The sequence below is a fragment of the Geotrypetes seraphini genome, chromosome 4, assembly GCF_902459505.1.
Source record: "Geotrypetes seraphini chromosome 4, aGeoSer1.1, whole genome shotgun sequence".
NCBI classification, from domain to species: Eukaryota; Metazoa; Chordata; class Amphibia; order Gymnophiona; family Dermophiidae; genus Geotrypetes; species Geotrypetes seraphini.
In genome coordinates, this window is record NC_047087.1 from 76,338,685 (window position 1) to 76,410,773 (window position 72,089).

Here is a 72,089-nt window from a genome sequence, read left to right on the forward strand (position 1 = left end):
CGATCCTGGCAGGTCTGGCAAATTCTGCACAACTTAATATGCAGATGGGGCGATCGGAGGAATGCCCCCCATCTGCAGGCACAGATCGCTGTTGTGCGATCCCTGTGATGGTCTGCGCATCGCCGTAGATCAGGGGTCTCAAAGTCTCTCCTTGAGGGCTGCAATCCAGTCGGGTTTTCAGGATTTCCCCAATGAATATGCATGAGATCTATATGCATGCACTGCTTTCAATGCATATTCATTGGGGAAATCCTGAAAACCCGACTGGATTGCGGCCCTCAAGGAGGGACTTTAAGATCCCTGCCGTAGATGGTCTGTGTATGCGCTAGAACTCCGGGGCCGGCTCTGAGCTGAAAATTTGCACAGCGGGGAGCTTACCAGTACCTGGAAGTAAAAATGAAACAGCAGAGAACTTCCAACCTAGACGAGACCTGAAGATCCCAAACTGACCCATTTGACGGTCTTAGAAACTGGAAACGCTGCCCGAGTGTGCAATGGGGTTGGGTATCTGTGAGCAAAGGAGGGAAGATTTTTTTTTTTTCAAGAGCAGTGAAACTTTTTGCGAGCCTGTTTACTCTACTGTGTCCCAGGCTAGCCTGCCCTTTCCCAGAGTGCGAGCCCATGGTTTTAACGCGCGGGTTTAAAGCAGGGCTGCACTGCAGGGAAGGGCAGGCTAGCCTGGGACACGGGAGAGTAAAACGGGCTCGTGAGAAAGTTTCAGCTCGGGAGGCTGGGGAGGAGAACATGCCCTGAGAAGCGTGTGTGAGAGCCGAGGCTTTTTAAGAGCCAGCAACAATCAGGGCGGCAAGAGCAGGGCTGCAAAAGGCAGGAGAATTGGGGCGGGCTGAGAGCAGGAAATTCATGTGGGGCAGGCAGGAGATCGGGGCTTATAGCAGAGAAACAGGGCGGCAGAAGACAGGGCAGTCGGAAAGGGCTTGAGCGACTGGTCTCCAGCAGTCGCTTGTTTGTGATCAGCCAGCCCAGTCAGTGTTGCAGGGTTTTCGTTAGTGAATCGCGTCCCTGCCTACTTTGCATGCCGTTCCCCTCATTTGCATGTGCGGATCGGAATCGGATCGGCAGAGAGGTAAGTGAATCGGGCCTGAGTAAAATCTGGTCGCAAAGGGGTCGCAAACCAATTGGTACACGATCGGTTTGCTTTGTGAATCTAGCCCTATGCTTAGAAAGTTGTTTGTGTAAATTCTAATTAGTGCCAATTAGTACTAATAATTGCTTGTTAGTGGCCAATTGTCAACACTGATTAGCTCATTAAACAATTAAAGTTATGCATGCAATTTGGCCACGCAGCCCAATTTTCATTTGCAAATTTAGTCGCCATATATAGAATCCATGGGTGATTAGGTAAATCTCAGCGCCACTCCAACTCTGCCAATAACCAGGTGGCTACAACGATCCCTGGCTATCGCAGTGCTTTTCTTTTGAATCGCGATTGTATTTTCTACATTGCATTAGGCGGCAGGCACCTCCATGTGTTTTTCTGCAAGTAAAATCAGTTTGGCTTGATTTTATTATCATTTGGCGCCATCTACTGGGCTACTATTACACCCCTGAGGAAGGCCCTTGTGGTCGAAACATGGACTGTGTTGGGGTCCAGTATATGCTTTATTACAAAGGACTTTACATGCCTGTCATGACTTGTTCTATCTATATGTATACCTGTGTAAATTTTAACTGAAATTCTATATTTTAAATATACATTTTTGTCCTCACAATGGTCCCTTCCCCACTCTCTTTCTTTGTTGCTGCAGCGATAACACCAGATTTTCAGTGGCAGTACTGCTGAAAATCTATGCATGTCCTGCACTTTGTGTTTTAACAGGACAGAACATCTCTTGCCCAGTTAAATCATTCTGAATATCCACTCTTTGACTCTGTATGCGTGTCTTCAGCTCTAGCCTGACAGCTCGACGGACGTCCAACCTGGTTGGCAGGTTAGGTAATTAGAATCCCATATAGATTGGGTATTATCTCTAGTGCTTCCTCTCCCTCCCATTTTGCTTCTGTGATTCTTGTTTGCATCTCTGCATGAGAATGTTTGAGTGTATGCTCTTGGGACTGCATCTTGTGTTGTTTTATCTTACTCAAAATGCCTCTGTTAGAAATTATTCACCACCTCCATCTTCTCTAGTTCCCCAATTTCCCTATTGTAACTTTTATTTCTCAGTCTATTGTCTATAATCCTGTTTTGCATTTTGTAATCCTTTGTGCTGTTTTAAACAAAGGGCAATATATAAAATTGCCTTAAAAATCATTACACGTTATTTGCAATATTGTTTTACTATAGGATTATAAGGTGATCACATAGCTCCATTAATTTTAACCTCACTAGATTTATAGACTTTATAATTTCCTCTTTTATAACAAAGGATGCACATCTCCATAAATGCAATTGGGTAAATCCAGGACTGGCTCAACCCGGTCCTTATGATATGGAGCTAAATGCTGAAATTATCTGCTATCGGAATAAGCAGCACATTATTAAATGTCATCACCTGTTTGCTGGAAAATGTAGATGCCTCCACCAGCACCATGGGCTGTGCACCATTCAGATGAGCACATTCTAGAGCAGGGGTCTCAAAGTCCCTCCTTGAGGGCCGAATCCAGTCGGGTTTTCAGGATTTCCCCAATGAATATGCATGAGATCTATGTGCATGCACTGCTTTCAATGCATATTCATTGGGGAAATCCTGAAAACCCGACTGGATTGCGGCCCTCAAGGAGGGACTTTGAGATCCCTGTTCTAGAGCATGAGCTGTTGCCCAGTAGACGTAACCTTCCAGTGGATTTAGCTCCAGGTCAGTTACCCTTTCAGAAATCCTAATAACACCTTGGAGCAGATCTTCATCCAAAGGCATTCGTAGTATCTAGAGTCCATCAAAAAGATAACCTGAGGTATTACCGTATTTTCACATAGATAACGCGCACCCGTGTAAAACGCGCACACGGGTATAGCGCGCAAAAAACACATATTTATGTATATAAATTTTTATATACCGCGCACACCCGTATACCGCACATGCTGCCTGACTCTCCTTTCGCCCGCCCCGACTCTCCTCTGGAGACCCCGACTCTGTTTTCGCCCGCCCCGACTCTCCTTTCCTCCTTGATGTCTTGTCCCTACCCTGAAAGCCTGATGCCCCCCCCGACGTCCGATTCACCCCCCCCGCAGGACCGCTCGCACCCCCACCCCGAAGGACCGCTTGCACACACCCGCACCCCCACCCTGAAGGACCGCTCGCACCCCCACCCCGAAGGACCGCTCGCACCCCTACCCGAAGGACCGCTCGCACGCACCCGCACCCCCACCCTGAAGGACCGCTCGCACCCCCACCCCGAAGGAGCGCTCGCACTCCCACCCCGAAGGACCGCTCGCACCCCTACCCGAAGAACAGCTCGCACCCCCACAGCCTCACCCCCCTCCCCCATGGAGAAGCAGTCTACCTTGTTTCCAGATGCCAGCGAGCCCAGCTGTTTTCTCTGCCGGCGGTCCCGCCCCTTCTCTGAGCCCTGCTGTGCTGCTTTTTCTTCCGGCGGTCCCACCCTTTCTCTGACATCAGAGAAAGGGCGGGACCGCCTGAAGAGGAAGCAGCGCAGCACAGGGCTCTGAGAAGGGGCAGGACCACCGGCAGAGGAAGCAGCTGGGCTGGCATCCGGAAACAAGGTAGACAGCTTCTCCATGGGGGAGGGGGGGAGGCTGTGGGGGTGCGAGCAGTCCTTCGGGTGGGGGTGCGAGCGGTCCTTCGGGGTGGGAGTGCGAGCGCTTCTTCCGGGTGATGAATCGGGCGTCGGGGAGGGGGGAAACTATGTAAAAAATTTTTGTACAACGCGCTCACGCGTATAACGCGCAAGGGTATGCGCGGTTTGTAAAAACCACGTATAACGCGCACGTTATATGCGAGAAAATACGGTACTAGAGGTCAGATTCCCTGTTTATAGGGTATTCTTCAAGACTAAAAACAAGTATCTGTGTCAGCCATGGCTAACCACACTCTTGAAGACAAAAATCTATTTGATCCTCCAAAATCTCACCTTAGGTTAATATCCATGTTGGTTCATGCAAATAATTCAGTTTTCTCCAATGGAATTGAATGGGCTTTGGTGCATTTACTGCAGCAGCAGCTCTACCATGTCTTTTTAAAAGGGGCCTTTAGTTTCACTAAATGAGAGGTATTGAGTTTCTGAATGCTCTAGAATTCTTCTGGCTACAAAGGGACACTTCAGCTGCAGCTCATTCACCACACACTCATTCTACTACTGTACTTTCTGAGGAAAATTTACTTACTTAAGAGTCTGTGGCAGAAAAGCCACTGGAATGAACTACTGAGAGATTATTTTATTCTCCTACACACACACACTCTCTCTCTCTGTCTCTCTGAGCTCTTAAACTCACCAAAAGCTCTCAGACAGATTTCCTCTTAAAGAAATTTTTTTCCTGGACTGAAATTATACAACAGTTCAGATTCTTATTCACTCTCCCCCCCCCCCCACACACACACAATTTTGTAAAGCTGTAATAGTGTCTGCCAAACGGCAAATGCTCCAATGCCCATTAAACCCCTATGTGCGCTGGAGCGATTAACGCAGCAGCAGCCACTTCCGTAGCTTTGTAAAAGGAGCCCTAAATGATTATTTTCCCTTTTCAAAAATAATGACAGAATTCTCTGAAATCAGATACTTTCCCTAGAGATTTGCCTATCTCATGCAAAATCTTTAAATTTCACCTCAAAAATATCTCATACAGGCTTCAAACAATTCTGAATTTATGATGTCACTTCAAACACTTTCAGAGGAAAATATTTTCTCAAACACTCCTTTAAAGGGCAGCACTTGAGTAGTGGCGCTCGCTGGCTGGTGGGGGGGCTATAATGCGTTAATGGAATGGATAGTGTGCAGGACATGTTGGTGGAGTATTTCGTAGATTTTTTTCTACATATAACACCTGCTTTTCGTGTGGTTTGGGGTAAATCTAGTTAGAAACATATGCGTTAGTTAAGGCCACGCCCAATAGAAACGTACAAAAAGTTAGTACACAAATATAAACAATCTGAATATGGATTGCAGCCAAGACCAGAAAAGCACTACAGATTAATATTAAGGAAAATCATAATAAGATTTTCTTTATGTATTTTGCTGGATTAGGCCACATCATAGAGGAAACCAGGTAGAGTATAGAGGTATTAAGAACTCCATCTTGTATTAATGACTCCATTTTGGTTTTCTGTCTTTCTGTGTGTCTCTTCGTGGTGTAAACCATACTGAAGGTTTCCCGCTTAAAAAAAGGCCTGTAGTGTTCTTTGTCTGGATTGTTATGAAACCTCATGGCCTGAGTGAAAACACCTGGCATTCCAATGCTGGGTATAGAAGAAAAAGAAGTATCCAATATGAATGAACATATATTGTGTGATTTATGAATGTTTGGGGTCTCGAATGCAAATACGTAGGAGAATGTGTTTGATGTGTGTGTGAATGTATATTAAACATGAGAATTGGTTTTGAAAACATATTTTATAATTTTAAATCTAAAGAAATTCTGAAAAGTACCACATCTGTAGTTTAACCTATCTGACCTTTCAGCTAGCCTACCATAGAAACTCTCTTCAATCTGTAGCTGTAAAAGGAGGGCACTTATGGCCCACTTAGGAATGTGGTTCAGTGAAATTTGAAGGTGCCAGCATTACTGAATTTTGGTCAGAAGGCTGGTTTGATTTAAACTTTTTGAGAATTACAAAGTGTTTATTGGATATGTTATAATGTGTTGTGCATTCAGAAATTGAAGTAAACAAAAATATGATCTGTAAAACTTTTCCTATGTTAAGAGGAATTTTCTTTGTTCAAACCTAAGGACAGCCTCTGTTGGCTGATTGGTTGACAGGAGTGATGTCATACTGGTCAGAGTGAAGGTATAAAGGAACATACCAGTACAGAACATACCATGCCTTGCTTCAGGAGAGGTGCAAATTTTATGCCTGAAGGGTCTCCACTGCACGAATGCCTTCCGAAAGATGCTTTTGATAAAGCTAATAAAAAATAACTGACTGGAAAATATTCATGTAGTTGTCATTATTCCTGAACACCTAAGAACGAGGTTGGCGCAGTGTGCTAATCGCACTTCAGCAACACTACTGCTACATCGTTTCTCTTCCCCAACTGTTTTTTTGTAAGTTTCCTTTACAGTGTATTGCAGCCAATCCCAGCTCCATTTAAACTGCATTCAAACTCTGTTACATTCCATTGCACACTTTTAATTAAAATAAATATACATGGTGCTCACAAAAAAAAACTCCTTGATTTTAAATGGTTACAAAACCAAGATTTATTGGAATAGTCTTTCACCTTTGAGGCTACAGTTTCATATACGGTGTTGATTACATACACTCGATGTGCGCCTCACCTGTTACTCGGCAAACATCAATGCGATAATCAAGCTCGGACCAGACTCTCCGAAGCATATCCGGTGTGATCGCATTTATAGCTTCAGTGATATGTTCCTGCAGATCATCTATAGTTGCAGGTAGTGGAGGTATGTACCCTCAAGGGAAAAACTCACAAACAGTAATGTCGGGTGATCTCAGGGGCCACTTGAGGAACACCTGGTCATTTTGTCGCATTGTTGTAACTTATGTCGCATTGTGACTTTTGTTGCGTTGTTGTAACTTTTGCACCAATTGCAGCTTATAAGGGTGAAAGTACAAGCGATTATATAAGATCTTGCTAACTGTGCTTTTCGGGACTTGTATTTGCTGTCATCTTATTTATAAACATATTCCAATAAGTTTTGATTTTGTAACCATTAAAAATCAAGGAGTGTTTTGTGGGCACCCTGTATTAAACTCTTGTTTTTGCTTCTAAATCCCTTATATCATGTCTCAGATTTATGCTAGGCTGACATAAAAATCTAGGTTTTTTTTAGACCTCAAAACGAGTGATCATTAGTTTCTAGCATTTTGCATATGAAATTAGCTCAAACAAGGTCATTGTACATTTATGCAACCTTACAGCACCTTCAAATATTAATTCTTATATTTTTAGAACTTCAGAGAAACTTTATAAAGCTGTAAGGGCTCATTTCTGAGTCCAATAGGGATTTAATGGGCATTGGAGTGCTTGCTGCACGACTTTGTAAAGGGGGGGGAGCTAATTAGTTACAGGTATCAGTACATGTCTCCTTGTTATCTACTAGGCATGCACAAAAAACGTGTGCAATAAATGGCTGTGTGTGTACTCACTAAGCCCCCCACCCAATCAACTTTTGGGCCATCACTTTAAAAAACAGCATGATCATGCTCAATCAGAAAATTTTCATTGCTGCTCAGTGCTGCTTATCGTTAACCTCTCCTGCCCACCTGGCACCAATTTATAAAATAATTAGTCTCCATGGGCCCCAAATCCTAATTTTCTTGCCCTTTCTAGCCCTGGACTGACTTTTGGGTCTCCCTCACTTGCACAGTCCATGAAGTCATTGCTGTGTATGCGTGGTGACACCCAACTCGGGTCCGACATCACCAACAAAGACATGAATTTTCTTGCAGCTGTCTCCACTGCCAATAAGCCTCCCCTTGGCTTGAAAATGGTCTAACCAACCCCCAGAGCACTAATCTTATGGCTGCCATGTTTCCTGCAGCCAGCTTCGGAGACCCCCCCCCCCCACCTCCTGGGAGGTAAAACTTTATATTTTAACCAGAGGTTACATTATAGAGATCAAGGTTCATGGAAACTGAAATAAGTATCTTCCTGAACTTGTTTCATTGCTCTGAAAATGATCTTATTTTGTGAAACAAGGCATTAGAAACTTATTAGAAAGAATCCAAATAAAGCATTATACACTCCAACAGAAGTTCATGCTACATACCCTGTTGGGTTTCATATCGGCACATTACAGCATACTGCTGATCCAGTCAAATGCCAAGATGTAGGCCCTCTGCACACCTATTATCTTCCTCTTCTCCTAACCCAAGTTTTTTTGAAAAGATAATGTAGACTTCACCAATTGAGTTTGCCCAGCAGAGGGCACCATTGTCAATGTAATCTAAAGAGAGATGAAATTAATAAGTATTTTCAGGTATCATTTCCTCAATTATGAGATAAAATAATATTCATTTTTAAAACATTATACAAAAAAAAAAAATCAGAAAGGTTTAAACTGTAATGTGGTTCAGGAACCAACCAGTTCATCATGTTTCTCTCCAATTTATTACATTAATAAAGCAGAGGGGTACGAACAAACTATGAATGATTATGTAATATTTCCCCTTCATGGTTTCAAAAAAACAGAAGAATTTTTGGTAGATTTCTGAATGGAAGTGCTTTATTTCAATTACTGCATGAATTTAATATAAATGGATAAGATACATAATTCATTTCATCTTTTAAAACTTACCATATAGGGGGTTTCAGAGCAATTCTAGAAACTAGCACCTAGAGGTATATGAACTGCTTAAAAAGGTACTACTGAATGAAAGGTGCACTATTCTTTAAGGTAGTGCCTAAGGGGAAAATTCATCAAAGAGCACTATTGCATTAACACGCGCTAACGATTAGCGCATGCTAAATGCTAAAGATGCCCATAAGAATATAACAGGTATCTTTAGTTTTTAGCATGTGCTAATTGTTAGCATATGCTAATATAATTAGCATATGCTAATGCGGTAGTGCCCTTTGATGAATTCCATCCTCAGTGCTATAGGGTTAGATTCACTAGGGCTAGATTTACTAAGCAAACCAATCGTGTACCGATTGGTTTGCGACCCCTTTGGGATTTTACTCCTGCCCGATTCACTTACCTCTCTGCCGATCTGATTCCGATCCGCGCATGCAAATGAGGGGAACAGCATGCAAAGTCGGCAGGGACGTGATTCACAAAACAAATTTTGCGAACTAACAGTGCTGGCCAATCAACCCAAGAAGCGACTGCTGGAGACCAGTTGCAAATGTCCTTTCCGACTCTCCAGCTCCATTGCCGCCCTGCTCTCTGCTGCCCTGACAATTATATCTCTCTGCCCCAAATCTCTCCTGCCTGCCGCCCCGAATCGCCACCCTACTCTGCCCTGAATCTCTCCTGCCTACCGGCCCAAATCGCCGCCCTGCTCTGCCCGAAATCTCTCCTGCCTGCTCTGCCCCAAATCTCTCCTGCCTGCTGCCCCGAATCGCTGCCCTGCTCTCCCCCGAATCACTGCTTTCCTCTCTCCCAAATCTCTCCTGCCTGACGCCCTGCTCTCCTCCGAATCGCCGCCCTGCTCTCCCCTAAATCTCTCCTGCCTGCCACCCCGACTCTCTCCTGCCCTTCCCCGCACAGTGAGCCTGTGGTTTTAACCCGCGGGTTTAAGCGGGTTAAAACCACGGCTTGCAAAGAAGTTGAGAAGAAAGTTTTTTTTAAAAAAAAGAGGCTGCTGCTGCCGCCGGGGATGAAGTCGGGGCCCATGCCCTTTGTGAATCTAGCTCTTAGAGCCTAACTGCAGAAGGGAAGTACACACATGGGTGGGCCATGAGTATATCTACTAGTTATGCACCTACCTCCAGATTCTATACACGATGACTAAATTTGCACGTGCAAATCTGTGCATATTGCCAATTTGCACACACAACTTAATTAGTTAACAAACCAATCTGCACCAAAAATTGCCAATTGACAAGCAATTATTGACTCTAATTAGAATTTACACACATAAACTTTCTAAGTGCATTCTGTAAAGTGGTGCATGTAAATTCTACTGTGTAGATCTCAAAGGGAGCCTGGCTAGAGGAGGGGCATGGGCGGGTTGTGAGTATTCCTAAAAGTTGGGCGCACTTTTATAGAATACACCCATCCATGCACACTTTAGGCACAGGAATTTCTGCCAGATTTTCATTAGTGTAAATATACTTGCCTAACTCTGGGTGTGATTTATAGAATGGCATTAAATGTAGATTTTTTTCAGCATCACTTTTTTAGGCAACATAAATAGAGTTACCCCTCCCCCCTCCCCACCAGTTAATAGAATACCATAAATTACATGCATCACTTGAAGCTCCTTTTACTAAGGCGCGCTAGCATTTTTAGCGCATGCAGCAGATTAGCACGTGCTAACCCCGCGCTATGCGGCCAGAACTAACGCCAGCTCAATGCTGGTGTTAGCGTCTAGTGTATGTGGCATTGTAGCGCGCGCTATTCCACGCGTTAAAGCCCTAACGCAGCTTAGTAAAAGGAGCCCTTAGTGTACTTAGGCACACCAGCTAATACGTGCTATTGACATGGCATAAGAGGAAGCACAAATAAAATCTTGGCACCAAGCAGTTGTTGCAGAATTGATGTTAAGGGCATAGCATTGGGGTGCTTAGACTGAGGCACCGATTTATAGAATTGCTTCAGTAGCGATTAGGGGAAAAGTTATCAACGTGACCTACCATTAAGACTAGGGCTGCATTTTAATTTTAAAAAATTCTACCATAATTAGCAGCACAATTTAAAAGGTATTTTGTTTACTTATTTATTTCTTAATGCAGCTCCTTGTGACTCTGGGCAAGTCACTTAACCCTCCACTACCTCAAATACAAAATAAGTACCTGTATGTAATATATAAAGTGCTTTGTTGTAACCACAGAAAAACAGTATAACAAATCCCATCCCTCATCCCTTCCCTAAAGGGCTGATAATCTCCCACCCCCAGATCCAACATTTCTACCTTTCTCTTCCTTCCCTTCCTCTTCTTTTTCCCCAAGTTCATTATTTTTTTTCTAGGGTCCATTATCTCTCTCTCTCTCTCCCCCCCCCCCCACACACACACTTCTCCCTCCCTCCTTCTCTCCCATTGTCCAGAACCTCTCCCTCCCTCCCCAAGAGCAGCAGAACAAACTTGGGGGTTAGCAGCACCAAGCTCTTCTCATGGCTACTAGAGCTCATTGCCTCAACCATAGCTTCAATCGGTGGTTCCTCCAGTTCTGCTTGTGGGTCTGCAGCTCACAACCTTCCCCCACCCAGGGTTCAGCATCCGCCCTTCCCTTCTCAACCTCTGCCAGTCTAGCTTAAAGGTGGTTTTCTACTGGTCTCTGGAAGTGGCAGTGTTACACATATGCTGCCTGTGGCCTGCTCTGAAGCTTTCCTTGTGGCCTGTGCCACCTACTTGAACATCACTTCCTGTTTCTGCATGGGTGGAATAGATCAGAGAGGAAGCTTTGGACCAGGCTGAAGACAGCGTATGTACTACATTGCCACTGGCAAATATCAACAAAAAACACCTTAAACTTAGTCTGGCACAGGAGAATGAGTGATGTACAATTGTGGTTGGGAGGAGATGTTGGATTTAAATTGTTGGATTTTAAATTGTTCATCGCTTTGAAATTTGACTAAGCGATCAATCAAGAGAACTATTAAACTTGAAACTTGAAGTCGCTACAATGTGATGAATTTTTTTAATCGCAATTAATGATTAATGCATTAATCATAGATTTTAACTATGATTAAAATGTAGCCCTAATGAAGACATTATTTTACCCAGTGGCATAGTAAGGGGGGAGCGATCCATCCCGGGCACGGTCTTCCTAAGGACATGACACCCCTCCTCCTCCTTTTTTACTTCCCTGGTGCAAGGTTGCTGCCCACGTCGGCATTGGTACTCTCTCTGACGTCACTTCTGGGACCCGCGCCTAGGGAGTGACGTCAAAGAGCGAGCCGACACCGACATTGGCATGCTGCTCACACCGGAGAAGTTAAAAAGGTACGGGGAAAGGGAAGGGGGCACGCATGTGGCAGGGGGAAGAGGGTGGGGGAGGGGTGATTTTACCATGATCTCAAGCTATTTTAGCACAGGTCCTATTTTATGCAATGAGACCTAGTTAGTAATAGATGAGATTAACATTAAAATAAACACATCTTAACAGTATCCCATGTTGATAACTTCCTCCTATTACTGGGCCCAATTGTTATAAACGAAAAGGCATCTTTATGATTATAGGCTTCAATATGATTACAAATCAAAATCACACATAGCTGGTGATATCTTGGACTGCAACCAATGGCATAGTAAGGGTGTTTAGTGCCGGGGCAGTGGCGCCCTGCATTGCTGTGCCATGAGGCCCCTCCCTCCACTCTTCCCTGCCACATGAGCATTCCCCCTCACTCTTTCTGCCGCTTGGCACCCCACCCTGCCCCCATGTACCTCTTAAAATATTTATTGGCGCGAGCATCATCTTCCACCTGCTGCTCGCGCCAGCCATGGCTCCCTTATGACATCACATCCTGGTTTCGCGACCAGGAAGTGATGCCAGAAGGGAGCTGAGACCAGGGCGAACAACAACTGGAAGATGCTGCTCGCACCAGCAAATGTTTAAGAAGGTACACAGAGGGGCGGAGAGGAGGAGAGGCACCGGCTCCTCCAAACCCCCCCCCCCCAAAGAAGATAGCACCCAGGATGCTCTGCCCTCCCCCTTACTATGCCACTGACTGCAATATTTACCAAAACAGCCTTTGAACTGCAGAACAGGTGCTGACTATGAAATTGCTCCAAAGACACATTCCAAATTCCTGGCGAACTTCCCATCGAAAAATACAGATGATCACCTGCAATACCAGAGTTAGTCCAAGGATCATCCTTTATACCAAGACTGGCCTTCCTATATCGAGCATACACCAGAGAGCTGCAGCAGCACCCCCCCCCCAAAAAAAAAAAAAAATACCAATACAAAAAAAAAAACAACAACTCATTGTTCTTTACTTTAATAGTCCCAATTTTGAATTTATGGTTCTTTTTTTTTTTTTTGCAAGCCAGAAACATTCAATGAAGAGTCCATTAAGCTCAGCTCCTGCAAAAAAGATGCATTTGATTTCCAGGCAGGCATGTTTGAATACTTTGTAAAAACTTCCATATCTAGCATGTTCTCTTTCAGTGCAAGTAAAAAAAAAGCCCACATGCTGCTCACATGCACTATTTTGAATGCATTTAAAGCATTCAGTGTTGCTATGGAAGAAGGGGGATGGAGTGTAAGCTCAAACCCCACTGACCCAGCAGATAGATCTGAAAGAAAGATTTGAGTTCAGCACTTTGAATCCCCTGTGAACTGACTAATAATTGCAGCTGTACAAGCACGCTCGCTCTGTGCCTCTGTCCTGCCTTGGTAATACGCCATTCTCTATTGATCTGATGGAAACAGAAAGTTGTTCAAATATCATTTCAGAAGCTAAAGTCAAAGCACCGGCTCTGTCAACACATAAATAAATCAGTTTGTTATCTGACCGTAGCCCTTCTAATAGTGCACTTGGTTTTCAATGAAAAATAGATTTGCTTTGCAGGTGGAGGTGGCCAGGCTGAAGAGCATTTGAGAAAATGAAAGTTTTATTGACATATTTTACACAGAAACCATAATGGCCAAAAGAAAGAGCCGGTCAGTAAATATGACTGAGGAAACGAAAGAAAAGAAAGACAGTTCATCCTTTATAAATAGAAACTGGAAGACTGCCAACTCTAGCAACAGAGAGCATAGCAGACAGTTATAGGATCACTAGGAAGCCATGGAATTAGGCATTAGTGGAAGAAGAAGACATGCAACCAACATGTTGAAGAGAGGAAGCAGAGCATTACACAAGTCATAAGAGAAAGAAAAAGTTGTACATGATGATTCTCTTCTATGTGGGGCTGAGGTTATGGAGCAAAAGTGCGCCGGACAAAGCCGTGCCGACATTTCAGCCCAGACAATTGCCACTGTTAATTAGCTTGTTAATTTTAAAGAGCTCTGACAAGGGGTGTGTGGGGGAAACCCCCCACACTTTACTTCATACTGTTTGCGCTGCCGTTGGCTGCTGTTGGGGGGGGAGTGGAGGGTGCAACCCCCCATTATACAGAAACTTAACTTTTTCCTTAAAAAAATCGGGAAAAAGTTGTTTCCTCTATAATGGGGGGTTCCAACCCCCAACCCCCCCCAACGGCAGCATGAACACTATTAAGTAAACTGGGGGGTTTCCCCCTCACACCCCCTGTCAGGGCTCATTAAAATTAACTTTTCCAGTGGCGCACTGGACTCTTGCGCGCAGTTGTCTGGGCTCAAATGTCAGCGTGGCTTTGTCCCACGTGCAAATGACTGTGAACCAAATTCAGGCCGCGTCTGGAAGGTACAGATGTCGATGCAATGATGTCACTCGTATGTGTGACATCATCACATCGATGTCCGCGCATGCGCGGAGGCCTGGCCCTGAACTTGCTATTACTACACCAGTGGGGGGTTTGGAGATGCAAGAGGAGGAGAGGCACCAGCGAGAAGGAGAGATGCTGGCACCGGATGACCTGCCTGCAGGACATGCCTCTCACTATGAGAGGCACGGCCTGTAGACAGTCAGCCGGCACAAGCACCTCTCCTCCTCGCAGACATCTCGCAGCGCACTCGGAATCTCGCCACAGCACATAGTTTGCAATATATACTGTTTTAGTCTTCTAGACATGTATATTGCAGCTGTAAATCAGGATTTACACATTTAGGCCCAGATTCTACAAAAGATGCCTAAAGTTAATTACCTAGATTGGCGCGCCTAGTCGATCTGGGTGCCTAACTTAATTATTTCAAAAGCTTAATCAGAGCTGATTATGAGCAATTAGTAGCTCATAATTGGCTTAAAATAAAATTAATTGGATGGTAGGTATCTAAATCGATTGGCACCTACCACTTGCAGGTAGGCGCCTACTGCAACGTAGGCATGGTTGGGCAGATCATGGGCATGTTTTCATGGTAGGCACCCAAACTGGACTTAGTTACTGGTATTTAGGCCAAGAAAACCCTGCCATACATATGGAGCACCTAAGGTTAGGTCGCCTACATGTGCCTAAGTCCAGTTTAGGCACCTCTAGGCACAATTCTATAAATGATACCTAATTTAAGACTGACATGCGTTATGTGCCGTGTTCCTCGGCACCTATGTTTTGGGTGTCATCTATATAATCAGGGCCTTAAGCAATCTAAACACTAATTTATGATTGTCCCTCCGTATTTGCGGTTTTAGCAATCGTAATTTTGATTATTTGTGATTTTTAGCATGCTGACTCCTCCCCCCAAATTAAATCATCCATGAGCACAATACGGTACCGATAAAAATTCAGAAGCTTGAGCGAGGCATTTCAAATGTTAATTTAAATAACTGGCCCCAGCTGCAAAGCGCTCCGTGGTCAGGTCAGATTTGGGAGCAGTTTCTGTTATAACCCAGTATTCAGTGATCTCGTGACTGATCTATTTCTTGCAGGGAGCCACATCAGCCAATCAGAATGGATTACACAAAGTCCCTTGGAAAGAGGGAGGGCTTGTCAGCGCGGTGCAACAGGAGCACTGCTTAGAGCCCGAGATGCGGGAGAGGTGGCTGAGCCAGGGGTTTCTGCTTCTAATGGGGGTTGAAAGCCAATTCTGATATCGCCGGTCAGTTGCTGGAGGGGGCAGGCAGCTTGCGGCTGGGGTTTCCTGCTGTTCCTGACCTTGTTGGGTGGGTTTACCGGAGCCGGTGCCTCTAGGAGTGAGCCTCAGCGTGCAGCAGGTAAGGCTTTCAAGTGCGAGTCTGCTGCTGCTTCCGATCTGTCCACTTCTCCCTTTCAGCTCAATCCCAGCACTCTGTGTGAGTTATTCTGCCCTCTGGAGCCTGCTAGTTGTTATTCACGGTTTTTCCATATTTACGGGTTAGTCAATCCCATAATCACCGCGAATATGAAGGGAGAAGTTTACTTCTAGCTAACTGCTGATGGTTGACTTGTTTTTGGATTGTCTTCAAAAGACTTAAGAGATGGGAGCACTAGGAGCTGCACTGGCATATAGTGATGCTCTCACTCCTTATTACTTATATCATCATTTCTTGTACCACTTTCCTCTCCCTTTATTTTCTGACTTTGGCAAAAAGCATTGTGATGATGTCAGGATCCAAAAGGTAGCAAACCAATTCCGGAATTCATCATAGTCTCTGGGATTAAAACAAAAAAATAAACATTCAAGCAAAAAAATAAAAATAAAAATCTGCCACAAAATCCAGCCTACCAAGTCTGGGTTGACTAATGGAAGAGATATACAGCCTCAAAGACCTAATAACGGTGCACTCGAAACATATAAGAACATAAGAACATAAGAAATGCCATCTCCGGATCAGACCTTCGGTCCATCAAGTCCGGCGATCCGCACACGCGGAGGCCCTGCCAGGTGTACACCTGTCGTAATTTATAGTCCACCATATCCTTACATGCCTCTCTTAAGGAGATATGCATCTAGTTTGCTCTTGAAGCCTAGGACGGTCGATTCCGCAATAATCTCATCTGGGAGGGCATTCCAGGTGTCAACCACTCTCTGAGTGAAGCAGAACTTCCTGACATTAGTCCTGAACCTGTCCCCCCTTAGCTTCATTACATGTCCTCTAGTCCGTGTCAAATTGGACAATGTAAATAATCTTCTCTGCTCTATTTTGTCGATTCCTTTCAGTATTTTGAAGGTCTCGATCATATCCCCACGCAGTCTCCTTTTCTCAAGGGAGAATAATCCTAGTGTTATAAGTCTGTCCTCGTATTCCAGTTTCTCCATACCCTTCACCAGTTTTGTTGCTCGTCTCTGCACCCTCTCCAGCAGTTTTATATCCTTCTTTAGGTAGGGAGACCAATGTTGGACGCAGTATTCCAAGTGTGGTCTGACCATTGCCCTATAAAGCGGCATTATAACTTTCTCCGATCTACTCGAGATTCCTTTCTTTATCATGCCCAACATTCTATTTGCCTTCTTTGCCGCTGCCGCGCATTGTGCCGACGGCTTCAGGGTCCTATCTATCAGTACACCCAGGTCCTTTTCTTGTTCACTCTTCCCCAGAGTTGCACCTGACATTGTATACTCGTATTCCTTATTCTTATTGCCTAAATGCATTACCTTGCATTTCTCCACATTGAACTTCATCTGCCATTTCTCCGCCCATGTTTCTAACCAACACAAGTCGCTCTGGAGTTTCTCTCTATCCTCCTGCGATCTGATCGCCCGGCATAGTTTTGTATCGTCTGCAAACTTGATGATCTCACTGGATGTTCCTTCCTCCAGATCATTGATATAAATATTAAAAAGGATCGGCCCAAGTACCGAGCCCTGGGGTACACCACTAGACACTTTCTCCCAGTCGGAGAACTTCCCATTTATGCCCACTCTCTGCTTTCGGTTTTCCTGCTTTCGGTTTGCCTATCCATCTTTGTATATCCCCCTCTATGCCATGGCTTTGTAGTTTCCTGAGAAGTCTTTCGTGTGGAACTTTGTCGAACGCTTTCTGGAAGTCCAAGTATATTATGTCCACCGGCTTCCCACTATCAATTTGCTCGTTCACAGTCTCAAAAAATTGGAGTAAATTCGTCAAACATGATTTCCCTTTCCTGAATCCGTGTTGAAATTGGGAGGGATGGAATTCACCACTGTGGTCTCCAGTTTCCAAGAAAGACTTGAAACAGCCAAACTGCAGATTTTACTAGTTTGAATTATTAGGATGTGATATTGAAGACCTCTCAAACTGGAATTGCCAGAGAAACCTTTGCATATTTGGTGTTTGAGAGGGCACTGGTGGTTTGGATTTCATTACCTTCTTAGAAAAAGAGATACCTGCTGTGTAAACATCACACTCAACAAAGACTTGGACATTGAGAGGGAACATAGAACTCCCCTTTGACCAGTTGCAACATCTAAGACCTATAGGGCTAAATTCAATAAATAGTGCTCAAAAATATTTTGCTGAAATAAATTGGCACTGAATGGTACTCTAGAACGGGTGTTCAAGGATCGGCACCCTTTATAGCATAGTGCGCAGCACTGGGATGCATGCTTAACTTTGGGTGGAAGGATTTATACCACCTGAAACTTGATGTAAATCTTGGCGCGTTAGTCAGGCACAGAGCCCCGATATTTAGTAGTACATAAGCACATAAGCATTGCCTCTGCTGAGTCAGACCACAGGTCCATCATGCCCAGCAGTCCGCTGCCGCCGCGGCCCCCCAGGTCAATGACCTGTAGTGATCTATTTCTCTACTACTCTATTACTTTACAGCCTTCTGAACTGTATAGCAACCCTCTAATTGTACCCATGGATCCCCTTTTCCTTCATGAACTCGTCCAATCCCCTTTTGAACCCCAAAGTCGTACTCTGCTCTACCACCTCCTCTGGAAGCGCATTCCAGGTGTTCACCACCCTCTGCGTGAAGAAGAACTTCCTAGCATTTGTTCTGAACCTATCTCCCTTCAATTTTTTTGAGTGCCCTCTAGTTTTTGCTGCCCCTGCTAGTCTGAAGAATCTGTCCCTCTCTACCTTCACTATACCCTTCATGATCTTATGAGTTTCTATCATATCCCCTCTAAGTCTCTGCTTTTCCAGGGAAAAGGGCCCCAGCTTCTACAGCCTCTCAGCATATGAGAGGTTGGTACTGTACTCATCTTCAGTGAACACCCCTGACTCATCTATGCCCCTCCCTCTTTTGGGTTGCATGGATCTTTTGAGAAGAGCGCTTTGCAAGAAGCACAAGAAAATCAAACATGTTACCAATTAATGCCAATAATTGATTGTCAGCGCCCAATTATTTGTGTTAATTAGCTTGTTAGCCAATTTAGTTGTGCGCACATCTCAAGATAGCTACCATTTGGCACGTGGAAATTTGAGTACCATTTATAGAATCTGGCCAAGAGTGCCTAACCTCTTTTCATACCAACAAACCCTGCAGATTCTATTGGTGGCCTTCTTTAAAGTTCTGTACAATATGAAGGAACAGACATTGCTAAGACAAGTACCTCACAAAGGAAAATTCTCAATATAGGGCACAACTGAAATAGCTCAGTATAGCTTACTTTAATATAGCATGAATGAAAAATGCTACACATAATGGCCCAGATTCTATAAACGAAACTATCATTGGCGGCTGCCTTAAAAACGGCTGCCAATTGCAGTTCAATCATGTCACATGCCATTTATAGAATCGTGACTTCGGGAAAGGTAGGTACTAGAAATGCAGGCCATGGTTTTCAAGGTCTACATTTCTGGTGCCTACCTTTCACATAAAACACGTCTAGGGAGGTGCTTTATGACACCTAACACCACTTTTGGCGTTGGCCATGCCTCCAGTGGTCTTAGGCATCGTAAAGTACCTCCATAGATGCGATGCAGGTGATGTTTTTAAAGGAGCCTGTGGACGCCTATAGTTTATTTTTTTTTTTTAAATTCTTTTGTTTTTAAATGGCATTTTCAACTTGTTAGGCACCTAACCTAAGGCACAGTTTATAGAATATGGGTGAATGTTACTAAGACTTTCATTCTTCTAAACAGCTGCCAGCAATAATAGAAGAATGCACTTGTAGGGTTACCATATGGCTCCAGAAAAAGGAGGATGAATTGAGACATCCGGGTTTTACTTCTATTGCTTTCAATGGGAATAAAGCCTGAATATCTCAATTCGTCCTCCTTTTTCTGGAACCATATGGTAACCGTACACTTGAGTGCAGATGAGCTTAACAGAAGATTCTCAAGATAGTAAAGGATAACCTTGTGTAGAACTATGATCTTATCTTGACAGATATCTCTCTTACTCTAAGTTTTCTCTCTTTTCCCTCTTTTCTTTTTAACTTTCTGAGTGATGATGCATTGTTAGTATAGAGGGTAGGGATTTCATAAGCCTGATGCTTCCTGTCCACTCTTCCCATCATATTGGACCCCATATAAATGATCTAAAATAGATAAAAAGCATACGAATGTCTGCTGGTCTTGTTCTCTAGACATTGGTACCTTTGAACACATGCTTTACTACTGTCCTAATGTTTCTGTTTACTGGAATTGTGTATGGGAAATTATTTGCGATATTCTGCCTATAAAATCGACTATTTCCTTTTCAGTAGTGATATTTGGATCCTTAGCTTTAACAGATGAATTGGACTTTTACCAATCTAAACTTCTGTCTTGTTTATTACAACTTGCTCTTAAGTCAATATTCTCACACTGGAAGGACTCAGCTTCTTTGCACTCTAATATATGGTGGAATACTGTATGTTTATATGTTAAATTTGAGAAAATTGCAGCAGAAAAAACTAATTCATTATCATCGTTTACTAAACTTTGGGCCCCCATTACTGACACGGTCTCTGATCTTTAGATATTTTTTGTTCTCTATCAGGTTATTTTGCCCTGTATGTTATTTATTATTTGTATTGCAATATTATTGGAATGTACTCTATTATACACTTTCTGTTGTGTGTGGAAGATTTTGACACTGATCTGTGACTTGCTGTTCATTGAATTATTTCTTTTGTAATTGCTTTTTTTATTCTTAAATAAAGAAACACATTGAACTTAAAAAAAAAATAAAAGTCAAAGATTTGTTTTTGTGGCTGCTATGACTTGTTAATGCTAAAATATTTAGAGATTGCCTGGTGTCTGAGTCAATATGTATTACTCTATGATAGGGGTCCCCAACCACCGGGCCACGTACCAGTATCATACCGCGGGCTATGCCGAGAATTTTTTATTTTATTTACATTACAGGCAATACCCAGGTTCTGGCCGACTCCCTCTTCCCAGCTGCACTTCTCTTCACAAAGCCACGAGCAGCGGCTCCTACACGCTATCTGCGACTGACCCAGAAGCCTTCCCATGGCTTTCTGACAAGAAGTGCAGCTAGGAGAAGGGAGCTGGTCAGGACAGGTGCAGGAGGGGGCACAAACTTGGGACACAGAATAGAGGAAGGGAAGGACAAAGAAGGGTGCGTCGGGACATGAGAGAGAGGAGGTGCATTGGGAAACAGAAGAAAGGGAGGGAGCACAAACTTTGAACAAAGGATGGAAGGAAGGAAGGAGGGAGGGAGCATGAACTTGGGACACAGAATGGAGGGAGGAAGGGGAGCATGAACTTGGGACAGAGGATGGAAAAATGGAGGGAGTGAGGGAAAGAGATGCTGGTTTTAAGAAAGGTTTGTACAAGTTCCTGGAGGACAAGCTCATATTCTGTTATTGATAAAGACATGGGGAAAGCCACTGCTTGCCCTGGATCGGTAGAATGGAATATTGCTACTCCTTGGGTTTTGGCTAGATACTAGTGACCTGGATTGGCCACTGTGAGAACGGAATTCTGGGCTTGATGGACCATTGGTCTGACCCAGTAAGGCTAGTCTTATGGGGAGGGAGTAGAAAGGGAGAATTGTTGATCATGAGTGTCTGGGAAAAAGAGATGGTACACATGGGGAAATGAAGAAAGAGGAGAGTTGGGCATAGGGATGGGATTGTCTAGTTGCAGAGAAACATGCTCAGGTTTCCCACTGATTCTGGATCTACAGCCTCAGCACCCTGGGGTTGTGGGTTCAAACCCCGCGCTGCTCCTTGTGACCCTGGGCAAGTCACTTAATCCTCCATAGCCCCAGGTACATTAAATTAGATTGTGAGCCCACCGGGACAGAGAGGGAAAATGCTTGAGTACCTGATTATAAAAAAAACCGCTTAGATAACCTTGATAGGCGGTATATAAAATCCTAATAAACTTGAAACTTGAAACTTGCTTTATGATGAGTTATATTAATATATTACAATGTAATAATAATAGAAATAAAGTGCATAATATAAGATGTAATAATTGCATTTTCATTATATATAATAATTAGATTATATATTATGCACTTTATTGATTATGTACTTGAATCCCTCCCTCCCCTCCCGGTCCATGGAAAAATGGTCTTACATGAAATTAGTCCCTGGTGCAAAAAAGGTTGGGGATCGCTGCTTTATGAGATCCCATTTGAGTAAGCGTCTTTTGTGAAACCTCTTAAAATTATAGGGATGAGTCGCAAGCCTTCTTCTTGTATTAGAAAAGCCAAGAAAAATCCCCTTGCACATGCAAAATTATAGGCCAGTATCATTATTTAATTCAGATGACAAAATGTATTCTAAAATGTTAGTGTTAAGTAAGGTGTTGTATGAAGTCATCTACAGAGCTCAAATTGGACTCATGCAGGAGCAATTTAGTACAGATAATGTTTGTTTATTCCACCTTGTAACTCATGCTGCTAAATCCCTTGCATACACAGTGCTTGCTTTATCCATCGACACTGAGAAAACGTTTGAATGCACTGAATGATTTGGATGTAGAATGGCATTCCTGAACAGAGCATGTGCCCTCTGTTCATATCCTTATACCATACCATCCTTCTATGTAGCGCTGTATATTGTATATGCAAGAGATGGTCCCTTCTCAGCAAAGCTTACAATCTAATTATGACAGACAAACAGAGGGGGCTAAAAGGTGGTAGGGGACTATTAAGGGATATGATGGCTGGGTCAGTGTTTAAATGCAGCTTCAAATAAGTGGGCTTTTAGTCTGGCTTTGAATACCACCAGAGATGGAGCCTGTCATAGTGATCCTGGCAGGTAATTCCAAGCATATGGTGCAGCAAGGTAAAAAGGACGGAGATGGGAGTTGGCGGTAGAGGAGAAGGGTACAGAAAGGAGGGACTCCTTTATACTACACAGAGGCACTAGGCAGGAATACCTCCCGTCTCTATTGTTTTTAAGTTGGGCAGTAGATTTATTTTTATTGCTGATCCATCAAGAACCTAACTTAAAAGATGTAGCTATTACAAATGTTGAAATTATGCTGTCAATACCACAATGATGGCTGCTCAATGGCTGACCACGATACTGCTCATACCCTTCAAATACAATGTCATACCATATACATAAATAATTTTTATATCATAGATCCTCAGAGAACTATGCTGAGTTGAATGTTTTGATACTTATAATATAGCCTACTTTTTAAACTTTTTAAATTTTGTATCTACCATTAATTTACTCTTCTTCAACTATTTTTACATAACATAAGACAGGGGTGTCCAATGTCGGTCCTCGAGGGCCGCAATCCAGTCGGGTTTTCAGGATTTCCCCAATGAATATGCATGAGATCTATTAGCATACAATGAAAGCAGTGCATGCAAATAGACCTCATGTATATTCATTGGGGAAATCCTGAAAATCCGACTGGACTGCGGCCCTCGAGGACCGACATTGGACACCCCTGACATAAGAGTTGCCAAACTGGGACAGACTGGGACAGGTCCATCAAGCCCAGTATTCTGTTCCCAACAGTGGCCAACCCAAAAGAGTAAAACACATTTTATGCTGCTTATCCTAGGAATAAGCAATGGATTTCCCCAAGTCCATCTTAATAATGGCTTAGGGACTTTTGTTTCAGGAAATTATTCAAATCTTTTTTAAACCCTGCTAAGCTAACTGCTTTCATTGATAACATATTCTCACACACACACATGCCATCCTCATTTTCTTCTTTAATATTTACTAAACACATATCTGATTTTGACACTGTGAAAGGCCACCTTTCCAGACAAGACCATGTTTCCATATTTTTCCTCAAGGGTCGAGGCACCTCACATGCAACGATTTTGTTCATTAGCTTAACAAACCCCAGTGCAGCAGAGGAAGAATGAGATAAACATGTGGAGATTGTTAAGCTAATGAAACAAATTGTTGTATGTGAGGTGCCTGAAGCAGTGATTAACCACAAAATGAGCCCTGACGCAGGCACAGAGTGCTGAAACATGGCCCAAGTCAGGTCAAACAAATGTATGTTCCTGTTACTGGGATGCATCTATAGCACTGAAAATAATCTTGATTCTGAGAGATATCTATAAATGCCTAATTAACCTAGATTCAATTTTATAGGTATTTTGGAAGCCAACAAAGCAAGTTGCACTACAGTATAACCCTCAACTTAAAATGAATAGCATTATGATTAATTGGTCTTGTAGGCAGAGAAAAGGAATTTGGATTGTAAATCACTTTTTTGGAAAGTAATAAGTTCCTAACATTTCAAGCTCAACCGACAGATTTTCATCTCTTTTCTTCTCAATTTTTTTTTAAATGGCTTCAACTCAGGCATTTTTTTTTTTAATGTAAAGCAATGTCCTGTAAACTTAAATTTTCACCAATGCTCTGCAGCCCAGCAGAAATGGTTATCACACTGGTCATGCAGCTTCTAACTTACATAAATTTATGAGGCACTAATTCTCTATTACAGCAACTGGATTATAAAAAATGTGGGCATTAGATATCAACTGCAAATTATCACCTGAAGATGGGACTGCTTTTGGGCCCAGATTCTCTAAACAGTGCTGTTGTTGGAGGCCCCCTTAAAAGCGGACTGGAAGAGCGTCACCAGTGGGGTGCTGCAGGGCTCGGTTCTTGGACCCGTGCTCTTCAACATCATTGTAAACAATCTGGACATTGGTACGACGAGTGAGGTGATTAAATATGCAGACGATACGAAGTTATTCAGAGTAGTGAAGACACAGGGGGATTGTGAAGATCTGCAATGTAACATAATCAGGCTCGAGGAATGGGCATCGACATGGCAGATGAGGTTTAACGTGGATAAGTGTAAAGTGATGCATGTAGTTAACAAAAATCTCATGCATGAATACAGAATGTCCAGGGCGGTACTTGGAGACACCTCCCAGGAAAGAGACTTGGGAGCTATGATCAACAAGTCGATGAAGCCGTCCGCGCAATGTGCAGTGGCGGCGAAAAGGGCGAATAGAATGCTAGGAATAATAAAGAAGGGGATCACGAACAGATCGGAGAAGGTTATCATGCCGCTGTACTAGGCCATGGCATGCTCTTACCTGGAGTACTGCGTCACCGTACATGAAGAAGGACACGGTACTACTCGAGAGGGTCCAGAGAAGAGTGACTAAGATGGTTAAGGAGCTGGAGGAGTTGCCATACAGTGAAAGATTAGAGAAACTGGGCCTTTTCTCCCTCAAACAGAGGAGATTGAGAGGGAATATGATCGAAACATTCAAAGTACTGAAGGGAATAGACTTAGTAGATAAGGACAGGTTGTTCACCCTCTCCAAAGTAGGGAGAACGAGAGCGCACTCTCTAAAATTGAAAGGGGATAGATTCCGTAGAAACGTAAGGAAATTCTTCTTCACCTAGAGAGTGGTTGAAAACTAGAACGTTCTTTCGGAGTCTGACATAGGGGAAAGTTAGACAAGTTCCTGCTGAACTGGAACGTGCTCAGGTAGGGCTAGTCTCAGTTAGGGCACTGATCTTTAACCAGAGGGCCGCTGCGTGAGCGGACTGCTGGGCACAATGGACCACTGGTCTGACCCAGCAGCGGCAATTCTTATGTGTGTCAATCATATGATGGCGCCATTTAGAGAACTGCACCTCTGGTAAAGGTAGGCGCCGAAAATGTAGGCCAGGGTTTTCAATGCCTATATTTCTGTCACCTACCTTTGACATGAATCATGGCTACATAACCACTTTACCAGATGACTCCAGAAAAAGGAGGACGAATTGAGACATTTGGGTTTTACTTTCATTGCTTTCAATGGAAGTAAAACCCGGATGTCTCAATCCGTCCTCCTTTTTCTGGAGCCATATGGTAACCCTAATGCCACCTAATGCCATTTATAGTGTTAATCACACCTACAGTGACATTAGGCGCTGTAAAGTACCTCCGGAGGCACAATTCCTGCGCTGATTTTTTAGGCGCCATTAGGAACCTTGAAATTTCTTTTAAGTCCTCTTTTAAATGGCATTTTGGACTTAACATTGGAGAATATGCGCCTTGGTGTCTAATCAAGCCCTGTCATCAACCAGTTTACCAATCAATGTTTTTGTAAGGCTCTTTGTAACTCATTGAATGTATATAATACAGGACATTCCCCTTCTTGGTTTTGTTGGTCATATAAGAAGATTAAAGACGTTTTATCACAGTCAGGTTTTCAGGATAACCAAAATGAATACGCATGAGATAGAGTTGCACGCACGGCTTACTTGATAAGCAAATCTGTTTCATTCTTCCGTATTTTGGATATCCTGAAAACCTGAATGGCTGGGTGTGCCCCAAGGATTGTGTTGAGAAGAACTACCTTATAATATTACCCCCAACATTCTATACATTTAATGGCAAACTGGACCCATCAGAAGGAGTCTTATCATTGATATATTTTGTTCTACATGCTCGAATAATTTATTTAAAATAAGTTAAAGTCGTGTTGCTTTAATAATCACAGCTGTTCTGTTTCAGAGAAAAAAATAATTCCAATGCATTTGATCAGATTTAAGCTTGGGACTGTATCTTGTGCAAAACAAAACCAAGGATCCTTCTTTATCTCCCTGGTTTCTTTCATTAGATTATAGAAATGCACTAGCACAACTTCTCTCTTTCTTGGCTAAAGGGAGATTTTGTAATCAATTCTATAAAAGCTACGGTATAATGTGAGCAGGACAGCCTTCACAAAACAGGAGATGCTGAGAAGGAATTTTGTTGCCTGGGGCAGACTTATCATTGGAACAATAAATAGGGCAGTACCGGAGAGCCCACAACAGTAGGGGGCCCACTCTCCACTAGCTAATTTACCCCCCCCCCTCCTTTTACAAAACCACAGAAGCAGTTTTTAGCGTAGGCCAGCATACTGAATGCTCTGCACTGCTCCAGACACTCATAGAGTTCTATGAGCATCGAGAGCAGCGCAGAGCATTCAGCGCGCCAGCCTGTGCTAAAAATCGCTTTTGCGGTTTTATTAAAGGGGGGTTAATCACTTTTGATAGATGGTTATGGGTCCATGACCCTTATTGCCCGAGGGCCCAGAACAATATAAGTCCTCCCCTTGTGGCTTCTCACAACAGAACCAACAGAATGAGAGGGGAATTTTATTACAAAATATTACAAAAATATGAATAGAGTACCCTTAGAAATATGCACCCAGAATGCAAATTTACACCTATTCCAAGGAAGGCACAAATATATCCACATACTCTATATAACTGAATTGAAATACCACCCAAAGACAAATATAGCCTGATCAGCAACCATATGAGAATAAGATTCCCAAATGCTAGAGGAAGCAATTACAAAACTATTCACTTTACAACCTTCCCATATCTGGCAGCAAAATGGTGGAATCCTTTACCACAATAATTAAGGAACACCCCCTCCTACAAAAACTTTGGAAAATACCTTACTCCCACCACACAAACAACAGTCTATGACCACCAGAAATCAAACAAGACACCAAACCACCTCTGCTATCTCGATAGATGACCAAGTGAACCATGGAATCGAGGGTGAAATACTCATGTAGATTAAAAACTGGCTGGAGCATAGGAAACAGAGAGTGGGGGTAAATTGACAATATCAGACTGGAAGAGCGTCACCAGTGGGGTGCCGCAGGGCTCGGTGCTTGGACCCATGCTCTTCAACATCTTTATAAACAATCTGGACATTGTTACGATGAGTGAGGTGATTAAATTTGCGGACGATACAAAGTTATTCAGAATAGTGAAGACACAGGGAGATTGCGAAGATCTGCAGCATACATAATCAAGCTCGAGAAATGGGCATCGACATGGCAAATGAGGTTCAACATGGATAAGTGTAAAGTGATGCATGTCGGTAACAAAAATCTCATGCACAAATACAGGATATCCGGGGCGATACTTGGAGACACCTCCCAGGAAAGAGACTTGGGAGTTCTGATCGACAAGTCGATGAAGCCGTCTGTGCAATGCGCCACAGCAGCAAAAAAGGGCGAACAGAATGCTAGGAATGATTAAGAAGGGGATCACAAACAGATCAGAGAAGTTTATCATGCCACTGTACTGGGTCATGATGCACCCTCACCTGGAGTACTGCATCCAGCACTGGTTGCCATACATGAAGAAGGACACGGTACTACTCGAAAGGGTCCAGAGAAGAGTAACTAAAATGGTTAAGGGGCTTTAGGAGTTGCCGTACAGTGAGAGATTGGAGAAACTGGGCCTCTTCTCCCTTGAAAAGAAGGGACAAGATCGAAACATTCAAAATACTGAAGGGAATAGACTTAGCAGATAAAGACAGATTGTTCACCCGCTCCAAGGTAGGGAGAACGAGAGGGCACTCTCTAAAGTTGAAAGGGGATAGATTCCGTACAAATGTAAGGAAGTTCTTCTTCACCCAGAGAGTGGCAGAAAACTAGGATTCAAGACAAGGTTACACAAGTTCCTGCTAAACTGGAACATACGCAGGTGAGACTGGACTCATTTAGAGCACTGGTATTTGACCTGAGGGCCGCTGCGTGAACTGACTGTTGGGCACGATGGACCACTGGTCTGACCCAGCAGCAGCAATTCTTATGTTCTTAAGCTCCTACAAAATGGGAAAGAGACATCCATACAGAACCCATAATATCATGACTACAACACCAGATATAGTCAATCTTCTCTCCAAACCATATGCCTTAATCATACGCCTAAATGAACATAAACCAAGTTATTTGTGTCATGAACCGTAATGAAAAAATGTAATCCCTGGATATGGTTAGTCTCTTCTAAATTGTAAATCACATTGAACTCCTTCTGGGGCATAGCAGCAATCCATAAATACTAAATGTAATATAATGTAATATGTACACCCATATTTTACAAAGAACATGCACACATCCCAACTCCATCCCCAGTATAATCTGCATGGTAAGTGGATACAATCTTTATTGTCAGCATTAACGGGTAGTGATAGATGAACAGAAGACTAACCTAAGCCAGAGCTAAGCAGTGCTTTTTATCTATGTGACAAGTGCTGAACTGGCTCCTAGTAAGACCTGAAGCTCTGTAGGTTGCAGGAGCAGTACAGGTAAAGGCTGACTGGAGAGGTCCCACAGAATCCTTTTGCAGGGATGGACAGAGACTTCAATGAAAGTGGAGACTCCACTGTAGGTTTCCTCAAAAAACACCTGCTGTCCTGTGCTGAGGGATAGAACCCCTCCTACATATGCAGTACTGTGAATGATGGCAGGAACCTTCTTCAGTTTGCCATCCAAATGCAGGCCTGACCCATCCAAAAAGACAGAACACGGGACCCCCAGACATCTCAGGAACATTAAACAGTTGTTTCATTATAGAGTCTACAAAGAAAACAAGCACTGATCTTGCCTTCACAACTAACTCTGAGCCGTTCAACTCAGTTTCCAAAGTGTCCTCTTGAGGTAGATCCACCTGATAGATGCCATGAGGTGACCCAATAAATAGAAAACTGAGAAAGAGAAAGTCAGAGGTCAGCACCCAATATCTTCATTAATCAATGACGGTTTAAGGACTGCAGCATTCTTCCATCCATAAACACTCACTGAATGGATCCACTACAATTTTAAAAGGCTGAAAGTTTACCAAGACTATCACTCTTTTAGAAGAACTAGTCAAGGAATATTGATGAATCTTTGGAAACAACAGTCATGCACAAGCAATTAATGCTTTGAGAAAGGGGCATATGGAGTAGAGTATATTATAAAGAAATGTAATAGCTTATCCAAACAATGCATGATAAAATAAAATGGAATCTTACATTCTTAAAGATATCTCACTGTGCCTTATTCTCAGCAAATTTGTTGTTATTCAAATATAATCTTATTTGACAGATAAAACAATAAGAACATTTGGTGCATTGTTTTACAAAGACTTAATGCTTTAATAACTGTACCTCATGTTCTGACACAAAGTAGAGTTTTTTATATAACCAGTCCAAAGGCAGATCCTTGACAGCAGAGTCACCATGATGGATGAGACTTGGCGATGTATCGTTAACAGGTGAGAAAACCCAAATGCGTGATCCTTCTGCAATATAGAGCAATCCTTCCCGAAGGTCAGCTGTCAAATCTCAGTCAAGAGAGAGAGAGAGGGAGCAGAACACATTCGGAATACTGATCTGAATATCAAATCCTTAGATTAATGCACTGAAGCCTACAAGCCCCCTCTCCCTCCCCAGGAAATAAGAAACACAAAATCTAGGAATTAAAGAGCTAGGAAAATATTATCTTTAAAAATACATATATGGGAGCAATTAGGATACTTTCTTATGTAACTACTTATTTCCAGGCAAACTCAGAAAGACAAATGATGCAGAGCTGTGGGTATGGAATAAAAGAGGGAAGTGGCTAATCAGCAATATACAATGACAGATTTCTTTGTGTATTATACCCCCTCCCCTTTTACTAAACCGCAAAAGGGGTTATTAGCGCAGGGAGCCGCACCGAATGCTCTGCGCTGCTTCTGACGCTCATAGGAACTCTATGAGCGTCGGGAGCAGCGCGGAGCATTCAGTGTAGTTCCCTGCGCTAATAACTGCTATTGCAGTTTAGTATAAGAGGGGGAAAGTTTGTCATATTGTTATGTTTTACTTTTTATCCTAATTTCTTATTACAGATGCCTGTCATTCTTCCTCTGTAAATGTCTCATCCACTCAAGGTCAATGCAAGAATATTAAGCTTCCAATCCAAGGTGAATCTTCAAACTTGTGTATCCCTTTATGCCTTCCTCCCAACACATACACTCACGCATAAGCATATATACACACACAGTTAACTTTTAAAATGTAATATTGTATATTAATATGAATTTTAAAAATCTACTTTTAAGAAAGGCCCAACCAAAAAGAGAATGATGTATAGCACTGAAACTTACAAGTTATTCCACATTTTCCTTGACAGTTTTCATTTCAATGAGGCAAATACATCTAGCAAATGGGCATAAGTATAGGGAAACCAAGGAAGTGTAATGGGGGTGGGGGTGAACTTTCAGGGGGGTGCAAAAGGGTGGGGATGAAGTTTTTTTTTTGGGGGGGGGAGTTTCATGCGGTGTCAGCAGGAGGGACTTGGCATCCCTCCTGCTACTGATCATTAGGGGGGGGGATTTCATGGGATGTATATGGTGAGTCATATGGTAACCCTACGTCAGTCAATCCTCAAGTCCCCAATGTTCCTTCAATATGGAAGAACAAGTCTCTGTTCTTCCATATTCCCACTGAATCTCCCCATTCCTCTCCACCACTACCAGTTCCTGAACTCTTACTCTCTTTTCCTCTTCTTTTGATGCCCTCTTGTGCAAAGTGGGAATCCACAAGAAAAAGGTGTTCTATTTTTTTTAGCTCCAGCTAAGTAGAACTCTCTACCACAGTACATTAGACTTGAGAAATCTTATACAAATGTTCACTCTCTCCTTAAATGTCATTTCTTTCAGTTGGCCTTTAGTTTCCAATAATTATGTGTTTGACTAGCTGGTGTGCAGGAGGGAGTGGGCACTTAGACCTTTTTTTGTATTATGCCTGTATTACCTGTATAAATAGCACACAAATTTAAAAGATGTTCAAAGTACAGTTTTCAAAGGAAAAAGGATCAGTTTATGATACATTTATGTACTTTGCTGTGGTACCAACCAAAGCATTTACAGAAAACTCTGCAAAACGATTCAGAACTGATGTACTTAGCAATGCTGTCATACTGAAACAGCACTACGTAGCTCCCAAGACTCTCATAACAACTCTACCAATCAAAAGGCAACACTGCAAATAATACACCGAGCACTTAACACCAATACTCCTATCGATAAAATACAACAAGCCAGACTGCTATATATCTGAAAACAGAAACAAAACACTAAAGGGATCTTGGAGTTTGGTCACACATACTGAATATGGACAGGCCCTTATCAAATAAAGAAGAAGGAATCACAAAATAGGAATAAGAACACAAGAAGCCAGGCACAGCATACAGAGAACTACAAACGAAAATGCATTTCTTCCTGTAATAGGTAAAATTCAAAGATATAAAAGATGCACATTCTAAAAACCAACATACTCCAGTCAGTGAACTTAAAATAAAATCTTTACTTTCTACCTTTCCCCAACTTTTACAAAACTGTGATAGCGGTTTTTAGCGCAGGCTGGTGCGCTGAATACTCTGTGCTGTTCCTGGCGCTCATAGGAACTCTATGAGTGTCGGGAGCAGTGCAGAGCATTCAGCACATCGGCCTGCACTAAAAACCGCTATTGTGGTTTTGTAAAAGGGGGAGGGGGGGTTATTTTCTAGACATTTTATTTTTTTGTAATTATGGTGGTTCTGGTCTCTGTTTTTATTTTCCTTTCACTAGTCTTCCAACTACTTTTCCAGTATTGATGAGTCAAAATCAGGACATTTTTTATTTGTTGGCTGGTTGGTGATGTATTTACGAGATGATCGCCAGTGCCCTTGATACAGCATGTAATGCGAAACAGGGCTGCTGTCAGGTCTGGCTGAGTTATTTTTTTAATGAAGGGTCCTCTGTTTGGGAATCAGCGTTTGGAACTTTTTGAAACAGTAGCTGGAATCGCTTTTGAAGATAAGTACTTTACTTCTTGGTGAAATTTGAAGATTAAACACATTTTAATGGTGGAGGTGTTTTATTTTTAGAGACCAGTGACTGTACTTGGCCCCAGTACAGAACCCATGTGGGATCCCTACGAGGGTCAAGATAAGGAAATTGGGTCATTAGGGCATAGACAGGGGGTGGGTAAGCAGAGTGGGCAGACTTGATGGGCTTTTCTGCCGTCATCTTCTATGTTTCTATGTTTCACTTGCTATACTGGATTAATGGGTACAATAATTTCTAAGGTCTCTTTTTCTCCACAATTTTTTAGTGTCATTTAACTGCAGAAGTTTTTGTCTTAGTTGTCCTGGCTACTATATCCATATTTGTTTTGATTATTTGAATATATACTAGTAGTTCTTTATTCAATTATTGATTCCAGAAAAAGGAGGATGGATTTAAGACATTGCTTTCAGTGGAAGTAAAACCAGGATGTCTCAATCTGTTCTTTTTCTAGAGTCATATGGTAACCCTACCTCAGTCAATCCTCAAGTCCCCAATGTTCCTCCAATATGAAAGTCTGTTCTTCCATATTCCCACTGAATCTCCCCATTCCTGCTCTCCACCACTACCAGTTCCTGAACTCTTCTTACTCTCTTTTCCTCCTCTTTTGGTGCCCTCTTGTGCAAAGTGAGAATCCACAAGAAAAAGGTGTTCTATTGTTTTAGCTCCAGCTAAGTAGAACTCTCTACCACAGTACATTAGACTTGAGAAATATTATACAAATGTTCACTCACTACTTAAATGTCATTTCTTTCAGTTGGCCTTTAGTTACCAATAATTATGTGTTTGACTAGCTGGTGTGCAGGGCAGGCCGAATATAGATTGGAGAAAGGTTTATATATATATATATATATTTTTTTTTTACTGTTTCTTGTGAGCTGGGGTGTCTCTTTCCTATTAACTAATTAAATTTCTTTTCACTTTTTAGTTTGCGCTTTGTATATGCTTTTATATAGTAAACTGCTTTGACTTGTATTACAACTTTAGCAGAATGTTAAGTCTAATAAATGTTAAACTATAAACCCAATCCTTCCTTGGATTCTCCCTAACCTGAAGTCCCTGGAAATCCTCACTCTCTTACTCTCCAACCAAATCCCAGAGTTTCCCAGAGGATCCCTTCTCCTACCTGTGCAAATCTCTGGGTCCCCATTTTCAACCCTCCACAATCACAGTCCAATACCTTAGTTATTAAGCTTTGTTCCTGACCAAACCCTAATGTCCTCACCCCTCATCACAGTCCAATATTTCTCACTCTTCCATCTCAATTTAATCCCCCTATCTAACTTAAAGCTGCTCTTTCCATATTTACTCGTCTTCCATATCCCTCTTGCCTTCTTTCTTTCCTTGGTCAGAAGAACAGATAAGATATCTACCATCGGTACCACTGCTCCCATTCTTTCATGGTTTCTGATCACCTGTTTGAACTGTAGGAATGGAAAAGGGCTGACAGGTAGTGGCAGCAGCTCTGCAGTAAGAGTATATCAGAAGTAGTGGATTCATTTTCCCACCAGCAACTAGAGCCTGTGCTTATAGGGTCCACAAAGTGCTGATATTTTTTTAAATCTTCTGTCAGGTCCTGGAGAAGGTAGGGGTGGGAGTAGTGGCAGAAGGTTCTCACATGGAATAGAGCTGTGTTGCTGTCCCCTCCCCCAATGCTGCAGATCTAAGCGGATGCCAAGTCTGATCAGTGACTAGGCTGGCCCTGACTGGAAGGTAGTAACATTTCTTTTCTTTATTTCTCACTCATCATGGTGGCAGGTGAATGGTAGTGATATTCAAGAATGATGATAGTAGTTTTTCTCTTCTCCCTGTCATATTGAGGGATAGAACAATAACTTCTATTAGACTTTTCTCTTCAGTCCTAGTTGGTCTGTATTGGTTGGGGGACACAGAAGGGCTGCATCTGAGTAAGGTGAAGAGGGGGCAGTTGACAGAAACCCTTTTTCTTTAGCTTGTGTGGACCCAATCAGGAGGGAAAGCAATGGGCATAGGTGAAATATTTTTCTCTTTTGCCTGAGTCTAACACATATTACAGGCACAGTGTCAGTCCCCCAATTTTGGCTTTCTAGGTGATTGCATAGTTCCGCTAATGATTAAGCCAGTCTTACACCTGTTCACCTTTCCCCAATTACATTTTGAACTGTTCTTATGATCTCAAATTTCTGCCACAGATAGAGGAGTAGATGATCACCAGTTCACACTTTTCATGTGCCCATAATGCACCGCACACTTAAAATTCATTCTTCTTTGTATTTCCTATAGGGAAACCCGACCCATTCATAAAATCTTAAGAAGGTCAGACCATTTTCAGAGCTGCTCTGCATTGTTCAACAATTCAACTTTTGGGTCACCTTGAACATCAGTAAATTCAAAGACTCATCGGAGCTGTGTTTCCATCAAAGCCTTAACAATTCCTTCCTTTCAAAAGACTATCAGTAAGTCTGATATGCACTTGCCTTATCCAAAGAATGAGTCTTTATTCTTTTCTTTCACAACAGAAACTGGGCACGCTGGATGGGTCAGTGGAGCCTGTTCAGCCATTATCTACTATGTTTTGTTGCAAAAAAAAAGCATGTCTGGATCTTTCTTCTCGTTCAATCTTCTTACAGAAGTTGAAGCATACCAATAGATTTTGAGCACTCATTGTGACAAAGGTTGAGGCAAAGAAGCTGTGAAAGTTAAAGGCAGACTAATGTCCTTTTCTCAGCTTTTGCTCATAGTCTCCTTTACCTTCATATATGAGAGGAAGGTCGGCAACACCCTATCACAAGTTGGCTTTGCAGTACATTCTAATAGCAGAAGGCCTCAAATGTGATTTTGTATCTTGCAACAATCTGTATGTGTTACTATTGTTTTGAGTATGAGCAGAAACCAGCTTGCTTTCTGGGAATGCTACTACAAAATATAATGAGAAAAGTTATCTCCCAAAGCCTTTGTGAGTGAGATGTTTATGCGCATTGCCATATAGAGCAATATGTAATTTATACCATCCTACTCCAGTGACTTTTTATTTGTAGAGGATGTCAATGCAGACTTTCTAAAACATACAAAACAATCAAGCAGATGCCTAGTCTGGCAGCAAGAAGAGTAAATTACTTTTTTTCTGGGGGAGAGAGGGCAATGAGTAAGGCCTTTTGTTTTCCCGACAGAGAGATTGTTTTCTGCCCTCTTAAAAATAAATGTTGAATCTACTCTCTCGATGCATATATCTTATGCCAAAAATTAAAAAAAAGAAGAAATTGCTTTGTACCAGTGATGCACTCTTTGATCCAAAAGGCTTCCACACACATCATATCTTCCATTGTTCTATAAAAATAATTTTGTTGCGAGAGGCGCAAAATGGGATCTGTAGAGTATTCTGAAAATGAAAACTCCAATTAGTGTTTGAAGGAATGGTCTCATTGGACAATATAGGGTTTTTTTGTCCTTCATTACCTGGCTTAAGCTGGGTGGTAATATTTATAATAGCCATTGGACCAACTAATTCTGAATGAAACATAGAAACATAGAAATAGATGGCAGATAAGGGCCCACGGCCCATCTAGTCTGCCCACCTTAATGTCCCTCCCCTACCTTTGCCCTGTGAATAGATCCCATGTGCCGATCCCATTTGGCCTTAAAATCAGGCACGCTGCTGGCCTCAATCACCTGTAGTGGAAGACTATTCCAGCGATCAACCACTCTTTCAGTGAAAAAGAATTTCCTGGTGTCACCTCGTAGTTTCCCGCCCCTGATTTTCAACGGATGCCCTCTTGTTGTCGTGGGACCCTTGAAAAAGAAGATATCTTCCTCCGCCTCGATGCGGCCCATAAGATACTTGAACGTCTCGATCATGTCCCCCCTCTCTCTGCGCTCCTCGAGCGAGTATAGCTGTAATTTGTCAAGCCGTTTTTCGTATGGTAGATCCTTGAGTCCCGAGACCATCCGGGTGGCCATTCTTTGCACCGACTCCAGTCTCAGCACATCCTTGCGATAATGCGGCCTCCAGAATTGCACACAGTATTCCAGGTGGGGCCTCACCATGGATCTATACAATGGCATAATGACTTCCGCCTTACGACTGACGAAACCCCTTCGTATGCAGCCCATGATTTGTCTTGCCTTGGACGAAGCCTGCTCCACTTGATTGGCAGACTTCATGTCCTCACTGACGATTACCCCCAAGTCTCGTTCTGCTACCATTTTTGCTAGGATCTCGCCATTAAGGGTATAAGACTTGCATGGATTCTGGCTGCCCAGGTGCATAACTTTGCATTTTTTGGCATTGAAGTTGAGTTGCCATGTCCTAGACCATCGCTCCAGTAGGAGTAGGTCGTGCATCATGTTGTCGGGCACTGAATCTTCGTCTGTTGTGCATTTGCCCACTACATTACTCAGTTTGGCGTCATCGGCGAATAATGTTATTTTACCTCGAAGCCCTTCTGCCAAGTCTCTTATAAAGATGTTGAATAGGATTGGGCCCAAGACTGAGCCCTGTGGTACTCCACTAATCACCTCCGTCATTTCGGAGGGGGTGCCGTTCACCACCACCCTTTGGAGCCTACCTCCAAGCCAGCTCCCAACCCATTTCGTCAATGTGTTACCTAATCCTATAGAACTCATCTTGCTCAGTAACCTGCGGTGTGGTACGCTATCGAATGCTTTGCTAAAGTCCAGGTACACGATGTCCAGGGACTCCCCAATATCCAGCTTCCCCGTTACCCAGTCAAAGAAGCTGATCAGGTTGGATTGGCAGGATCTCCCCTTAGTAAATCCATGTTGTCGGGGATCCCGTAGATTCTCCTCATCCAGGATCTTATCTAATTGGTGTTTGATTAGAGTTTCCATTAGTTTGCTCACTATCGATGTTAGACTCACTGGTCTGTAGTTTGCTGTCTCCATCTTTGAGCCTTTCTTGTGGAGTGGAATGACGTTAGCCGTCCTCTAGTCCAACGGGACGCTGCCTGTACTAAGGGAGAGGTTGAAGAGCGCGGACAGTGGCTCCGCCAAGACATCACTCAGCTCCCTAAGCACCCTGGGGTGCAGGTTGTCCGGCCCCATTGCTTTGTTAACCTTGAGCTTTGACAGCTCACCGTAGACACTGCTGGGCGTAAACTCAAAGTTACTAAACGGGTCAACTGAGCCAACCCTTGTCTGTAGCTGAGGGCCGAGCCCTGGCGCTTCTCGGGTGAAGACTGAGCAGAAGTATTCATTTAATAGTTGGGCTTTTTCCGAATCCTTTTCCACATAGTCTCCGTCTGGTTTCCTAAGACGTACAATCCCGCCTGAGTTTTTTCTTCTATCACTGATATACCTGAAGAAGGATTTATCTCCCTTCTGGATGTTCTTTGCTAGAGACTCCTCCATGAGGAATTTAACCTCCCTGACTACTGTTTTGACGGCTTTTGATTTGGCCAGGTAGTCTGCTCTAGAGTCCTGCTTCCCTGATTGTTTGTAAGAGATGAATGCTTTTTTCTTCTCTTTGATCAGGTCTGAGATCTCCGCAGTAAACCACTGTGGCTTATTGTTCCTTCACTGTTTACTTACTGATTTTACATAGCGGTTTGTTGCTTCTTGTATGGTTGCTTTCAAAGTCGACCACATGTCTTCCACGTTATCGGTTTCTTCTTGGCTTTGTAGCGCCTGGTGAACGAAGTCTCCCATTTCTTTGAAATTTGTGTCCTTGAATTTGAGGACTTTGGTTAGTGTAGTAGATTTAGTGAAACCTTTCCTGATATTGAACCATACCATGTTGTGGTCACTGGAGGCCAATGTGTCGCCCACCGAGACCTCTGTGACACTTTCTCCATTGGTAAGTATCAGGTCCAGTTACTGAGCACCTAGAAAGAGATATTATATAGATGTATATAGATGGTATCAATAGGTAAGATTCACATACATTTAACTCATGTACTGTATCACCTTTACTGAAGCTCATGCATACTGCTGAGACTCCCCAGTCATTAGTAGTGGTATAGAAGCTTCCAATAAACAATATTAGAGCCACTAACTAGCAAACAGGCTAGAATGCTGTGCTTCTTCCATATGCTGCTTACAGCACCAGGTCACAGAATTCATTTTCAGCAATCCGAAGGCAAATCTTTTGAAAGCCTTGCGACGACGTGTGTGTTTGTACCTAGCTAATTTCAAGAGAGCTATGATGCAGACAGTTTAATTTGGATACAGTGCAAACATAAATTTAAAATTCAATGAACAACCTTCTGCAAAGCAATTTGGTGCAAGGAAAACTCTCGTGCAAAAATATTGCCCTTGCGAAAGTTGCACAAAAAAGCGACGTAGAACTTTTGCACACCTCTCAAACCCCAAAACTAAGAACAGACAGATCACAAAGGATTCATACTTTTGCAGATACAAAGGAAATCATCCTGTGGCATCACAGAAACATGCTCTCTTTGTTTAGCAGCCACTCTCCTTTGGTTTTGGCTATAGCGCTTCACAAGCAAGAGCAGGCTGGGACCTGCTGCTTATGGCTCTGGCTCCTACAAAATACACCTATTAAAATTATTTCGGATTCTAAAAAATTCGATCACGTCACCCCTTTGTTACAAAAAGCTCATTGGCTGCCTGTTTCACATCGGATCACCTATAAAATTGCCCTTTTGACTTTTAAAACTATACAGACTAACACTCCTGCATTCATAGATAGATTACTGATTCCTTATGACCCTCCTAGAACTTTAAGATCATCTTCACAACATTCCCTTAACGTCCCATCCTTAAAGATAATTGGTACTCGTCGTACTCTCATTTTTTCCTTTAATTTGGAACTCTCTCCCTCTATACCTCAGAGCTGAACAAAACTTGCAGAAATTCAAAAGTAGCCTAAAATGCTTGCTTTCTAAAGATACCTACCAAGAGGCAGAATAGATCACAAGGTTCTAAGAGTGGCGACTAAATGACCAAAAAACTGAACACAACGCTAAATAACGTGGATACAATAAATATAATTTAAATGGAGTACCCTCAGTGTGATTGGGCAGCGAGGGGAGATATACTCCAGCGCTTCACATAACAGGACAGGGACCAACAAGCCCCTGCCCACACACCATCATAGGGTACCTCCTTGTGTGTGATAAATCAAAATTGTGAAAAATGAATTACCAACCAACAAGTGAACACAAGTGAGGTCAATTAAGAAGCCACTCTAAGAACCTCCCCAACCAGCTCCGCCATCCCTCCAGCCGGCTCGATCTAGCTTCAGTGATTTTTTACAAGAAGGGATTTTGTGCTCCCGAAACCAGACTTGGTTGGACCTGGTATTCAGCGGCATTTCACCGTGGGTCGCTGCTGTCTTGACAACTTGACAAGAACATCTTTAAGCTAAGTTGGTTCTTGATTTTTGTTTGTGGGATCTGGTTGGGCTTCTTAATTGACCTCACTCGTGTTCACTTGTTGGTTGGTGATTCATTTTTCACAATTTTGATTTATCACACACAAGGAGGTACCCTATGATGGTGTGTGGGCAGGGGCTTGTTGGTCCCTGTCCTGTTATGTGAAGAGCTGGAGTATATCTCCCCTCACTGCTCACTCACACAGAGGGTACTCCATTTAAATTCTATTTATTGTATCCACGTTATTTAGCGTTGTGTTCACAGTTTTTTGGTCATTTAGTCGCCACTCTTAGAACCTTGTGATCTATTCTGCCTCTTGGTGGGTTTCTTTCTTAAGTTTCTCTGGCAGGTTTTTGGAGTGTTTGTGCTTCGTTGCTTTTTAAAGATGCCTATAACTGATTTTTTTAACGTATGTACTTACTTCCGCACTACTTAATTTGTTCCCCTTCCCTATTGTATTTTCCTTTTATGTATTCTTTCTAAGAAATTGTAGCTCCTCCCCTTTTTTTCCTAATGTTTTCATGTCACAAGTATGTTTGTTTTGTTGGTTTATGTTTAATTATCTAAAATGTTCGTCTCCCAGCTATTTTAAATTACTATGTACAATGCTTTGTACCTGTGGATAAGCGTTTAATCAAAATTTAAATAAACTATGAAACTACTATACAAAAGTGCTGGAGAGAGACTGCAGAATCAATTGTAAACAAGACAATAATAGCACCTTGATAATCTGCCCATGCTCCTTCTGCTCTGTCTGAGATCATTCAATTTCAGCGTGTTGCACATTAACTCAGAATAGAACCCGTTAATCTTTTGAAGCTAAGTTTTGCTTTTTCATTTTTGGGGAGTTGGCTGGGGGATTCCCTGATTGGTTGCTGTAATAGTGCCTTGTGTTTATTTTGCACTGCTTTTGTTGGCGATAGTGTCATTTTGATTTAAAAACACACACTCTGGTACCCTATGATGGTGTGTAGGTGTACGCCTTCTCGGCGCCACCTTGATGAGTGAAGCGTTGGAGCTACGCTCCCGTCGCTGTCCCTTTGCACTGAGGGTACCTAAGTCTTGTAAAATTCTGATAGTTATTTGCCTTATACACATTATTGTGTTGGTTATTGATTTAACCTTTGCTGGGGACACTGTTCCACTACCACTCTTGGCAACCTTTGACCTTTTTGCCTTTTTGTTGGGTCTCTTTGTAAGGTTCTTTGGCAATTTTGTTTTTGGAGTTTGTTGTAAATGCTAACATGTAGCAACGCGTCCATTATATCCTATGGACACGTTAGCCTGCGTTAGCATTTAGCATACACTAATTTTAAGATGCACTAGCGTGCCTTAGTAAAAGGGCCCATCGGTCTCCCATTGCCCCAGGTATATTAGATAGATTGTGAGCCCACCAGGATAGACAAGGAAAAATGTCAAAATACCTGAATTAATTCATGTAAACCATTCTGTGCTCCCTTGGGAGAACAGTACAGTATAGAAAACTGAATAAATAAATAAAAGAACCCTTTTTTTTTTATTTTTATAATGAGGCAATCATCATTAACTTGCTTGCTTGGTATAGTAGGATGTGTTATTTTAAAGTCATAAATTTTCAGACTTCTTATCTTTTTGTTAAGATTTAGCAAATTCCCTCTACTGAAAATTCTTTAGGAAGTCATTCATGTTTCATCACTACACCACTCATAGTGCAGCCACGTGTACAGTTAACATTCTCGGTTCATAGACAACCCCGCGAAAGACAAAGGCATGCGCCGACAACTGAGCGCAAGACGGAGGCGCGCGCCAAAGAAAATTACAGTTTTTAGGGGCTCCGACGGGGGGTTTTGTTGGGGAGCCCCCCCCCCAGTTTACTTAATAGAGATCGCGCCGGCATTGTGGGGGGCTTGGGGGGTTGTAACCCTCCACATTTTACTGTAAACTTAACTTATTCCCTAAAAACAGGGAAAAAGTTAAGTTTTCAGTAAAATGTGGGGGGTTACAACCCCCCAAACCCCCCACAATGCCCCCACAACGCGGCGCGATCTCTATTAAGTAAAGTGGGGGGGTTCCCCCCATGCCCCCTCCCGTCGGAGCCCTAAAAACAATAATTTTCTGCGGCGCGCACCTCTGCACTGCGCTCAATTGTCTGCGCGCGCCTTTGTCCCGGCGCGCTTTTCACCTGACACCCTTTTTCTCTCTTTCTTTCTTTTAAATTTTAAGCTCTGCTCCAACTTGGAGGCCAGTAGATGAGCAGGTATGTGCAATTTTGCCACCAGAGCTCTCCAAGTGATTCTGTAAGAACCGCAGCTCATCCCTGCGCTCTGCAAGATATCTGTGCCTGGCATCAGTATTTCATTTTTTTATTTTTTATTTTTTTAAAGAAAACATCATCACCTTGATACTCTTCAGAGAGAGAGAGAAGCATGGCAGTGCTAGACTGAATGGTGTCACAGGATCCTTCAATGTTGGGTTCAGGGCAAATAAAGTGAGAATATGATGGAAAAGGAAAGCTGCTAATATGCTTTTGACTATGAAAATCCAATAAAAGTTAATAGGAAGGTTTGCATTTGAATGAGTAATAGGATTAAAATAGCCAAACCCTACAAGTGCCCTCTAATCAGCCAGACACTAATGTTTTTCATAGCTGTCAGGGGACTGGTGGCACAGTGAACAAGTGCCCAAATATTTAGAATTTTGAGACCAAGGCTTAATGAGTTTGGGGGGATTCCAGAATCCCCACACAGGAACTGATATTCAAAATGTTTAACCAGGTAAGAGAGGTTCAGAGTGGGTTAGACTCTGTTGAGTTGTCTGTCCACCAATATCCAGCAGCATTTAAGCAGGTAATGCCAATGAATATTTTCTTTGACTGCCTCCAGGGATGGAGCCGTGGCAGAACAGGTAGCTAATTGTGCACAGTGGCATAGAGAACGGGGAAAAAAGGATGACTCAAATATAAACCGAGGTTAGACATTTGGATTATCATAGTGAGCCAATGTATAAAGACAGCTCACCCTTCCTCCCCATCAGCTATCTCCTAAGTCACTAAACATAATACAAATATCTCTGATGCATGTATCTCAAAGCTAACATATTCACAACAAGGCCCTTACATAGGATAATGCAATTACGAGCAACCACAAACTTAAATAAATTTAGACAAAAATCAAACTTAAACCTCAAGAAGCCATATGCAATTCAACACCAGAGAAAGAGAAACAGTGTTCTACACTTTGGAAAAGAAAAAGAATGCAGTGTAAATTTACAGTAAAACTGCATTTTCTTTTCATGAAATTAAAAATAAAATTATTTTTTTTCTTTTTTTGTTGTCTGGACATTTTAATCATGTTTATCCCAGTTTCTGCTTTCTTCTGTCTTTTCTTAATTTTGTTTTCAGGGTCTTCAGTCTATCTGCTTCTTCTCTTCTTCACTTCCTCTCCTACATCCATATCTGATTTTAACCTTTTCCTTTCAGTTTTCCTCCATTTATTTTTCTGCATCTCTATCTGTTTCTATTCACGGCTGTCCAGCTCCCGCATCCTATTATTCTCCAGCTTTTTTTGTTTCACTTGGATTTTTTCCTGGCAACCAAACTTGAGCTGCATTTACTGAATCCTTCGCTAAGTGCTCCTACGTTAAATCAACGTTCGTGAACTTGCCAGCTGGTTGTTTCCACACCCATTCTTTCCCCATGATATACCTCCTCTAAAAATATTTTTTTTAAATAGCTTGCACTTAACATCCGCTAACAGGCAACATACTGCAAAACGCATTTTGTGGTAGCCTCCATCGGACATATATTTTGAATTGAACAACTTTTAAACTATTTTATTGAAGTATCATTACATGTAAAATTATTCAAATGAAGAGTTGTCGAACACAGTTTAGTTTCATTAGAGCAGGGTATGTATAGTCATTGGAGATATCTTGAAAAGTTAGACTGATTTGAAGCCTTTTAGATCTGCTGTTTGCAACCCCTGCCATCCTTTACTACAGACTACCTCAATACTCCTTAATGATCTCCCAGCTCCCTTTCCATCAGCCTGCTGAATTTTGCCCCAGTGTTTTGAGAGGCTCTTTATAGGCCAGGAGTGATCCCCAAACATTCCTTCCCCATTGGTGCCCTTTACCAAAATGTTGCCAACTGACCAGGTCCTTAATTACCCATATATTGTAATAGGGCCAACTGACTGCAAACAAAATATTACCAGTGAGGCAGGGATAAGAGGAGATCAGTCCGACCCCAAGGGATTGTGGGAGAGAGGGTTAAGGGGTTTGTAAGGGTGGTGATAGGATAGAATTTAGAGCATCTTCTGGTAGCAAGAAGATGGAACCTTAATGTATTTAGGCTGCACAGAGTTAGCACAGGTCCCTACTTCATCTCATAGACTACAAGACAAAAGGCTCAGAAAAGGTAGGGTGCAATTAAGGGAAATGGTGGGGGCTTGGTCATGGGCAATCCAAAAGATAAGCTGGAAGGATGCCCTATGCAAAGCTGGCAGTGATCAATTACTAGGCCAGATGATGTTTTAAAAATAAAGAGAATTCAAGTTTTTCATCCAGCCAAAGAGACTGCATAGAAAATTTGCATACAATCTGCAGGCCTCAGAAAATAACTGCACCTTTCTGAGGTGAATCTATCTCATATTTTCCAAAAATAGACCTGTGAGACCTTATTCATTTCCTGTTGTAGAAAAATTTTGCATTAATAAGCTGCACTGCATGAATTTGCATCTCATCAGATTGTTACTGGGGAATTCTAATAAACATTTATACCTTGCAGCCTACTGCAAAATGTACTTTTGCAAAATCACAGGGTAAACAGTGTGTATAATGATGAAATTTTCAGCAATTTTATGAGCTTGTGTTATTTTGTACATTCTAATGCATGAAGTTCACTGAAAAACAACATCATTCTTTAGTACATTGACTTCTACATGCTTAACTTTAGGCACTCAACTCTCATCAGTTTTCAAAGGGACCAATTTAGCCTCTTTATTCACAATTTGATTACAAACCCTTTAAAAACTGGCCCATTATTTCTTATCTGTTAATTAAGTACAGCTGAAGAGGGCCTGTAAACTGTTGCTACAATTAATAATTCTGGCCTCTATTAAGCCAAAGAAGATGCATTGTTTTCCATTCATTCATTTTTTAAATGAAAAAGTAATTAAACCTCATCTTACACCATATACTGTATTTAACTTCTGGATAGCAGTATAGTTGTTTACAAGTGTACTTGACTAATGCACATGGATATTATGGGAAGAATGCATGTACCACCTTTTGGTTTAACATAGAAACATGATGGAGAAGATCCAAGATGGCGATCTGAGAGCAGGACGCGCTGAGCTGCGTGTCCCAGGATCGCATTCGTTCGAACTTTTCTTAGCGGTTTTCACTTACCACGATGCCGAAGAGACGGGGCCGGAGTGCCGCTTCTGCCTCGCGGCGTCCTGGAGCCCCGGGTCTCGGGAACATATATGAACTCCTGCGGCACATGCAAGAGGTCACAGCGACGTCGGATGGCGGCCCGCAGAGGACACAGGGAGGGGAACCCGTTGTGGATGCTCCTGGGCCCGATACCACGCTGAGCCCCGACGTTAGGGCACCGCCCCCGCAGCCCCAGACGACCAGCTCTCCCAGGGGCGGGGAAACCCCGGATTCACTGGTTTTCTCCTCTCCAGAGGCAAGGAAGGATTCACTGGAGAGCTCGGAGGTTGGGGCCCACCTTTCCAGGGCCCCCATGGAGATGTCTGGGGGAATACCATCTCAACATGAGGGGGAAGGACAGAAGACTCCCCTCGAAGGACTTCAGGACGGTGAGCAATTTACACTTACACAAACTCCAATTGTACTGATTAAACCTGCAGAAGTGACTTTAGACTCTATTTGGGACTTAATGGCTGGTTTTGTTAAAAATATTACTCCTACATTTCAACAAATTGAAGGGAAAATTAAGGAACACGATAAGGAACTGAAGAACTTAAGAGAAGAAACGAATACTTCTAACTCATCAATTCAAAAAATAGAAAAAGAAATTGAATCATCGAAACAAATTCAAGAGACCTTAGTTAAAGACAATATTAACCTAAGGAAGAAGATTGAAATGCTTGAGAATAACTCACGTAGCAATAATTTAATGTTAATTAACTTTCCAAGACTCGAGTTAGTAACACCTAGAGATATGCTTAAGAGATATCTAATGGAGAATTTAGAGATACCCGAGGATTCATTACCACCATTTTCAAGGGTTTATTATTTGCCTGATAAAGAACAAAATCAACAACCAAAAGTAAAATCTTCAGATCAAGAACCTTTAAATATTTCACAGGTTTTAGAAACATCTGAGAAGTATTTAGCATCACCAGCCACTATGATTATTACTTTAGCTTTGCCAATTGATAAAACATGGTTGTTAAAACTTTACTTTAAAAATAGACAAAAAAGCTTTCTTGGTTATAAAATACTAATGTTCCCAGATTTGGCACGGGAGACGCAAAGGCGCCGCCGTGAATTTCTTCTTTTGAAACCTGGGGTTTTATCTTTGGGGGCAACTTTTTATTTGAGACATCCGTGTAAGTGTATTGTATATTACCGTACTTTTAAATATGTGTTTTTTGAACCATCACAACTGACCAACTTCGTGGCTATGTCTCGTCTGAATGTTAACAATCTTTGAGCCCTATAATTTGGATATTGTAACCCCCATCTCAATGCTATAGCTCTCAGTTTCCTGTTATTATTACTGTTTTTTTTATATAATTTCGCCAAGTTTCTTTAATTCTTGGATCTTAATTTGTGGACTTGAGCATAAATAGTACATTTGTTAACTTAGGAATTATATTACTATTGCATTTGATATCCATTCTATTCTTGCTTTCTGTACAAGTGTAATACTTGAAATTTAAGTTGAAAACAATAAAAATATATAAAAAAAAAAAAAAAAAGAAACATGATGACAGATAAAGGCCAAATGGCCCAACTAGTCTGCCCATCCGCAGTAACCATTATCTCTTTCTCTTTCTGAGAGATCCCACGTGCCTATCCCAGGCCCTTTTGAATTCAGACACAGTCTCTGTCTCCACCACTGTTCCATGCATCTACCACCCTTTCTATAAAAAAAAGTTTTTCCTTAGATTACTCTTGGAATTCACCCGAGAAATGGGCAGAAAAGTGGCAGGTGAAGTTTAATATAGAAAAATGCAAAGTGATGCACCTGGGCAAGAAAAACAAGGAACATGAATATAAAATGTTAGGTGTGACATTGGGCAAGAGCGAACAAGAAAGGGACCTGGGGGTACTGATTGACAGGACCCTGATGCCATCGGCGCAATGCGCAGCAGCGGCAAAGAAGGCAAACAGGATGTTGGGCATGATAAAGAAAGGAATCACGAGTAGATCGGCGGACGTCATAATGCCGCTTTATAGAGCAATGGTCAGACCACACCTGGAGTATTGTGTCTTACATTGGTCTCCCTACCTAAAGAAGGATGTGACCCTGCTGGAGAGGGTGCAGAGGCAAGCCACGAAGCTAGTAAAAGGTATGGAAAATTTGAGCTAGAAAAAACGCCTCAGAAAACTGGGCTTGTTCACCCTTGAGAAGAGAAGACTGCGAGGGGATATGATAGAGACTTTTAAAATACTAAAAGGATTCGACAAAATAGAGCAAGAAACATCGTTATTCATGTTGTCAAATGTGAATCGGACCAGAGGTTATGGACTGAAATTGAGAGGCAACAGGCCCAGGACAAATACCAGGAAGTTCTGTTTCACACAGCGAGTGGTGGACGCTTGGAATGCTTTCCTGGAGGAGGTTGTGATGGAGACCACCATTCTGGGTTTCAAGGGCAAGTTGGATGCACACCTTCTTGCAAATCACATTGAGGGATACGGGTAAACAAGGTCTTCATCGGGGAACACCTGGCTTGGCCTCCGCGTGTGCGGGTCACCTGAATAGATGGACCAAAGGTCTGATTCGGTGAAGGCGTTTCCTATGTTCTTATCTTCATCCTATACCCTCTCATTACAGTTTCCTTTCAAATGAAAGACTCAACTCATGCGCATTTACATTACATAGATATTTAAACATCTCTATCATATCTCCCCTCTCCCGCCTTTCCTCCAAAGTATACAGATTGAGATCTTTAAGTCTGTCCCCATACGCCTTATGATGAAGACCACATACCATTTAATAGCCTTCCTCTAGACCGACTCCATCCTTTTTATATCTTTTTGAAGATGCAGTCTCCAGAATTGTACACAATATTCTAAATGAGGTCTCACCAGTCTTATACAGAGGCATCAATACCTCCTTTTTCCTACTGGCCATACCTCTCCCTATGAAATCTAGCATCCTTCTAGCTTTCACCATCACCTTTTCAACCTGTTTGGCCACCTTAAGATCATCTCATACAATCACACCCAAGTTCCGTTCTTCTGTCGTGCACATAAGTTCTTCACCCCTAAACTGTACCGTTCCCTCTGATTTTTGCAGCCCAAATGCATGATCTTGTATTTCTTAGCATTAAATTTTAGCTGCCATTCTTCAAACTTTTCCAGGTCTTTCTTCATGTTATTCACACCATCCGTGTCTGCTCCATTGCAGATTGTGGTGGCCTGTGAGAATGCAGCATTAGCAAAAGAGACCAGGGACATCCATTATGTACATTGACAGATATTCAAAATACATACTGTCCCTCAATATAATATATGTGTACTGCAACAGTGAACTTTAAACATTCATAAGCCTCAGACATGTAGCATTTGTGATGAGTGGTCTCATGAAGGCCCAAATTCTGTACACAATGTGCTGAAGTTAGGCGGCAGTAGGTCTTACTGACCAATCAGGGGGCACGTTTAAAAAGAAATTGATGGTGCCATTCTAAGTCACCAGTCTAGCGTCTATGGAGGTGCATTGGGAATGCCTATGGACACCTAAGGCCAGTTTGGATGTGGTTTGTGCCGGAAGTGGCCTTAGACATCCTTAGGCAACCCTATATGCCTCCATAGGCTTGAGACTGGTGCCTTAAATGTAAGCCTTTAAAATGCTGGCCTACATTTAAGGCACCTGTTTTACAAAACAGCTGTAATTTTACAAACAGTGTTGATGCATGATTGACACGTGATCGGCAGCAGTTTCTTAGGCGGCCATCAATACTTGCGCCATTTATAGAATCCAGCCCAAAATCTGCAAAGATGCTGTTCTTTCAGGAACCAAAAGAAAAAACACTTGTTTAATAAAATATACCTAAGCCTATAAAATGAACCTTTAATGAATCAAGCTTACAGTTATGAGATAGGTTTTTCTGAGCCCCTAGAAAGAACCTTCGATGAATCAGGCATACAGGTATTACCCAATCCCTTCCTGAGCTTCTGGAAAGAACTCTTGGATAAAGCAGACACACTAAAATTAACTATGCCTATCTAAATTCTCTGGAAAGAACAGCTGATGTAGCATACACATGGAAATAACCAAGCATTTCCTGAGCCTCTGAAAAGAACACTTGATGAATTAGATACACTAAAATGAACCACTGCTTATGGATTCTCTGGAAAGAACTGTTGATGAAACACAAACATGGAAATTAACCAGGTCCTTTCTGAGATGCTAGAAATAACTCTTGATAAATCAGACATATGGAAATTAACCAGATTCTTCCTCAACATCTGGAAAAAATCCTTGATGAAACAGGGTCACATTAATGAACCCAGCTCATCCTGAATAGCTAGAGAGAATCCTTGAATAAGATTTGCAGTAATTATTTGTAAAACCCTTATGGTCAGCAGAAGCAAAATATGGTTCAAGAAGAACAGTCTTTTCTAGCTGTAAATAATCTAAGATAACACGGATAAATGCATTAAAGAAGATTTATCTTTCTTCACAGCATAAATAACCTGTTACTACATGGTCACATCACGATCAAATAAGAAAAACAAAGCATACAAACAAGACAGCCATTATCAATCCAGCACGGTGCACTGTGGCTGGGACAGTGCTGAGTACCTCAGTAAAATAATAATAATGATCAGTGCATGCAGAGACAAGTTCCAGACTGTAAATAAGTGTTATATTTTTGCATGCAGACACTTTAGGGATCCTGTCACCATTCACTAGATCTTTCACACCTTCCATTTCCTTTTTACTCTTTCCAGATAAGCAGTTGTGCCACAAAGAAACACAACTGAAAGAGTTGAGAAAATACTTCATTTACCCCTGAAGGTGTGTTCTATGCTACTTGGATATTGTCATTATAAAAGAAGACCTCTGAAGCAGATAAACATGATCCACCATGTTGCCTTCCCAGTTTCTGCCCAATATATCCATTATAATCAAGAATTCTCGCTGGCATTAAGATTTCAGGATTCTTCTTTCTGAGAGTAGGTATCGCTGGATGATGGCCAACTGATGAACAACAGTACGTTCTCAAAGACATCTCCCAACATTTCCCCAACATCTACTATAAGTCCTTCATCTGTACTGAGACCTTGTCCTTTGTCTCCATTATGTAGAAGCTAAACATTTGATTCAAATATTATGGCTTCAAAAATTGTAGGCAAGGGAAACATCTCTGAAATGCACCTCTGTTTCAGCCCATTCTCCAGGGGTACCTGTGAGTTTCCACTGCAAAACATTACTCACATCCAAAGAGTCAGCAGGCTCCCATCTTAGAAACATGGGGGAATAGCTGATGCTCCTTGCCACTTGAGGCAGAGGACCTCTGAGGACATCTAGTTAGAGAAAGCAGTATGGAAATGGCAACAGCATTCATGAAGGTCTAGCATTGTTGACCATTTTTCTGTTCAGCAGAGAGGGAGGGAGGGAGCAAGAGGGTTTGCAGCTCAGGTCCACTACCTGCTTCTGCCACTTCAGGGCTTGAGGGAGGGCTTTGCAGCTCGGGACCACTGCCACGCTTGTGCTTTGGGGTGGGAGGGAGGGAGGAATTGAGAGTGTGTTAGACCAAGACTGCCCAAGTCCGGTTCTCGAGATCTACTGGCAGGCCAGGTTTTCAGGATATCCACAATGCATATGCATGAGAGAGATTTGCCTGCACTGCCTTCTTGGTATGCAAATCTCTCTCTCATGCATATGCATTGTGGATATCCTGAAAATCTGGCTTGCCGGTAGATCTCGAGGACTGGACTTGGGCAGCCCTATGTTAGACAAAGTTTCTAACATACTCTCAACCAGAAAAACAGTTATCTGGTTTCCACTAATCCCAATGAGTGCCGGATAACTGAGATTCTACTGTATTAAATATATTGGTATTAGATCCCTAGTATGTGTCAAGTTAAGATAAAAATTTATATTGAAAAAAACTTGTACTGTAACTATGCAAATTGCATCATTTTAACTGTATATTATATATGTTAACCTATAATCTGTTCTGAGCTCATTGAGAATGGGATAGAATATGAAATAAATAAATAGTATGCAGTCATAAGAAACAACAATTTTTTCTGACATGAATGAAAAATGGGCGCACAAGAGTCTTTTGGACAACTTACATAAAAGGGGATAGACTCATAAGTAATTTACAAAAATACTTCTTTACAGAAAGGGTGGTGGGTGCATGGAACAACCTCCCAATAATAGTGGTGGTGATGATGACTGTACTTGAGTTGAAGAAAGTCTGGGGCAAGCATTTGTGATCTTTTAGGGGGAGGAAGAGATACTGGATGATATGGATGGGCAGCCTGAATGGGCCGTATGTCCTTTATCTGCCACCATTTTCTGTTTCTCTGTTTAAATGCCCTTAGGTACCTGTGAGAGAAAAACAGTAACATATGTGACATGGTTTTGTCTAAGACCAATATGAGGGATGCTTGCTGATACCAAAGGAATGTGCAGCGTTAGGCATACATAGAGTGCTACAGAATGCATTCTGTGTACTGGGAGAGTGATTAGATGTTAAGTAGACTAGAGATAATAATAATCTATATATATAAAATCGGAGGTATGTATGTGTGTATGTATGTATGTATGTATCTATGTGTGTGTGTGTGTGTATGTGCCGCGATCACGCAAAAACGGCTTGACCGATTTGAACGAAACTTGGTATGCAGATCCCTCACTACCTGGGGTGATATGTTCTGGGGGTCTCGCGGCCCACCTGCACACGTGGGCGGAGCTACAAACAGAATATCAGATTTCACCCATTCATATCAATGGAAAAAATGTAAAAAGCTGCCATTCTCACAGTAATTCAAAAACGGCTTGACCGATTTGAACGAACCTTGGTATGCAGATCCCTCGCTACCTGGGGTGATATGTTCTAGGGGTCTCGCGGCCCACCTGCACACATGGGCGGAGCTACAAACAGAAAATCAGCTTTCACCCATTCATGTCAATGGAAAAAATGTAAAAAGCTGCCATTCTCACTGTCATTCAAAAACGGCTTGACCGATTTGAACAAAACTTGGTATGCAGATCCCTCACTACCTGGGGTGATATGTTCTGGGGGGGTCTCTCGGCCCACAACTCTATGTTGCTTGCTCAAGGGTGGGTTCACCTAACAATTTATATGTTCTTGCTCCTGGAGGTGAAACTAAAAATGTTGTTTATAATCACGTTTTGCGTTAGTTGTATTGTATTCATTTTGTCAAATATTTCACATTATTATTTGAATATTGTACTTTTTATTAAGCTGTAAAACAATAATTTCATTCATCACTATAAAGTATCTTTATTTGAATCCATTTACAGTGTTATTGCTATAATTAAATACCCGTGCAACGCTGGGTCATCAGCTAGTTCTTAATAAAATGAACCATTGGCACATGGAAGGGTATGCAAAATATAGCAAAAAACCTTATTTAAAAAAAACCTAATGTTCCCCTAGTATGACTGCGTTCTGACTTAGAGGAGCATTAAAAAAAAAAAAAAGGTCTAAGTCCATCTTGGATATTTCCATCTGAACATTCAAAGATGAAGGAACAAAAATGGTCATTTTTGAATGGCACAATGCTGGATGACCAAATATACAGTATGGGGCTCATAATCGAAAGAGAAAAGCGTCCAAAAACCAGCCTAAATCATCACGTAGACGATCATAAATGAAAGATGGAACTTGGACGTTGTGACTTAGGCCATTTAAAACATGGTCTAAGTCACAAAAACCGATATAAAGTGACCAGATAAGCACTGCAAACACATAGTACAGACCCCCCCCCCACACTACCCCCGTGATCACTGCTCCCCCCCATAAAAATCATAATCACAATTTTAAATATCTGCTTCCAGAACATCAGCACCTGGCAGCCTGTCATAGGAAAGCCTTGTAGAGCTGCACAGAAGTGGCTTAAGTCGTCTTGGGGGTGGGTTAGGGACTCATGGAGAGGAGGACCCAGGCCCATAAACCACTGTAATCACTGCATTTATGATGAAACATGTGCACTCCCCCAAAACCCCCCAAATCCTTTTGTACTGCCATATAAGTGGCTCTTGCAGCCACAAGGGCTATTGGGGTTGTAGACAGGTGGGTATAATACATTTTGGGAGTGTTTTGGGAAGCTCACCATGACCTATAAGGGAACTGTAGTGAGATGTTTATGGGGCACCCTTTTTGTGCCATGTCTAGGTGTCCAGTCTATCACTTTGCTGACCCCTTCCATGTCCAACAGGGCTTATTTTTTGACTTGGACGAATATTTGAACGAAAATGTGGTATAAAGATGGACGATTTAGCAGCTTGGACATCAGACAGCTGGACGTATAGTTAAACGATTTTCAAAAAAATATATATATATTTTGGGTGTATTTTTCAAAAATGTGTCCTAAGCTGTGTCTGACTTTGGACGACTTGCAACTTAAGCGAAAACGGACTTAGAAGTTTTTTTCGATTATGCCCCTCCATATATATTTTGAAAATAATCTACTTAGACGTCTTGGCCACTGGGACATCTAGGCCACCAGAACATCTAACTTTATACCCCATTTTCAATCAGAAAAACATCCATGTTGAAAACGTCCTAATCCTGACCATTTTTGGATGTGCGTGGAGCAAACATAGTAATGGACTGGCTACAGAGACATCCCAACAGAGTAATGGGACACCTTAGAGGGCACTGCTGTCAACTTCACATAAAGAGTTTCAGCTGTATATCTCATCATAATCCCCTTATAATTTAGGGTGAGCTTCCCGAAACCTACTATACCCTCCTGTGTTCCACCCCAATAGCACTTATGGCTGCAGGTGGCACCTACATAGCAGTATAGTAGATTCTGGGAGGGCTCATACATTCTACCATAAATGTAATAGTTAGAGTGGCTTATGGGCCTTGGTCCTCCTCTCTATGGTTCACTGGCCCACCCACCAGCCTAGGTCCTCCTCTCCATGGTTCACTGGCCCACCCACCAGGCTACTTAAGACACCTGTGTGCAGAACTACTAGGCTTCTCCATACCAGATGCTGCTGATTTAGAGACAGGTATGTACCTTTTTGTTCTCATTTTTGTGTGGTGGAAAGGGGTCAATGAGTACTGAGTGTGGGGGTGTCTTACCTTGATGCATACAATGGTCATCTGGTCAGTTTGGGTACCTTGTGACATGTAGGCGCTTCTAAAACAGGTCTAGTCCATCCAATCCTCTCCCATGGCTGTGCCACTATTTTGGAACTGTGAATAAAATTTACATACTGTTACCACGCCTAAATTTATGCATATAAATTTTAATTAATTCAAATTAGCATCAATAATTATTTAAGATCCCAATTATCTGCACTAAGTGGCTCGTTGTTCAATTAAATTGCAAATTAAACAAGCGTCCAATTTTGTGTGCACAATTCTTAACACATTTGTAGAGCATGGCAGATGGTACAGATCACATAATGATACCTCAATAGGTGGCATAAAGTACCATTGCATTATCTACAATGTATTTTTTTCACTCAGTAAAATGTTTTTCTTTGCTGAACATATACCCAACAGTTATGACAGAAATGAGTTATCACGCATTTATTTTTGCATCTAACGTAGTGCATGCAATTTTTATTAAGCATTAGAAGACAGTCCTTTAAATCTTTGGAAAAAAATAGAGACATAATTTTGATATAGATGCATCATTTTAAGAAGTGTGTTTTTGGGGAAAATCCTCATGCTGCAATTTTATTAAGGTGAAAAACTGAATCCCAGATGAAAATATTTGGCAATTAATAAATTATCTTATATCTCATTTTCAACTGCAAATGTTTCAACATATATTTCTTCAGTATAAGCAAATTGTGAGATGTTTAAATGCTGTATATAAATTCAAAACGATATAGTGGAAACTTAAATTTGTCTTACACATTTTGAGACATTTCAGTGTGTAATTCCACTCTGTATATTTCTGAACACTGAAATAACTGAAAATAAAAATCAGTCAGCCCTTAAAATTGCCCTTATTGCCTTCCTCTGCTATTCTTTATTTGCAACACAAATCTCACTTGTCAGCTATTAAGAATCATAAATTAATATAAACCAGCACACCCAAGAATCTAGGATTTAATTTTACTGCAAGAATAAGTATGTGTTTATCTTTCTTGACAATGCATTTTGCATACATAATACATATACTGTAGTAGCTTGCTTTCTATATGGAAACCAGCTTCAAATGTGCTATACAAGCCTCTCTTGCTCCCTTTTGTACCCTTAATTCTAGCAAGCAATGCCAGAATACACTACATTCTGGGAAAAGGCCCAATTATTGATCACAGAGCCACTTAATGCATCATTAATGATGGTACAAATTAAGTCATTGCTCTGAATGAAACTCTCTCTCCTACTTTTTGAAGATCCCTCTGCCATCATCTTGCTACATCTCCAAGGGAATCCTTCCCGTGGCTAGAATCTTACTGCTGCAAAGGCTATTATTTAATTTAATTTTGGAAATTATAGCCTTCTTAGCCAGTCACAGTTTAAGGCAAATTACAACCATAATCGTTAGTGTAATCATGAATTGATAACATTCCATTAGTACAATTATAGTTCAATATTCTAACATTAAGTCAATACAAAACAAATAAAACCAGGCATAACTGAACACCTTGCAATAGCTACTATTAATTAAATTGATATACTTTAGAGTTTTAAAAACCACCTTCAGTGCATCATATATCTATATATATAGGATCCCACATAGAGAATACGTTCAATTATAAATGCTACAGTAGTGTCTTATCTACATTGCTGATTAAGCTAAATGAACAAGATACAGCAGAAACACATGGCAATATGTCTACTGCCATTTAGGGGATGGGCTGAGTGAAGTACCAGAGAGGCCTACAGGTGAATGGAAGAGGCACTTGTGGGAGGCGGTCCTGGGGGGAGGAAGTAGTCAGACCCCAGATTACATATCCATTGGATAAACCTGAATGTCAGATAACTCAGGGTCAGATAATCAGGACTCTACTGTAATACTGCTTCAGTACACATTCTACTAACATTCAGAAGTTCTATTTATGATTTCTATAGCTCTGGAAGGCACAGCGCTGTACATGTACTTTTAACAAGTAATAGATAGTCCCTTCTCAGAAGAGCTTACAATTGAATTTACACAGACAGACAGGCAGGACATATAGGGGTGGAGGAGTTTCTTGCAGAGAGAATGGTAAAATGGCCATAGGTGGGTGGGAGTTAGGAGTTAACAGCTTTTAGCTTGGATTTGAATACTACTAGAGACGGAGCCTGATGTAATGACTCAGGCAGTCTGTTCCATTCATACATTGCAGCAAGATAAAAGGAACAGAATCTGGAGTTGGCAGTGGAAGAAGGTACGGATAGGAGGGAGCTCAAAGAGGGAGAAAGGAGGAGATAAGTGAAGAAAGATATTGGGGGCTGCACAGTGAATACACTTATAAGTTAGTAAGAAGAGTTTGAATTGTATTTGGAAATGGATGGAGAGACAATGAAGTGACTTAAGGAGAGGGATTATGTGAGTATAGCAGCTCTGGTGGAATATCAGTCATGTAGCAGAAGTTTGAATGGATTGAAGGGGAGAGAGGAGGTTGAGTGGAAGACCTGAAAGAAGCAAGTTCCTAAAAGTTAGGTGCACTGTTACAGAATATGCCCAATCCATGCACAACTTAAGCACAATCATTTAGATTTGGTTTTACGTAAGAACATACGAATAGCCTTACTGGGTCAGACCCATGCTCCATCTAGCCCAGTATCCCTTCTTCACAGTGGCCAATCCAGGTCACATGTACCTGGCAAAAACCTAAATAGTAGCAAAATTCCATGCTACCAATCCAGGACAAGCAGTGACTTCCCCCATGTTTGTCTCAATAGCAAACTATAGACTTTTCCTCCAGGAACTTGTCCATACCAATTTTTAAAACCAGCTGCATTAAACATTCTTGCCACATCCTCTGGTAATACATTCCAGAGCTTAACATTCATTTGACATGTTAGTCTCATGAACGAGCACTATGCATGATTCTATAAACTGTATCTAACTCCAGAGGCGGTTTATAGAATCATAATAAGTGCCATTTTTTTTGGCACTATATATAGAGTCTGCCCTTATGTGCATACTGTATCTCCTAAATCTAGGCGTGAACCTTTACCAACTCTATTGCTATCATAAATGTTCACATAAGAACATAAGAACATAAGCAATGCCTCTCCTGGGTCAGACCTGAGGTCCATCATGCCCAGAAGTCCGCTCACGCAGCGGCCCAACAGGTCCAGGACCTGTGCAATAATCCTCTATTTATACCCTTCTATCCCCTTTTCCAGCAGGAAATTGTCCAATCCTTTCTTAAACCCCAGTACTGTACTCTGCCCTATTACGCCTTCTGGAAGCGCATTCCAGTTGTCCACCACTCGTTGGGTAAAGAAGAACTTCCTAGCATTCGTTTTGAATCTGTCCCCTTTCAACTTTTCCGAGTGCCCTCTTGTTCTTTTATTTTTAGAAAGTTTGAAGAATCTGTCCCTCTCTACTCTCTCTATGCCCTTCATGATCTTATAAGTCTCTATCATATCCCCTCTAAGTCTCCTCTTCTCCAGGGAAAAAAGACCCAGTTTCTCCAATCTCTCAGCGTATGAAAGGTTTTCCATCCCTTTTATCAGACGTGTCGCTCTCCTCTGAACCCTCTCGAGTAACGCCATATCCTTCTTAAGGTACGGTGACCAATATTGGACGCAGTATTCCAGATGCGGGCGCACCATCGCCCGATACAACGGCAGGATAACTTCTTTTGTCCTGTTTGTAATACCCTTCTTGATTATACCTAGCATTCTATTTGCTTTCTTAGCGGCCGCTGCGCACTGTGCCGTCGGCTTCATTGTCATGTCCACCATTACCCCCAAGTCCCTTTCTTGGGTACTCTCATTCAATAACATCCCTCCCATCGTATAGTTGTACCTTGGGTTTCTGCTTCCCACATGCAATACTTTACATTTCTCAACGTTGAACTTCATCTGCCATCTCGCCGCCCATTCCCCCAGTTTGTTCACACCTAAACACATACTGGTACACACATGCCATACATATTTTAATATAAGCCGACCCAAATATAAACCAAAGTAACCTTATTTTCCCCCAAAAAGAAGGAAAAAAGGTTGACTTGAATATAAACTGGGGCTGGGAGGTGGGGTGGAGGGTTCAAGTGCCATTCCTGGCTCTGCAGCCAGCCTCCTCCTCACTCCCTCTCCTGCTCTTCATTTTGTCACCCTTCCCTCCCTCCCAATGCCTTGCGGGCCTCCACCAGGCCTGCCATAAAACCTGGTGGGCAGCGTGGGCCGAGACAAGAGGTATCCCTCCTGCCTCCTGTCCCAGCTCACTGTGATGACTTTTACCTCCCTCCCGCCTCTCCCTCATACCTTTCAATTCCCTGGTGGTCCATGGTGGGCTGGAACAGGAAGGATCCCTCCCACCTCCTTTTCCTGCAGACTATGCCAACTTTTACCTCTCTCCCGCCTCTTACATGTATCTTATAATTCTCTGGTGGTCCAGCAGTGAGCCAGGGCATGAGCGATCTTCTAGTGCTCCTGTCCCATGCAGAGTTGCTCTCTGAATGGCTGCTGTAAGTTCTCGCGGCAACTTACAATGGTCTCACAGTTGCCGCAAGAACTTGTGGCAGCCATTCAAAGAGTGGCTCTGTACGGGGCAGGAGCATGGAAAGAACTCTCCTGTCTTGACCCGCCACTGGACCACTGCTCTTAAGGCAGGCCCGGTGGAGGCCTGCAACAGGTCTGGGAGGGAGGCGGGTGAGCGCTGACCCAAATATAAGTTGAGACCCTCAAAAATCTCAGCTTATATTCAAGTATATACAGTATATATCCACTTATGCTACTCGTAGTATTCCATAAAGGAAAGTATGTGCCTATTTTCCTTCATAGGTTCCAAAATGGCACCCTCTAGACATCTAAAGATAGACACTCCTTTATTGAATTGTCCTCTATATGCATAAATGTCATTCAAATTTTCAGTCAGAGTATGTGCAAAACAGGCTTCATGCTTTGCATCTGTAATTTGTTTGGGTGGTCAACTATCCCATATTAACACATTAAGTCCAATTTTTTTCTGCAGTTTAGTATGGAAAAAACAACAACTCTTAAATGGACCAGCTCAAGGGACTGTGGTACCCAGAGCCAACTTTCACATTGGCACCCCCAATCCCTCAATCTGGTATCTCTCTCCCCCACCACCCCACCTGGGATCTGATATCTCCATCTCTCTCAAGTTTCCCCCTCCTGCTGGACCAGGTGAGGCACTGAATCAGGACAATGATGATAATGTGTACCAAAATCCCAGTCTAGTATCTATCTCTCTTGAAGTCTGAAGACTGGACTGGGATTTTAGCGCTCATTATCTCCAGCGCCCTGGTCACCTGGTCCAAATATTGAGTCAGCCCTGCCCCCTTAACCACTTTCTCTCTCTCCCACTGAAAATTTTCCATTAAAATCTACTATGAAATTTGCATATTTCCCTAAATATTCATGAAACAATACGCAAAAACTGAACATTTGTACATGTATTCAAATTTTGTTTCTTCAATGTTCAAACAAAACTTTACACCTCTTAAGCCTGCTAACAGTGCTTGATCTAGAATCTTCTCAGCTAACCCTGTTAATGTTCCACTAACTAGAATGTTGTTTCATTCTCCCTATTACAGAGCAGAGGAAAACCATAGACAATGGGGTATGATTTACCACACGAGAAATAGATTCCCTGCAGAGCAGTGTATGAGCATTCTCTAAGTGGAAGAGATGATTCAGAGCTTGTTTGCAATCATAGGCTCCGCTTTGTTGTCAAACACAGTTGCAACAGCTTCCTTCAAGACTAGCAAAATGGTCCTTCAGTACTAAAAGCATTTTCTAGAGCTACATTGTGAGATATGTGTCACTCACCAGAGATTAGAACGCCACTGGCATTTTAACAAAGAAAACATTAGAAAGGATGCCAGCTGGCATTAAATGTATTTAACTGTACCTGCAGTTATTAAATTAAAAGGTATTTGCTTAATTTGTGTGTTGCTACAGATGTGTATTTAACACCTGGATGTTTTTCCAGTACCAGGACATAAAAATGCTTGAATACCTGAATTAATTCATGTAAACCGTTCTGAGCTCCCCTGGGAGAATAGTTTAGAAATTTGAATAAATAAATAAATTGATGCCATTTTTTGGATGTCATAGGGCTCCTTTAACAAACCTGCGCTAGCGGTTTTAGCACGCGCTTAGCACGCACTAAATTGCCCCGCGCGCTGGACGCTAATGCCAGCATTGAGCTGGCGTTAGTTCTAGCCGCATAGTGTGGGTTTAGCACGCGCTAAAATTCTGCGTGTGGTAAAAACGCTATCGCAGCTTTGAAAAAGGAGCCCATAATGTTTTGAAAATGCCCCCAATAGTGTACCATATTATTATGAAGTGTTTAATTTAAACTAGCATTTTATACCGCTTAGCCAGTACCTCCTGGTTCAAGCTGGTTTGAAATAAAATAAAGCATACAATCATAAATATTTACAATGAAATCATCTCCTCAAATACAAAAAGCAAATACATACTGCATAATTTATAGCAATACTCAATAAATCCTAAACTCAGAAAAGCCGAACAACCCATATATTAATTCCCACAGCTTGATAACAATTGCTCAAAATATCACGATTTAAGCTTTCTTCTGAAGAAAAGATAATTAGGTTTTGACTTCAAGGTCAAGGGAAGGACACTCCAAACTGCCTTGTAAAGTGGCTTCCAAGAAGGGATCCTCAGACAAATGTCTGATTAGGATCTTAATGGTCTGGCTGGAACATAACACTGAATATACTCATTAAGATATCCCAGGCTGATGCCATTTGGATAAGCCACAATTAGAAACTTAAACAGAATTCTAACCAGTACAATGAGATGTCCCATCTTTTCCCTCCTGTTTTAGCTGCCATATTTTAGAAATAGGAGTGCAGTGTATTATACCCTTCCTATGAAATTTAATGTGGACAAATACAAAGTGAGGCACATTGGGAAGAAGAACCCAAATCACAGTTACCAGATGCTAGGGTCTACCTTAGGGGTTAGTGCCCAAGAAAAGGATCTGGGTGTCATTGTAGACAATATGATGAAACCTTCCACCCAATCTGTGGCGGCGGCCAAAAAACCAAACAGGATGCTAGGAATTATTAAAAAAGGGATGGTTAACAAGACTAAGAATGTTATAATGCCCCTGTATCATTCCATGGTGCGACCTCATCTGGAGTATTGCGTTCAGTTCTGGTCTCCTTATCTCAAGAAAGATATAGAGACGCTAGAAAAGGTTCAAAGAAGATCGACCAAGATGGTAAAGAGGATGGAACTCCTTTTGTAGGAGGAAAGACTAAAACAGTTAGGGCTCTTCAGCTTGGAAAAGAGACGGCTGAGGGGAGATATGATTGAAATCTACAAAATCCTGAGTGGAGTAGAACGGGTACAAGAGGATCAATTTTTCACTCCATCAAAAATTACAAAGACTAGAGGACACTCGAAGTTACAGGGAAATTCTTTTAAAACTAATAGGAGGAATTTTTTTCACTCAGAGAATAGTTAAGCTCTGGAACACATTGCCAGAGGTTATGGTAAGAGCGGATAGCATAGCTGGTTTTAAGAAAGGTTTGGACAATTTCCTAGAGGAAACGTCCATAGTCTGTTTTTGAGAAAGACATGGGGGAAGCCACTGCTTGCCCTGGATTGGTAGCATGGAATATTGCTACTCCTTGGGTTTTGGCCAGATTAGTGACCTGGATTGGCCACCGTGAGCATGGGCTACTGGGTTTGATGGACCATTGGTCTGACCCAGTAAGGTTATTCTTATGTTCTTTAGATGAGGAAAGCAGAAATGAGGAAGATAACATTTTCTATAGGAGAGATAAGGGTGGGGGCAGATTATTTTAGATTTCAATAGAGGATAAAATCTTGGCTATTAACAGATTAATATGGTCTGCATGTATTTTTAATATTTTTTTGGTGTAGAGGATATATGATGAGATTTAGAATGGGTCAAACTGGCTTATTGGTTTACTATAGTGTATGCGTGTTGTAAAATGCTTTTGATGACCTATAGACTATGAAACCAGACAAAGTGCATGCTTGTTAATGCTTAGGATATAACACATCCTGTCAATCTCATTATTTTTGCACATACAGTAGAGTCTCGATTATCCAACATAAACAGAACTGACAGGTGACTGGAAAATTGAAAAATGCCATTTATACAATGTTTTAAACTGATTTTCAAGGCGCCTACTGGCGCATAAAAAATTGGTGCTGAAATTGCATATTCTTAGACGCTTTATGGCACCTAACGCCACTGCAGGCATGGCTAATGCCTACATTTCTGGTGCCTACCTTTCTTGGAGGCACGATTCTCTAAACGACACTATCGTGTGATTGACACGTGATTGGCAGCTGCTTTTAAGATGGCCACCAACATAGAATCCAAGTCCATCGCATATTTACCATAGCTTAAAATGGCATACTGTGTGGCATACTGAGTGTCCCATGGTAGTTGCCAAACCCCAAACCCATTAAAGTCCTTTAGAATAATTCTCTGATATGCAGGAGGGGGGCGTGGCGTTATATGTTAAAGATCATATTAAAACCACACAATTATAGGATCTGCAGAGTAAGGAAGAAGCAGTGTGGTTCAATCTGAAAAGATGGAATAGAAAATGTATTTGCATTGGTGTAATATATTATACAGGCCTCCTTCATTGGCGGAAGAAGTGGACAGAGGTTTAATAGTAGACATTCAGAATATTGCTATAAAATGGAAAGTATTACCAAAAGGTAATTTTAACATGCCAGATTTTGATTGTGGTATCCCCACTGCAAGGGTCTTCTAGAAGTAGGGAGATCCTGGTTCCAGCAGTTGTTAATGGAACCCACGTGAGATGGGATCATTCAATTATCCCTCACCGCTGCTGCAACTCCGGGCAAGAAAGAGCCAGGCACGTGCAGCAATTGTACGCTGCCGGCCCACAAGCCTTCCCTCTGATGTCAATTCTGACATCAGAGAGAAGTTTCTGGGCCAGCCAATCGCTGCTTGGCTGGCCCAGACCTTCTCTTCAACATTAGAATTGATGGCAGGGTGAAGGCTTGTGGGCCAGTGGCGTGCAATCACTGCAAGCATCTGGCTCTTCCCTTCCCGGAGTTGCAGTGGCGGTGAGGGATAATTGAATGGAGGTGGCGCATGGCGGTAGCAGACTTGGGGGAGGAGGAACTGGCGGTGGGCCAGCTTGGGGGCAGGCAGGCTTTGGCACGTGTTGACTTCAGGAGAGAGAGGGAGGAAGGAAGGGGGTGAGGCAAAGGCTGGAATGCAGTAAGTGGGAGGGGGCACAGAAGGAAGGGAGGGGGCATTAAATATGGGCATGAACTCGAAATATAGAAGGAAGGGAGTGTGCATTAATATGAAAAACAGTAAATGCGGCCATCTTACACAATAGAGGGAAGAAAGGAAGGAGGAAGGGGGCACTAACTTGGGACATAGGAAGGAGAGAACAGAAAGGGACAATTGTTGGGCCTGAGTGTGTGAGTGAGAGGGAAAGAGATGGTGTACATGGGGAAAGGAAGAGGAAAATTGAGCATAGAGAGGAGTGAGGTAGAGATGCATGGGGAACAGAAGGATGAGAGGGAGAAATGTTATATATGGTGGTGGAGAGGGAACAGAGGGATAGATTGAAGGGGATGGAAGAGGGAGGAATGTTGGGCATAGTGATGGAGGGAGAGATATGGCATGGCATTGGAGAGAGGTGATAGAAGGAGAAAGGGACATGGGGCTGGTGGGCAGTGGTGAAAGAGGAAGAAAAGTGTGGACTCCTGGAGGGACAGAGAGAGATGTTGGTTGGGGAATGGAAATGAGGTCTGGAGGAGAGGATGTATGCAGGAGGCATAAAGAAATAAATAAATATTAGATGCACAGTCAGAAGGAAGTGCAACCATATGGGGAGAGTGTCCAATCAGGGGCCAGACCTGTGCAGGGTAAGGGGAGGGGGATTATCAGGTCAAGAGCAGGACCAGGAGTGAGGGAAATGACAGGTCTGAATAGAATTCTGCATACCTTGTCAGAAATAACCATGGAAAGTAACTTTGGAAGTAGTTTGGGATGTTATTGGCAAATTGGAGGACTCTTTGCTTAATTGATTTGATAAATTTCCTTGGGTCAAGATACATTACAGACCACAGTGGCACAAAAAGAAATGACCCTAAAACAACCAAAATGACTTTAAAACAATCAAAATTCAGTGAAGAATATTGAAAAAGACTTGCAATCTTTACAAGACGGACAAGCTTTATTGTATAAAGATAAACTGGTGCTGGTAGGCATTAAAACCTTAGGTGCACTGCTATTTAAGCCAGGGTTTTTTGGCCTACATGAGTGTGCTTAAGTGAAACCATACCCCAAATCCACCTCATATCTGCCCCTAACTACACCTACCGAGATAGGCACATACCAGCTAATTAAATTTTTTTAAATTGTTTTTTAATAGTGCTTTCAATTATAAGCACTGATTAGGCCAGTTTTAAAAATTGACGGCTCCTTTTACAAAACCTTGGTAGAGGTTTCTACTGCAGGCCAACTCATAGGAATTCTATGAGTGTCGGAGCATTTATCTCGCCAGGCCTGTAGTAAAAACTGCTGCTGCTTTGTAAAAGCCAGCGTAAGTTAGGTGCCTACAGTAGATGAGCTAGTCGCGCCAATCTAAGCACCTAACATCTTGCACCATTTGTAGAATCTGGGCCACTATTCTATAAATGTTGCCTAAATGAATTGTCTCCATCGTCCGTATTTTTGTAACTGGACCCCTAAAAATAGACACCCATAGGGCACCAGCATAATTATAGAGCTCTTTCAATCAGGGACCATCTCTTGTGTATTTAAAGTACAATGCTGTGTGTGTCTGGTAGCGCTATAAAAATAATAAATGATAGCGGAGTAAGGGGAGGGAGAGTGTGGCACAATGGTTAAAACTAGTCTGAGCAGCCTGTGGTTATGGTTTCAAATCCATGCTGCTGCCTGTGACCCTAGGCAAGTCACCCAATACCCCCATTGCCCCAGGTATATTAGATAGATTCTGAGCCCACCAGGACAGACAAGGAAAAATGCTTGAGTACCTGAATAAATTCATGTAAACAATTCTGAGCTCCTCTTGGTGAACAGTATAGAAAACTGAATAAATAAATATGATATGGAGCCAAAAAACCTTACAAGTTATTCATTCTTTTATTGACATTTTTCATTTCCGTAAGACAAATGCATCTAGTAAATGGGCACGAGTATAGGGAAATCAAGCCATGGTGACATCATCAATGAGGTTGGCTCTTAGGCTTTGGTAGAATGAGGCATTATGACATCACAATACATGGAGCCACTGAAAAGTCTCTCAGCCCAACCAAGAAGAGAATGAGGAGAGTGTGATGCAGTGGTTAAAGCTACAGCCTCAACATTCTGAGGTGGTGGGCTCAAGCCCATGCTGCTCCCTGTGACCCTAGGCACATTACTTAATCCCCCCTTCCCCAGGTACATTACATAGATTGTGAGCCCACCAGGACAGACAGGGAAAATGCTTGAGTAGCTGAAAAAATTAATGTAAACCATTCTGAGCTCCCCTGGGAGAATAGCTTAGAAAACTGAATGAATGAATAAATAAATGGCATTTACACAAGTACGTATACACCTACCTACATGAACAGCAGTATTCTATAAATTTACAAGTGTAAAAGGCACATCAGCTTAGGTGACCTGTTATTGAAGGAGAAGGTAGATGTCTAACAATGAGCTGTCATACCCTTGCCAATATTTAATCTGGCCTTTAATGATGAGTGTCACCTGCTTTATTTTTTATTTTAACATACAGGAAATATGATCAGATCTATGTCACTTTGCATCATAGTTGTAATACATTTTGAATAGAACATGTCGCAAACTTCAGTATGTGCTGATTTTCTCCAGGCAATCTCCCTTTGAAAATTGACTAGAGGGTCCATGTGTACAAAGTGACTGAATACATTTGCACAGACTATTTCTACAGGTAGCAGATCAGAAGCCAAACAACCCCGTTCAGCTTTAAAAATCTAGTGTGGGTCTGTTGCTGTCTTCGCCTGGGGGAGCTCTTTCTAATTCCATCTGAAAGTAGGCATGCTGTGAAAGCTAGCAAGTACTTTAGCCTCTGTGAGGGAAACAATTCCCAACTAGAGCAATCTGTCCATGAAAATACTTATTTTACCTTGGTCAATTACTAAAAAAAATGTGGTCAGTATGATCAACTGTATACAGCACTTCACCTCTTTGTACTCAAATGCCACAAAACTGTTGTGATTACTAATCTGCTAACATTTACCCCTCCTGTGGTTCAACAGCTTGCTCTTCCCTGTAGGACACCTACATACCCTGTGATCAGCTATGTCACAAAATGTATCCAGAGGAGAGGGAGTGATGCACTTTGCCTGGTATCAGTCCAGCGTTGTGGTCCCTTGTAAAAGGTCAACATGTCACCCTGCAGCCTCCTTTACAGCATGATTTAAAGGTTGCTTCTCAGCGACACACACACATTATCTGGTAGTTTTATGAAGTAACTCTGCACAAAGGCACAGGCTGGTGACCTGTCACAACTGCATGAAAAGGACAATGTTAATCCTCGCAACATGCCTTATGAAAAAGGCTCTGTTTTCCCAGGGTTCTAAGAGGAGAATACAGCAAGCCCTTTCGAACTGCATGGTTTTCATCTGGACTCTCAGAATGGCCATCTCCCCAGCCCAAACTACGTGTCCAAGTTTTTCATCCACATTAAAGAAAGCATTAATGAGCCAGAGGGAACCATTGAATTGAACAGAGAAGCCAGGAATACCTTAAAAGAACCAATATGTTTTAATCTGTTCAGTGGCGTACCAAGGAGGGGGCGGGGGGGGGTCCGCCCCGGGTGCCAGCCCTGAGGGGGTGTTCCCGGCCTTGCCGCTCAGTCCCCCCCCACGCCCGAAGGACCGCTTACCCCACTGACCTTCCAGCACACCTATGAAGCAGCCCGCAGCAGGATCGCGACGTCAGCAATCCCTGAGCTGCTTGGGCGCTGCTTCCTGCGCCGCGGTCCCGCCCCTCCTCTGATGTCAGAGGAGGGGGCGGGACCGCGGCGCAGGAAGCAGCTCCTAAGCAACGCAGGGATAGCTGACATCGCGATCCTGCTGCGGCTGCTTCATAGGTAGTGCGGGGAGGCCAGGGGAGCGAACGGTCCTTCGGGGTGGGTCGGGGCATCAGGCCTTCAGGGTGGGGCGGGCTGGCAGGCAGGCAGGCAGGCTTTCAAGGGGGAGGGGGGTGACAGGCAGGCAGGCCTTCAAGAGGGGGTGCAGGCCTTCGGGGGGGGTGCAGACCTTCAAAGGGGTGCAGGCCTTCAAGGGGGGGACAGGCAGGCAGGCCTTCAAGGGGGGAACAGGCCTACAAGGGGGTGGACAGGCCTACAAGGGGGTGGGACAGGCCTTCAAGGGGGGGACAGGCCTACAAGGGGGTGGAACAGGCCTTCAAGGGGGGGGGACAGGCCTTCAAGGGGGGGACAGGCAGGCAGGCCTTCAAGTGGGGGAAAGGCTTTCAAGGGGGGTGCAGGCCTTCGGGGGGGTGCAGACCTTCAAGGGGCTGCAGGCCTTCAAGGGAGGGGGGACAGGCAGGCAAGCCTTCAAGGGGGGGACAGGCAGGCAGGCCTTCAAGGGGGGGACAGGCCTACAAGGGGGGGGACAGGCCTTCAAGGGGGGTGCAGGCCTTTAAGGGGGGACAGGCAGACCTTTAAGGGGGGACAGGCCTTTGGGGGGGACCCTGGTTTAGAAGTACACAGAGGGAAGGGGGTGTTCAAAGAGACGTGCATATGCCAAACTTTGGGGGGGGGGGAAAGAAATAATGGGTCTGAAAATAGAGGAGAGGGAGAGAGATGATGGACCATGGGATTTAGGGAGGGAAGGAACAGAAAGGGAGAGAAATTGGACACAAGGGATGGTGTGGAGGAGGGATAGAGATACTGGATAGAAGGGTAATTGGGAAAAGAAAGGGAGAGATGGTGGTGTCTGGGGTGGTGGGGAAAGAGGGAGAGATGCCGGATGAAAGGGTAGTTAAGAAAAGGTGGATCTGTGGAGGGAGATGAAAAAAAAGGAAAGATACCAGACTTCCTGGGGAGGGAAGGGAAATGGAAAGGGAGGACAGAGTTGGCAGATGGATGGTTAGCATGCAGAAAGAAGGAGACCCTGGCAAGCAAGTTATCGGAAGAAAACCAGAGCCTTGGACCAACAAGATTTGAAATATAACCAGACAACAAAAGGTAGAAAAATTAATTTTATTTTCTGTTTTGTGATTATAATATGTCAGATTTGAAATGTGTATCCTGCCAGAGCTGGTGTTGGACTGCAAACGTGAGCTAGGATTTAACAGAGAGAGGAAAAGTCCTTTTTGTTTCTTTATTTTATTTACACCACAGTGCCAGTGTGGTTAGGAGAAGCCAAAGGGGGTGAAAAAGCTATAAAACCCACCAGGAGTTTTGAAAAAAATCACCCAACTGGGCAGGAAAATCAATTTGAAAAACCAATTCAATAGGCTGAATTGAATCGAAATTTTTTTTTCCTGAATCTGGCAGCATGTTTGCGCTACTGTCTTAGACTTTAGGACCTGGGATTGGGGAGAGATGGCATCCTCAGTACTTTATAATGCAAGTGAAACGAGGATTTGGTCAGACTTTTGAAGGGTCTGCAGAAAAAAAATATTGTATAGGCCGGGGACATGAAACAGCAGGAAATGGGAACTTTTCTTCCTTCTATTTTTGTGAATGGAAAGGCTGAGGATGTCAGAGAGTTCAGTTAAAATATGTGCTTTATAAGAAAATATAATAATGTGTTTTATAAAGTTTATAGCATAGCTGGCCTACCCAGTGAGGTGTTCCTAGTGGTGGTGGTGGCAGCGTGTCAATGTGTTGAGAGGAAGAGGTGGTCTGGGAAATTCTGCTGAGCAAACTCCGGGCCCATTTCCACCCCCCAGTTAGTCCACTCCACTCAACTGGTTCACACACTGAGTGGGTCTTTGGGTGTTGTTTTGGAATCTCTTCCAGTGGTTTATCAGTATCTCCTTCTGGTCCAAGGAAGGAAACTTTGTTATCCTTAGCATTGACCTACAGAATATGTTTGTACAGCACTGCTTGTGTGGCATTAGGCTATGTAGTGTTCGAAAGAAATAAACAGACCTTTGCACATTTTTGCACTATATGGTGGGTGTATGAGGAGATTCACATTTCCTGCACAGCTAAGTCCATGTGAAGTTACCTTGTGCTGTATTTGACATCTAGCAAGGTCTCTGTTTGAAAGGAAAGATCTAAACTTAAAAATGAAGTGGCCAGAAGTTATGGTAAAAGCAGATAGTGTAGCTGGTTTTAAGAAAGATTTGGACAAATTTCTGGAGGAAAAGTCCATAATCTGTTATTAAGACATGGGGGAAGTGTCTGCTTGCCCTGGATCGGTAGCATGGAATGTTGCTACTCTTTGGGTTTTGACCAGGTATTAGTGTCCTGGATTGGCTACCATGAGAATGGGCTACTGGGCATGATGGACCATTGGTCTGACCCAGTTAGGCTATTCTTTTGTTATGTTCTCATCTGTAGGGGCCTTTGTTTTCACTTTTTATTTTAATGTATTTTTTTTCTGGGAACTTATCAATGTTTTTTTATAATGGAAGAGAATTAATGTGTGTGGGATGAGGGGGTAACTAATTTCTTCAGCTAAATAATTCAATCCACTTCAAACAGACATAGGAGAACTCACGCACCATTCACACACCCTCCAACCAAAAACGTCGCAAGAAAAAAACTGTTCGACAACCTCTTAGCCATTCGAGCTGTAACACTCGACCCCCAACTCTACAACCAATTGACATCGACCATAGACTGCAAAACCTTAAAAAAAAAATAAAAACCTTTCTATTCAAAAAACACATAAAACCGAACTAACACAATCAGAACTGTCCCAAACATCACCTGCAACTACTCCATATGTACTTCTGATGTCATGACAATTCAGACATAATTTATGTTATGTTATGTTTGGAATATAAGAAAATTTTCACTGCCTATTCTATTCTGACCATTTATTACGTTTCATGGTCATTACAAAAAATATTTTTTTCCATGGGTGGGGGGGTCAAAAAATGATGGGCCCCGGGTGCCACATACCCTAGGTACGCCACTGAATCTGTTATTATTTGGAGAGTGATTTACAAACCTTTCACATGGGGTAAACTGATTCTGTGAAAAATTATCCCCCTGTCCTACAGATTAAATAACATTGTGCTGTCTGCAGTGCCAGAAAGCATTTCTAGGGGAGTGTTTATATCAAGTAAGACAAATACAACTAGATAACATTTTCAAATTTACACTTGTTGTTTACAAGAGGAAAAGTTGTCTTAACAAAAATTTCTTTAGTGTAACCAGTGGTTAAAAAAAACAAAACCCAAATCCCAAATAAAAGATTACTCACCTGGGTTTGCAGCCTGATGTTTCAGGGACATTTTGAAGGCTTAGGCTTGTAATGTCAGTGTGAATGATTAAGAAGTGCATTTTATTAATTGCTGGGAATTAATATATTGATATGTAAAAGCTGTGTGCCAGGCTCTGCAACTTTTAGAATTCTGTGCTGCACGTATCATCTGCAGAATTTTTGGGGCAGCACAGCTCTGAGGTCATTAAAAAAAAACAAAAAAAAAAACACACCACTATTTAAAAAAAGTTCAGTTGGAGCAACTGACTTAGAAGTAACACAGCAGAAGAGGCTGGCTGTTTGTGTTTCAAGTCAGTTGGGGAAGAGTGACTGACAATTTGAAAAGGGAGAGAAGCTCATAGAAGTCCTGTTGTGTTTGTAAAACAGGCTCGTAGTGTTTCTGTTTTAGAGATGTTATAACTCTAATTATTACAAGTAATGAGGGGTTACTTTGTGAAAATTTGTACTCATTTTAGATTGTAACTGGCCAACAGGGACATGTTCTTAAGAGAGGCATTTAAACAAAGTATTGGAGCTTCAAATTGCTCATATTCCTTGAAATGATTTTAAACATAGAGTGCAATAAATTTCCAATGCACTTTACTTTTGTCTAATTTTTTGAGCTTATGTCATGTTTACTACATACAGTGGATTTCCCAAACTTATTTTAAAAACTCTATTTCACCTGTTTTGTTGGAAAACTGCAGATCTCTCTCTCAGAGGAGGGGGGGGGAGCTGGTTACAGTAGGTACATTACCTTGGATAATCAAACCAAACTAGGCATGCAGTTTTGCTTTGCTTTTTCCAGTATTTGCTGTTATTAAATAATTGTGTATTTGTGCTATGTTTGTGTTTTAAGTGTGTTTGAATATTTGATAGGCTGACCTGACCTAAATATCAAATATATTATTACATAAATAAATATATTAGTAAAAGGATATCTATAGGTTCATAATGCATGCACTTTTAGCAACAGTAAGAGAAAGCAAACCCGAAATTTGAATGTTCAAAAATTTGCATATATTTTTCCTCAAAAAATCTACGTTATAGGTGTAATTGTGTGTTTGTTATATGGTGACCCGCCAAATGCACGCAGGCCATTGGCACACTGACAATTCAGCCCTGACATTTCCGCGAACTCATGAGCACTGCTCTATTCCTTCACTTTTCCACTCTCAGGGGGGGGTGGAAATTCCTCTCCCCACTGTCGTTCGGGGGGGGAGGGGGGTTAGCGCTTTCATTCAGAGGGAGTGTGGGGGGAATCTCCCCCACGACACTTTTAACTCTATGACAACTTGTGCTCTAGCTCTGACGCGGGTGTGTTTGTGGGATAAACTTTTAGAATTATGCTCTCTTGCGCTCTTAGGAGGGGTGCTCAATGCCGACGCGCTCTAAATTAAAACAGTGCCGCAACACCCCCTCCTCCCACTACACTTACAATTGGGCCATAACAATTCTGTTTCCTTCATTTGTACACTTGTCGCGGCACGCACTGTTCTTAACAAAATTATCAAGGCAAGATTAGCTAATCTGATTTATACAGCATGAATTAAACAATCAGTGGTAGCTGCCTCCATTACCTCATTCCAAAGATTAAGCAAGAGATTCAAATCAGAATAAGAAACTTTCACAATGAGGATAAATCCCGAAAGAAATC